This window comes from Euprymna scolopes, chromosome 33 (genome assembly GCF_053919585.1).
Source record: "Euprymna scolopes isolate OS-2025 chromosome 33, ASM5391958v1, whole genome shotgun sequence".
NCBI classification, from domain to species: Eukaryota; Metazoa; Mollusca; class Cephalopoda; order Sepiida; family Sepiolidae; genus Euprymna; species Euprymna scolopes.
Genome location: NC_136514.1, coordinates 6,492,481 through 6,563,136, shown reverse-complemented (window position 1 = coordinate 6,563,136; position 70,656 = coordinate 6,492,481). Strand labels below are relative to the sequence as shown.

The 70,656-nt window shown below is 37.4% G+C and overlaps 1 protein-coding gene across 1 annotated transcript; it reads right to left on the bottom strand.

Moving 5' to 3' along the window:
- Window positions 1-25,453: 25,453 nt before the first annotated feature.
- LOC145258133 (centromere protein N-B-like) lies at window positions 25,454-59,725 on the bottom strand. The gene is made up of 9 exons (XM_080115877.1): window positions 59,434-59,725; window positions 54,228-54,273; window positions 52,973-53,029; window positions 47,302-47,372; window positions 43,162-43,335; window positions 40,309-40,410; window positions 36,280-36,322; window positions 30,336-30,466; window positions 25,454-25,885 (listed from the first exon to the last, which is right to left on the bottom strand). The coding sequence occupies exons 1-9, from the start codon at window positions 59,650-59,652 to the stop codon at window positions 25,703-25,705; spliced, it is 1,026 nt and encodes a 341-aa protein (XP_079972003.1). The 5' UTR covers window positions 59,653-59,725; the 3' UTR covers window positions 25,454-25,702.
- Window positions 59,726-70,656: the final 10,931 nt, after the last annotated feature.

Below are 70,656 nucleotides of genomic sequence, written 5' to 3'. Positions count from 1 at the left end.
GTTATTACTTATATTTTCCATCTACCCCCAACACATACACACCTACAGTTTTAATATTGAAACAGGGTTATTTATGCCATTTTTCGCGCTCGCTGTTTTTTTTGTTGTTATTTTTCAGATTGTTTTAAGAAGTTTTAACATCGTTCGTTTTGCATCCCCTTTGTTTTTTTTTTTTTTGTTTTTTTTCCATAACATTTTCTTTTTTAGTTTTTGTTTTTCCGAATTTAAGCAATTTTAACATCGTCCGTTTGCGTCACGTTCATTTAAACAGTGTTATTACTTTCCTTATTCTTTTGTTTTGATTTACTCCCCCCCCCCCAACACACACACACCTCTAAACACCCGGGCAACGCCGGGTACCCTCGCTAGTATCTATATAAAAGCTCACCTGCCTCTTTAAATGTATGTATGTTTGTATGTATGTCTGCCTAAAACTTTCAACAGAGGCGACAGATTTTCATGAGATTGGTATCATTTTGAAGCTTGACCCTTTGGATGACAAATATCGAAAAATTGGCCAGAAACATTAATTCCTTCACCCTTAACTAGGCACTTTTCGAAAGTCATCGCCTCTTTTCGATTGATTAGCCTTAATTTAAACCTTCGCCACTTCCAGTTTGGCGATGGACGCAACTGCAATGACATCACGTTTTGGGGGTGGGTGTCACATTCTTTTCCTCCTTCGTGGTACAGGTTCGAGCCTGCCTGCCTACTACCAGTTTTTGTTGTTTGTTTTTTTTGCTCAATACACACCTTCAAACACCTAAGCAACGCCAGGCACCCAGGCTAGTATATATATATATATATATATATATATATATATATATATATATATATATATATATATATATTATATTATATTCCTGCACGTCACCAATTGAAAACGAATAAAAAAAAGTTATAAGCTTTTATACTTTTCATATTTTTTTTTATACATTTCATATATATATATATATATATATATATATATATATATATATATACTAGCAGGCCATCCAGTGTTGCCTGGTCATAAAATACAATTAAATATGATATTTTAATTCATACAGATTTCATGTTCATTATTCTAGAGTCAATCTTCTACTGATTATTAAACCAAAACGTTTAGCATTCTAGCCTTAGTCGTTATTCAGCGCTCTAGCATCGTTACTGTTTGAGCTATCGACAGGTATATATGGAAGGTTAAAAATTAAATGACTTTAAGCTATAAATAATATCTTTATTCGACTTACTCCTGCCAAGGTCAACAATTTTTTTTAAATTTTGACCTATTTTTACCAGCTGAGCATAATAGTTAAATGGAATCAATAAGAAACCATAAAAAAATGAATAATTAATGAAAGTTCGTTTTTCAAAGAATAGGCAAATTAATTAACCTTTATGATGTTGTTCGCATATCCGTGACTGAGTATATTAATAAGTTTACATTAATATTTTTTAAACAGAAAAAGTAGGTTTTTAATATCAGTGCAAATGCGACAAAAAACTCACATATATATATATATATATATATATATATATATATATATATATATATATATATTAGTGAATGAATCACAAAAGTCTATATTCCAAATTTCATGATGATGATCATCTTAAAATTTATTTCTTTAACTCAGTTGACATTTACAATTCTGGACAGTATTTTTGTTTTGTAGCACAGAATCAATCACTTAATTATTATATCAATCAGTAAATCTATTTTGCCCTTAACTCATCAGAAGAAATAGCAACAATCGATCCATCAAAAGGAAATAAAGTGCAGTTAATTTTTTTGTCACACACTGATAGTAAAAGCACACACATACACACACACACATATATTAGGTTGAGAAGAAAGTTTTTGTGGAATTTTTAATTGTAATTTCAAATGATGTATTTTCAAATAAGTTTTCGTTATAATACCTTTATTTTATATATTATTTTAAAGAGTGATTTTCGTTCTATCTAATCGTTTGAATTACAATCGTTTTAAAACAATTATGTCTTCTTTTCAGAACGTTGAATACAAGATGGAAAAAAGGCAAATTCACACAATTTTCTAATTTCAATTCAAGCAAGGCTAAAAAGCTGCGGAAACAGCTCGTAATATCAATCAAGCATTTGACCCAGAAACCACGACTGAACACATAGCACAATCGTGGTTCAAGAAATTTCATGGTGGTGGTTATAAGTGTAGTGTTTGGCCATTTAATGCTGGCAACAGTCAATTAAGAGCCTTAGTCGAAGCCAATCCATGCACAACTGTTCAAGAACTTCTGAATTAGACGTAATGTATACGACAATTTCCAACCATTGGATTGGAAAGATAAAAAAAACTTGATGAATGGGTGCCTCACGAATTGAAGAACTAAGAGAAATGCCATTATGAAGTGTCATGTTCCCTTCTTTTACGCAACACAAACGACCCGTTTCTCGGCCAGTTTGTGACTTGTAATGAAAAGTGGGTTCTTTACGACAACCAGCAACGCTCAGCTCAGTGGTTAGGCTCAGTGGTTAGATGCCAACGAAGCTCCACAACACTTCCCAAAGCCAGAGTTGCACGAAAAGAAGGTCATGCTCTTTAGTAGTCTGCAACTGATCTTATCTGTTACAGTTTTTATAATGCAGGCGAAACCATTATGGCAGTGAAGTAATGTCAACAAATGGATGAAATGCATTAGAAACTTCAGCAACAACACTCACCATTAGTCATCAGAAAAGGCTCAATTCTCCTTCACAACGAATGACGGGTTATGAAACTGCCTCATCCGCCATATTCTTCAGACTTATCACCTACCGACTACCATTTTTTCAAGCATCTCAACAATTTTCTGCGTGAGTGTAAGGGAATTAGGGAAACAACACCAGTTGTAGATACACCTACGTAAAAACACATCTCAGACACATCAAGTATCTTTCTGTGAAATTTCCAAATTCCAAAAATCGGCCCAGCAGTTTTGAGTCCCTAGGGAACTTTCTCTCTTTTACACAAACAAAGTTCATTTTATATAATAGATAGATACAATGGACACTGCACATTACTATGATTATCCAAAGGTATCTTCGGCGAGCATTGAGTAAAATATATATGTTCTTGCACAATTTTTTTTTTTACATGGAGGTCACTGCTTATCAAGGTCAAGAGGCCACTCGGGGATAAGGGTTATTGCATGTACAGTAATCAATGGGATAGTATTGTAGTAATCGTTAGTATTGGAGATTTGATAAAGTGTCTTACTTAAGACTTACTTCAAAAGAGTCACTGAACTGTCAGCTAGGCTTCAGCCACTGTCCTATCGACGAAATGTTACATCCCTCTGTAATTCTTGATACTCTTGTTATTCCTCCTACAACATTTAATTACAGTGATATATATATATATATATATATATATATATATATATATATATATACACTAGCAAAAGTACCCGTCGTTGACTGGGTTCAAAAACAGCCTACAGAAAATGGACTCTGATTTATGAAAGTATGATAGGTTATGAAAAGGAAGGGTTGTAAAGAGATAGCTTCGAATTTGGGGGTATCAAAACCAAAGCAAAATATGATGAAAGTAAAAATAAAATAGATAAACCCCATAATTTATTATACTATACCTGTTCACACTGAAACACTTATCACAATATTCTGTTGAGCTATATTAAAAAACCTTGTTAAACTTTGTGACATATTTCCATTTTATGGAGGTCAGGCGTGAACGAACACCCCATAATTTTATTATACCATATTTCTTTAAACTGAAACATAATTATCAAAGTATACTTACGCAGATAGATATGAAAAGTCTTTATTAAAGTTTTTGCCTATTTCCACTCTATGGAGGCCAGGCACAAACACAGACCCCACAATTTTATTATATCATCCATATTTAAGTTAAAACATACTTATCAAAGTATTGTTATGTACATCTATATCAAAAACACTTGTAAACGTTTTTTAATTTTTTATTTCCATACTTTGTGGACCAGGCGCATATGCAGACCCCACAATTTTAATGAATCATCATTATACCAAATCAAACATACCCATTCCTGTGTCTCGACACATCTTCTCTCATTATATGTGATCAGTTTTCTATAATAGTCAACCATAGAGGAGCCTATTCATGACCAGACACAGACACACAGACGTTCAGCTTTATATTATAGATATATATCTTACAATAAGATATAATATTTCTATTTGAGTACCATGTCGAACTATAAATTCTTGTAAATTATAATTTACTGTCTATAATTGTGTTCTTTTATGACAAGCCTTAATGAATCTTGCTTTCCTGACTACTGGAAAACTGCTTCTTTGGTATCAGTTTTCAAGAATTCTGGCAAAAGAACTGACTCATTAAATTATCGCTCCTATAGCCTCCTCCCTCCCTTCCCCAAAATATTTAAGTCCATAATTAATCAAGCTCTAGTCCACCACCTTACAGTTGCTAAACTTCTGTCCGATCAACAATATCGATTTAGACAAGCCCATTTTACTGCAGATATTATATTTACCGTACACTGGACCAAACAGGCGAAGGTAAGACAGTAGCTCTAGATATATCTAAGGCTTTTGACAGGGTATAGCACGAGGGTCTTCTTAAGAAAATCAGATCATATGGTATTACTGGACAAAATAACTTAAGTAAGAGAAGAATTCAGATTGTCCTCGATGGTCATACATCAAAACAATATGATATAAATACAGGTGTACCTCCGGGGTCAATATTTGGACTGTTATTATTCCTGATATTCATAAATGACCTCTCTGATGAAATTGTCTCGGAGATGGACATATTTGCTGACACCACATTCTATAGCAGACATGAGGGGAAAACGAAGGAACACATATCTAAGGCAATGGCAGAAACACTAGAGGAAGACCTCCAGTCTGTAGTGGAATGAGGACAAAAATGGATGGTAACATTCAATGCTGCCAAGACAAAACTCATTTCCTTTAATAATTACAAGAAACCTTCTCAATCACCAATAGTTATGGCTAATGACCTGAAAGTATTTCTTTCAAATTCCTTGGCTTAATGTTCAAGGGTATATGAATTGAAACAGATACATCAAGGCCATTGCCGTGGCTGCTGCGATGAAGGTGGGCTCTCTCTGTCGTGCTAGGAAGTTACTTATGTCTGAAAGTATCCTGTACCTCTACAAGGCCATCATTTGCCCATATATGGAGTATTGTTGTCACATTTGGGCTGGTGCATCTGCTGCTAGTCTCTCACTTCTGGAGAGGGTTCAAAAGAGAGTCCTCGAACTGTCAGCTAGGCTTCAGCCACAGTCCTATCGATGAAATGCTACATCCCTCTGCCTGTTTTACAAGTACTTTAATAGTATATGGCAGAAAAGAAAGTAAAAAAAGTGACGTGATAGCTGTTGTGCCCATCTCCAAACCAGAAGTGACGTAAGTTTAAATTAGGACTAGACAATCGAAAAGAGGCAATGATTTTCGAAAATATTGTCAAAAAAAGCAACCCTCCTTGTAGAAAAATGCCCAGTTGAGGGTGAAGGAATTAAAGCTTTTGGCCAATTTTTCAATATTTGTTGTCCGAAGGGTTGAGTTTCAAAATGATACCAATCTTGTGAAAATCTGTCGCCTCTGTTAAAAGTTTTAGGCAGACATACAAACATACATTTAAACAGACAGGTGAGTTTTATATTATAGACTAGCAGGGGTACCCGGCGTTGCTCGGGTGTTTGTAGGAGTGTGTGCTGTTAAATAAAAAAGAAACCGGGAGGGGAGGGGGGGGTAGGATCAAACCCGAAGCCCTGAGGCGAAGTTTGAAAATAAAATCGACCAGCCAGAATGAGTTACTGAAAGATGTTTGAATTTTTTTAAGTAAGAACCAAATTGACAGGTGCGCACCCAGAAGTCGTCGAGCGTTACGATGACAATGACAGAAGCTATTCAGCAAATGAGGTCAATGATCAGGTTTGTTTGTTATAAGCGAAGTAAAAAAAGAAAACAACGTTAAAACTTAAGTGGGGCGGGTGTAATCAAAACATTGAAAAAAACACAAATAGAACTAACGTAAGGCAAACAAACGAAAAAAACAGAAAAATGAACACGTGAAAAATGGCTTAAATAAGCCTGTTTCAATATTAAAATTTAAAAAATCGGTGGGTACCCGTGTATTTTTGGGTGTGTGGTCGGGGTTGAATAAGCGAAGTAAAAAAAAAAAAACAGAAAAACGATCGTTACGTGAAAAATGGCTTAAATAACACTGGTTCAATATTTAAATTTAAAAAATCGAAAAAAAAAAGAAGACATCTCACACCACGATTTGAACTCAAAACGTTTAGATAATGAACCAACGCGCTAATCAACTGAGCTAACGCGACATACATGAAATTTAGCCAGTTTTTCAACTATTTAAAGTAAATCAGGTCATGACGTCATCTGACGCATGCGTAGAATCGCTCGTTGTCACGAGAAGACAGTTTTTTTTAACCCCCCCTGTCGAAAACTGTCAATTTCGGGGTGAGAAAATGAACGTTTTTGGCCAATTTTTCAATATTTTTCGAGTGAAGGATGGGGCTTCAATGATACCAAGTTTGTGAACTTTTGTCGTGTCTGTCGAAAGTTTTTAGCAGACACACAAACATACATACATACATTTTCGCTTTTATATATATTGACTAGCGGGGGGGGGGTACCCGGCGTTGCCCGGGTGTTTTGAGGTGTGTGTGCTCGGGCGGGGATGGGGGGGTGTTAATCAAAACATAAGAATAAGTGAAGTAAAAAAAAAAACCTAACGTAAGGCAAACGAATAATGTTAAATGGAAAAAACAAAAAAAGAAAACACGAAACAGAAAAACGAACATTAAAAAAATCTGAAAAATAACCCCCCACCAGAAAAAAAACACGTGAAAAATGGCTTAAATAATTCGATATTAAAATTTTTTTAAAAATCGAAAAAAAAAAAGAAGACATCTGATACCAAGATTCGAACCCAAAACCTTTAGACAATGAGGCTGTGCTCTAAGCAACTGAGCTAAGACGACGTCGACAAAATTGTGTTGCTTTTTCAAATATTTAAACTAAATCATGTTCCGACGTCATATGATGCATGCATAGAAGCGAACATGTCATGAGAGGACGATTTTTGCTGACCCCTCCCTGTAGAAAACTGATGATTTTAGGGTGAAGAAATAAATGTTTTTGGCCAATTTTTCGATATTTGTTGGGTGAAGGTTGGAGCTTTAAAAGGATACTAATCTGGCAAAAATCTGTGACCCGTATCGAAAGTTTTTGCGAGATATACAAACACACATGCATACATACATACATACACACACACACACACATTTTCGCTTTTATATATATATATAGATGTTATAAAAAATGTCTGATAGGTTTGAAGGTAAAATTAGTTAATATTTAAAAAATGCCAGAAAAAAAAACAAAAAACACAAACGTTTTTCTGAAATAGTTACAGGTGTTTTTATTTTTAGGAGTCACCATTAATCAAAGCCCAAAGGCCACTCGAGTTAATGAGTGTCAATTCGTCATTGAGACAACAGTGTAGTGATCGTTAGTGGTGGAAAGTAGATAGAATTGGATTAATTAAGGAGAGCTCAAGAACTTGTTTACATGAGACTTTAAGACAGCCACGTTGTAGTATGCTGGAAAGCAACCCAGCGGAACAGTTCTGCAAGTGGGCAGTTCCAGGAAAGAAGCTTATTTCATAGAATTTGCATTTAGATTTAGAGAATGGAGGAAATTTTTGATAATGGTTGGAGTTAGACAAGTGTTTTTTTTAGGAAAGTTTGGCAGGAGGGGGGCATAGATTGAAGCTCAGATGAGCACTAGTAAAGTTCACCTGAAGTTCACTTAGATTAAAAGGCAAAAATCAAATATTGTGGTTAATTTAAAACCAAGGTAAACATTAATTTTCTTAAGTGTCTTTGCTGTACCAAAGAGCCACTGTCCTCTTTTTGTTTAGCATTTCAATCAATCAATAACTTAAACTCATTTGTTTAACCCCAAGAAAAAAACCTTGATAATATCTAATATACGTAGATATGTCTGTTCAAATATTTATATGTATAAATAGCTATTCGTTTACAATGCAAGAGACAAAGAAAGTAATTCAGTATACAAAGGACATTCCAAAAGTAATGACTCTTTTTTTTTATTTTGCCTGAATGTAATTCATTGGATTATCCAGAGGATTGCAAATTGCATTGTTATGATGACTGAATTTATGCATTCATGACCTGAAAGTTTCAACTCACTGTTGAAAATATTTACATTAAAATAGCAACTCCCATCATGGACATACGTCAGAAGCAGACATGCATCATTGAATTCCTGGCAAAATTGCATTGAGAATGATAGTGACTATGCAGAAAAATAAATTCTAGAGCACAAAAGGTCACTCGTTTTAATGGTACAACTTTCGTCTTTGTAGCTCTTCAACTTTTTGAGTTAAAAAAAAAAAATAGGAGTCTTTACTTTTGAAACGACTCTTGTATGACAAAGTGTGCACTGGATGCCCATGCACAGCCATCGTTCATCATCGGCAAAATGGTGATGACTATGTAGAAAAATAAATTCTAGAACACAAACGGTTGCTCATATTAATAGTACCACTTGCGTTCTTCATAACTTTTTGAGTTAAACATAAATAAATAAATATTTTGGAACGACCCTCATCAAAGAAGGAAAAGAACAACACCTGCTCCCTTAAGTCCAGCTTTCCCTCACCATGGTAGGGACATCGGCACCATGTGAATGTCAGAGGCTTACAAGACCCTGGTGAAAATCACAAAGGAATTAACGAAGATCTTCCTTTTCTTTTATTCCATGGTGCTTGTTAACATACAGTCAACAGATTGATTTTTAGTCGCGTGCAAGCGACTCTATAAGTCACTCCATTGGTCGGTCTGTCCGTAACACTTTTGTGGTTGGCCTTTTTGGTTAAGATCAAAGGTCTGTAGTTAATAGATGCTGTTCTTTCATTTTCACAAAATAAATTATATATGAAGATCAAAGTCTGTTCCGACAGATGCTGCAAGCTATGACTAGCTATGACTAGCAAAGACCAGATGTGGGGGCAACCCCACATGCCTGACCATTAACCAGCTCCCATTTCCCACCTCTCGGGAGCTGGTCCCCTTTTTCCCTTCCCCCTCCCTTCACTCCTCACATTAAAAATCGGCCTTGTGCCTAATTTGCTTGGTGGGGGAGCAAATAAATACCATCTGTTCCAACAGATGCTGCAAGCTATGACTAGCAAAGACCAGCTATGACTAGCAAAGACCATATGTGGGGGTAACCCCACATATCTGACCTTGGTCACTGACGGGGCAACCCTTCATACCAACAGTTTCTAATCCAGCTCCCACTTCCCACCTCTCGGGAGCTGGATCCCCCTTTCCCTCCCCCTATCTCCACATTAAAAAACGGCCTCCTGCCTAATTTGCTCAGTGGGGAAGCAAATAAATATCCAAATAAATTATATATGAAGATCAAAGTGTAGTATCTGTTCCGGCAGATACTGCAAGCAAAGACCATATGTGGGGGCGACCCCACATATAAGACCTTGGTCAATGTAGGGGCCACCCTTCATACCAATTGTCACTATCCAGCTCCCCTACTCCCCGGGGAGTTGGTCCCCATTTTCCCTTCACTCCTCACATTAAAAATCGGCCTTGTGCCTTATTTGCTCAGTGGGGGAGCAAATAAATACCATCTGTTCCGGCAGATGCTGCAAAGCTATGACTAGCAAAGACCATATGTGGGGGTAACCCCACATATCTGACCTTGGTCACTGTAGGGGCAACCCTTCATACCAACAGTTGCTATCCAGTTCCCATTTCCCACCTCTCGGGAGCTGGTCCCCCCCTTTCCCTCCCCCCTCCCCCTATCTCCACATTAAAAACGGCCTTGTGCTAATTTGCTCAATGGGGAAGCAAATAAATCCAATCAAAGTGTAGTATTTATTCTCTGATACATACACAGCACTAGGTAGTGCTGTTCTGGCGACACATTCTCGTGCCCAGAACACCTGACAAGCTTGTTGGGTAGCGTTCTGTCCGCACCCCCACTTGGTCTGTCTTTCTCTGCTCTCCCCCCTCACGGGGGGGATCCGAGCTGATAATTTATGACCTTTCCGCGAGGGAGGGTCGGAAACACTTTCTCTCTTCCCTCCACTAACTTCCCACTCCCTCTCTCAGTTCTATCTCCCCTCTTGCCGCCTTTGGCGCCACTTCTTTTTGGCGCCAAAGTCGGCTCCCCACTTTGGACGCCGACTCCACGTCACTCATTTTGGTGAATTTTAATACAGGGAAGAGAGAGCTTTTGTTAAAAATGGACACCCCCAGCCCGGGGACCACCAATACAGATACCCCCAGCCAGGGGGCTACCACAAGAAAAACTGCTCCCCAAGAGGACGACTCCCCAACAGGGGGAGCCAAAAGCAACGGGGCATACCGCCCGGACACTAAACCGAAGGACGACCCCCAGAAGGGAGAAAACTCACCAGTAGCTCCCCAAGAGGACGAATCCCCACAAAGGGGAGAAAAAACAATGTTGGACGGGGCATCCCGCTCTGACAACAAAAATCAAGAGGCAGTAGCTCCAAAGGACGATAAGGGAAGCATAGAGCAAGGAGAGTCGGTCTCAAAGGAAAGCGGAAAGGGAAATGCCCCTCAAAATAGCAACCCTTCCGCAAAGGAACAGCAAAAACAGTCCAACCTCACCAAAGATCCAACACCAACAAGAGGGTCGGCATGGGGGAAGACTGTAGAGAAGCAACTGTCCCCTCAAGAGTATAGACTTGTACTTGACCAAGTACAGACAATACATAGAGGGGGCAGAAATTAAACCAGTGCCAGGCGCTTGGGAGGCAATCGAAGACAGAGTCCTCTCCATCATCATCTCGGATATGCCGGAAAACCGCCTCCTAGGGACGAAAAAGGAAGACATGGCGGGGCTCCTACACAAGCTAAACATCCCGGTACTATACCTGTACCAGAGGAGCTACGCCATGTGGGACATCCTCCTATCCACCAAGGAAGATGAGGAGACTCACCCTACAGGAAATTAAGTATGGGAGAATAAAACTAAAGCCTGAATACCAGGGCAGGACAAGGACCCGGGTGCAGGTATTACATGTACCTCTGCAAATATCAGCAGAAATCCTGGGATCCTTCTTCACACAGTTCGGCGAGGTGGAAAAAATAACCCCAGTGCGGTCGAAAACCGGCATGCACTTGGGCAGCTACACTGTGGCCATGAGGCTAAAGAAAGAAGGCTTCCAGGCGATACCAGCACAGCTGACATTTAAGGAGGCAACTATGACGGTGGTGGTGGAGGGGCGTCGTCCGCACTGCTGGTTCTGCCAAAAGCAGGGTCACATGGCCAAGAGCTGCCCTCAAAGGTCAACTCCTACTCGAGTGACACTAAAGGCGGTCCCAATCTCTGAGACAGCACCAGTGTCCAAACAGGCTGTCACAACTCCTGCAACCGGAGCACCAACCCCAGCACCGAGGAAACTCAAAACCACACAGGAGGCCAAGGGGGAGGAATGGATCACGGTAATGAGGCGGAAACGAAAGCCCACAATCCCATCTGCCACCATCCCACCACCAACCCAACAACCGAGGCAGCAACAACAACAGCAACCTCCACAACAGCCGCAGCAACAGCCACGGCAGCAGACACAGTAGCAGCAGCCAAACCAGCCGTTGAACCAGCCGCAGCAACAACATCAGCTGCCGCGGCCAATTCCACAACCAACGCCACGAAAACAGCGGCAACAACAAAAACAGCAGCAGCCAAAGCAGCAGCAGCAACAGCCAGAACAGGAGCAGCAGCAACAAAAACGGCTGCAGCAACCAGAACAGCAACAGCATCAACCAGAGAAACAGCAATTAGAGGAGAAGCAACAACCAACGGTCCCCACACCAATTGAGATGGGGACCAAGCGAAGAAAACACTGCTCCTCTGAGGATGAATCTGCTTGCGAGAGGGAGAGGAACTCAACCTCACCACTCCCTGGTTCATTCAAAAGAATAAAAAAGAAAAGCAAAAAAAGGAAAGGGGGAAGAAAAGGCAGCCCCCACTCCCTGTGAGCATACACCACCTCTAACAACAACACAACCCATTTCCACCCCCAAACCACATACTGCACCAACACTAGACACCGCACCAACACCAGACACCGCACCAACACCAGACACCACAAAGACACTCGTCCCCACACCAATGCAAATTGAGCCGCCATCCCAGAAAGAAAAGAATGAACCCGGGAGGGGGAGAGACCCTTCAGATTCTCCCACTTACGGACTCACTCCAACAGGGACCCTCGCCCTTGAAACGAGGGAGGAACTTTGTTTTGTAGACCCCCTGTCTGTTGCAATGGACTTACCACACCGGCAGAGAAAAAATTTAAAATCTCTGCTGGACTGCCAACAGGTAGGGGGAAAAGACGTTAATGTCCCCTCTAATTTCCCAGACGCCCCACGGCTAACAACTTTCGTCAGGCTTCCTGAGGCCTGCAAAACCAACGTGTGGACAATGCTGGAGGCCGCGAAAGGGGCTGGTCCGGGAATTGAACTGATTAGGAAAAATGACCCTTCCCTTGAGGAACTCGCAAAACAATGCAAGGGAAGGGTCCCAGTGTTGGTCCATCCGTCACTCTATAGGGCCCTTAAATTGACTTACCCTTTGGATGTCGGCGGCATTGTGAGAGAAGGTCAAGACATGAAAAACCTGACCACCTTGAGCATTGCACACAACGTCGGTGTCCTTTCCCCAGCTGACTTCAGAGCGGAGTGTAACACACCTTAAGGTAGGTACCATGGCTTTGAATTTGGCTAGTCTGAATGCGAGGGGCTTGAGATCATCGGGCCGGGCGGCTCGCCTCCGGCACGACCTCTTGTCCCTGGAAGTGGATGTGGCTGCGATTCAGGAGACGCATTTCGTTTCTTCTGTGGACTGTCAGGTGCTGGCCCAAGACTTTGAGGTTTTCTCAGCATATGGCAGCCCGCGGGGGAAGGGAGTCTCCTTGCTAGTTAAACGTACGCTTTCCGCGACAGTCGACGTTGTCCATAGGGATGCGGAGGGCAGGCTGGTCGTGGCAGATGTTGCCGTAAAAGATTCTGTGTTTCGGGTGATAGCGGTTCATGCGCCCAGCACCGCTCGTGAGAGGGTCTCATTCTTCAGTCAGTTTGACGCGTTTGTAGATTGTCGGAAGCGGGTAGTGCTAATGGGGGATTGGAATGCCATCTTAGACTCCGACATAAATAAGGTAGGAGGCGGAGCTAGAGGGTCGGAGAGGTGCGAGTCCAGCCTGGCTGATCTGATGGCTAGATGCGGACTGGTCGACAGGTTTCGGGTCGAGCATCCAGGGCGGGAAATGTGGACGTGGACCAATAGCGTTTCCTCCTATCCAAATACCTATTTGGACAGGATGTTAGTTAGGAGAGGCTAAGTAGACTTCCTATCCTGTCCCACGTTCACTTGGCTAGGCCAGACGGACCATAAATTAGTTATGGCCCGGCTGAAGCTAGGAAATAGGCCTAAGTTAGCGGGGTACTGGAAGTTAAACACCTCCCTTCTGGAGATACAAGACTTCCGAGATCAGTTAAGAGAATTGATTAAAAAGGCACTAGTGGGGGCGGTTACTGGGAGTAAGTGGTGGTTAGGTCTCAAAGCCAAGATCAGAAGCTTCTCCGTCAAGTATGCCCAGCACCTCGCTAAGGCCAAGACAAAGAAGCAGCTAGAGCAGAAACTAGCCCAGGCTACGGGGGAGGGTGATAGGGTTAGTCAGGAACTAGCTAAGCAGGACTTTCTACGCGAGACTAGCGAGCATTACGAAGGCCAAGTAGTTAGAGCTAGGCTTAGAAAGATAGGCAACGAAGCAGTCAATTCTGATGCAGACGTGCGCTGTGAGGTTTCTAGGCGTGGCTCGGCCAAATACATTGCGAAAGTCAGACATCCGGATGGACACACCCTGGAATCGACTCGGGAGATCTGCGAGGGGTTTCGAGAACATTTCGGGTGACGGAGCGGGAGGTCTTTACTGCGCTGAAGCAGGTCAGCTGTGACAAATCGCCAGGACTTGATGGTCTGCCATACAAACTTTACTTGAGGCTGTCGCCCATGTTTCTGCCTCTTCTGACGGATATGTTCAACCATTGGTTTGCTCAGGGATCCATCCCAGAGCAGGTAACCAAGGGAGTGATCACAATCCTGAAGAAAGGTGACGGGCATGGAGGGGAAGAGTTAGACGACTACAGGCCCATAACTCTGCTAAACACAGAGTTGAAGATTTTGGCCAAGGTCCTGTCGAATCGGCTGCAAGTTGTTATCGACGAGTTGGTTGAACCGGAACAGAACTACGCTGTGAAGGGGAGATCGATTCAGAACAACTTGCACCTGATCCGCACGATCCTAGAGGGGGGAATAGATGACGACACGGAAGCCGCGCTGATCAACTTAGATCAGTCCAAAGCTTTCGATAGGGTCGACCATCGTTTCCTGGCATCTGTCTTAGAGACCGCCGGTTTTAAACCGGACTTTTGCAAGTGGATCTCCGTAATGTATCGACAGCCCATGGCTGTCGTGCAAGTCAACGGAAAGCGCTCGAAACCCTTTGTTATCTCTCGGTCGGTTCATCAGGGTTGTCCGCTGTCGCCTCTGCTTTATGTCCTAGCTTTGGAGCCTCTGCTCCGCAAGCTGAGACATGGGGAGGCAAATTCGGCCCTGCGCAGAATGGCTCTGCCTGGCGGCTCAGCTGCGAAGGTATCCGCGTTCGCCGATGATGTCACGGTCTTCTTGTCGGGCTTCAAAGACATTGAGGTCGTGTCGGAGGCACTCGCACAGTATGAAAGAATCACGGGGGCCAAGATAAACTGCAGCAAGTCGGTAGGACTGCGGTTGGGCGCCTGGAGTGGCAACACAAACCTCCCAGTGCCCTTCAGCTGGACAGATGGCCCGGTCCGGATCCTCGGCGTGTGGTTCGGACCGGGTCTCCAGCTTGACAAGAATTGGTTGGAGGTACGGTCAAAGGTGGAGGCTGCAGTCAATTCTTGGCTTCCTAGGAAACTTTCCGTAAAGGGTAGAGCTGAGGCGTGCGCCACTTACGTCTTTCCTCTCATCCTTTACCGACTGGCCGTACTTCCCCTGCCTGCACAACACCTAAAAGCTCTTGTCGAACTCTTGTCCTCGCTCCTCTGGGACAGAGGAAGACACTGGGTGAGCAGACAGGTCTGTATTCAACGTCCGTGTGAGGGAGGCTTGGGAATGCCGGACTTGAAGTGTCATCAAGATGCTGAGAGGCTGGCCTTCCTGAGCCACTATATGCAAGATGACCAACCGTGGCACCCCATGGTTACTGCCGCCTTCCACGACCTCGTTCTCGACCCTTCCATCGCGAGCCGTCGCAGGCCGCAGGGAGAATCTGCCTACATGAAAGAGTGCCGAGCCGCGCTAAAACGACTACCAAGGTCCAGCGACCTTGTGACTGCTACCCGTAGGGAACTCCACAGGGATCTAGTGAAGGGGGCCGCTATGCGCGCGTTTGGGTGGCAACAGAGTGAGATCCGCTCCGCGTGGAGCTGGATGCCAGGTTCGAGTCATCTGAACAATTCGGAGTTCTCTCTGACCTGGCGATTGGCCCGAAATGCACTTCCACTCAACAACATACAATGCAGTTCCGGGTTTTTGGAGTCGCCTAATTGTCCCCGTTGTGGGACAACGGCCGTAGAAACGACTGATCATGCTTTCTTTGATTGCCGCGAACTCCGCCATTACTGGTCGTATGTCAGCGAGGTGATGGCTCGCATCGATCCTGAGCATCCTCGCGCAGTTACCGTGTCCAACGTGAGGCCGCCGTGGGACCGGGAAAGACAAATGGTCTACGTTACGATCCTGGCCGTGGAGAATGGTGATTTGGACGTCGCGTTTGCAAGGTTGCCGGGGGATGTTGTCTTTTTCTGATCAAGATCTGATTGCTTTCTTTAAACACCAACTACGGGTGAAGATCAGATGTGATAGAAGAAGGCTGCATCGTGCGGCATTTGACAGAAGATGGGTACATGTGGCAAGTCTGTGTGTACGAAGAGGAGCCAAATTTGAATACGTGTTCCCCGACTAGGTGTGGAACGTGCAGTTCTGTAAAGTAAAATTAAACAAGTAGCCTCTCAGCTAGCTGAGTGTGTGTTCCATCCCTCCCCGATTAGGAAGCCTCCAAGATCCCCATCCCCTCTTACCTGCAATTTTTGTTTTAACCCCTTCCTCTAAATTTTACCCATCTTGGAGAGAAAGAAATGCAAACTAATCCCCATCCCTTACCCACAAAATTTTCTTTTCTCCATTCACCCCCATCTAGAGGGTATCCCCACCTAGAGACTGACCCGCAGAAGCGAGGTTCCTTTTACAAACCTAGTGGAACGGGCAGTCTATCAACTAGATGGGGTTGGGAGGGTCCTACTAATCACCTTTTGTTTTTTCTTCCCCCGCCCTCGACACAAATGAATTATTGTACCATTTTATTGTTATCTTTTTTGTTTTTACACGTCAATAAAAAATGTTTTAAAAATTGGGAGTTAAGTAGGACGTCCCCAATATGAAAGGGTGAATGCGGTATTATGGTGAAAGAAGATACTAGCTGGGAGAAACTTTTGACTTTGTTTAGTTCTGGAGTGACAAGGATGACAAACGACCCCCACAATCCCCCTTTTGAGTTGGCCATGTGCCTAAGTTTTTTGTTCATCGTTGATTTTGACTATATTTTTAACATGAATAAAAGATTTAATATCTCATAGTGTAGTATCTGTTCTCCCAGTTACTCATTTTATATTTTTTTCAAAAGGTCCGCCACTTGACCCACCAGTCAAGTTTAAGGCTTTCACTTTTGTGACTTTACTAACCTTTGTTAGTGGGACCGACCCCCTCTTTGGGGAGTCTGGACCCTTTTGCTCCCCCAGGACCGACGCCATTGTGTGGTAGTCTGGACCTGAAAACCGATCCCTTCTTTGGGAGTTTGCTGTTCTCGGGACCGACAACACTTTTTGGCAGACGCGACCTGGTCGGGTTAGCTTTAGTTTGTTGGGTACTTCGTTTCCTCCGCTCCTCTGAGACCCCGGGGCTTGATAGTCTACCCTACGAATTCTACTTGAGGCTGTCGCCCATGTTGGTCCCCATTCTGAAGGATATGTTCAACCATTGGTTTGTTCAGGGCTCCATCCCTGGGCAGGTGACCAAGGGAGTGATCACATTGCTGAGGAAAGGTCAACGGCATGGTGCGGAGGAAGACTTAGACGATTTCAGGCCCTTGACTCTGCTAAACACAGAGTTAAAGACTTTGGCCAAGGTTCTGGCAAATCGGTTGCAGGTTGTCATCACTGACTTGATCAAACCAGACCAGAGCTATGCTGTGAAGGGGAGATCGATTCAGGACAATATTCATCTGATACCCACGATCATAGAGGGGACAGAAGACGACGCCGAGGCCCGCGCTGATCAGTTTGGATCAGTCCAAGGCTTTCGATAGAGTGGACCATCTGTTCCTGAGATCTGTGCTGGAGGCCGCCGGATTTAATCCGGATTTCCGCAAGTGGATCTCTGTACTGTATGACAGGCCAATGGTAGCGGTGCAGATCAACGGTAAGTTGTCGGAGTCTTTTGCCGTCTCCCAGTCGGTGCGACAGGGTTGTCCGCTGTCACCTCTCTTGTACGTCTTGGCATTGGAACTCCTCCTTCGCAAATTAAGGGACGAGACGACTACACCAGTCCTCCATGGAGGCACACGAGCCAGGGTTTCCGCGTTCGCCGATGATGTCACCGTGTTCGTGTCTTGCCCCACGGACATTCAAGCGGTCACCAAGGCGCTCGCTCGATACGAAGAAGTTACGGGGGCCGTCTTCAATCGCAGTAAATCAGTGGGTCTGCGGTTGGGTGCCTGGACCGGAGTAAATTCGCTTACAGGCATCTTCAGTTGGACCGACGGCCCAGTCCGGATTTTTGGTGTGTGGTTCGGACCGGGTTTCCAGCTGAAGAAAAACTAGTCGGAAGTAGAGACCAAGGTTGAATCCTCTGTCAAGACTTGGGTTCAAAGGAAATTGTCCTTGAAGGGTCGGGCGGAGGCGTGTGCTACATACGTCTTTCCGCTCATCCTTTACCGTCTGTCTGTACTTCCCCTCCCTGCAAAACGATGAACGAGCTTACAGGAGCACCTCGACACACTCTTGTGGAACGAGGGTAAGCATTATGTTTTCAGAGAAGTCTGTGTTCGAAATCCGAGCGAGGGAGGCTTGGGACTGCTCGATCTCCTGTGTCACAAGCACGCAGAGAGGTTGGCCTTCCTGAGCCGTTCATAGATGTTCCATGGGTCACTGTGGTTGGAAGCTCGTTTTCCAATCTCACACCCGACCCCTCGGTCTTCGCCGAGCTTCGACCGAGGGGGGAACAAACATTTTACGCCAAATGCTGGTCCGCACTTAGAGCGTTGCTGGGAACCAGTGTCCTTGAACAGTCTAGAAACAGGCTTTATCAGAAGCTAGTGGGGTGTAGCATAAAGGAACCGCTTGTGAAACGGACGGGGATGTCGCTAGAGGAGGTCCGCTCCCAGTGGAGTTGGCCGCCGGGTCGGGACTTTCTTACAAACTCGGAATTTTCCCTTACCTGGTGACTTGTCCGGAACACACTGCCCCTTCTTGAAGAACTCAACCTGTACAATGAAGAAACCCGGGTCTACTGCCTGCGCTGCGACGAAGACATGAGGGAAACAGCCGGTCATGCCTTTTTCCGCTGCAGCAGGCTCAAGACCCTCCTAAGGTACGTCAAAAAGGTAACGGCTCGCATCGATGCCAAGCGCTGGCTTGAACTCGACGAGTCATATTTTGTGGAGAACATTGATCCGCCGCTGCCTAGAAAGAAAAGAATGTTTTTTCTAGCGATAATATCAGTAGCGAGGATGGTCATATGGATCACACGCCTCAAGCGAGTCCGTGAAGGGATATCTGTTCCGGATTGCGATCTGATCGTCTACTTTAAACATCTGCTTAAAGTAAAGATCAGATGCGATTGGAAGAGGTTGCCTAGAGTGGCCTTTGACAAGAGGTGGGTACATGACGCTAGCTTGTACATCCAACAAGGCACCAAGTTTGAATTCATGTTACCACCATAAGCATGGCATACGCGGTACTGGGTCCTACGGAGCCCATCCCACTAGGTTAGAGAAATAAAAAGTAAAGAGACTCCTGACTGGTGGTACAAATGAGATCCTGTCCCCCAATTGTTTGTTTTTTGGCACTAGAGAACCTTTCGAAGCTACCCTACAACTACCCCCCCCCTCCCCCATCTTTTTGTTTTATCACCCCCTGGTCAACCCCTACTCGAAGGTCTTCCCCTTTTTTGTTTTTGACAATTATTTATTTTTCCTTCCTACACCTGATAAGAATTCTTCCCCATCTCCACTAGGGATCTTCCCGCTTCTTTTCGGTGCCCCGGAAAACTACTCCCCAACACGAACTGTTTCTCTTCCAAATTCAAGAACTTTTTATTTTCCAATGAATTGAAATTTTTTCACACGCACACATTTAAAAAAAAAAAAAAAAAAAAAAAAAGAATTTACACTCACACAGAGAAATTGTAAATATATTCTTTTTTGCAAAAAACACTGGGGTTTTCATTAGCTAGTTTAGAGTCCACTGAGTGAATGAGGTATTTTGGTAAATGTTGCCAGTCAAAAGTAAAGTCGCCAAAGACTCCATTTTCACTGTAGTAACAAAGACCCTGCAACACTCCCCCACCCAGATCTTAAAGGGCCTTGTGCCTAAGTTTGTTTACAAATGTTAATTTTTTGCTTTTTATTTTTTGAATTTGTCATTATTTATTTGTAAAATTTTTTCATTATGGAAATAAACTATATAAACAAGATCAACGTGTAGTATCTGTTCCCCATTTACCCTTTACTCCTCACATTAAAAATAGGCCTTGTGCCTAATTTGCTTGGTGAGGGAGCAAATAAATACCGACCCCACATATAAGACCTTGGTCAATGTAGGGGCAACCCTTCATACCAATTGTCACTATCCAGCTCCCCTACTCCCCGGGGAGTTGTCTCCATTTCCCCTTCACTCTTCACATTAAAAATCGGCTTTGTGCCTAATTTGCTCGGTGGGGAAGCAAATAAATACCCTGTTCTTACTACATGCTGTAGTTATGTTTGTAACTTTGTGATATAAAGTGGGGGATCACTTTTCTGTATTAATTTAATGTAAAATGATCACCTACTTTACAACCAGTCAGTCTCAAAGCCATTCAAGTCATTCTCCAGATCATTCGTTGTTTCTGAAGGATTCCAGTTATTTTTTAAGCATTCAAGTCATTCATTTCATTCTTAAGTTCATTAAAGTCATTCTAAATCATTTACTTTTTATTTATTTAAGTCATTTCAGCCCATTTTTCGGTCATTTTAGTTTATCTTTAAGAATTTCATGTCAATCCTTCATTCACGCATTCATTCATTACATGAGAGCACGTGACTAATGGCTATCGGCCTTGTTTTTTTTTTAAATATGTCGTTTTAAGCAAAAATAATATTACATACTTAATTGTCATGCTGAAAATAGTAATATATCCAAAAATTACGAAAAATCATTGAGTAAAAAGTTGTTTACAGTTAAAAGTAATTTTTACGGAAAATTGCATTTTTCTTAGATGTTATAAAGTAGACGGTAGGAGCCTAAACGCAGGGGACATAACCCCGAAAGGAATATTTTAAATTACTTGTCATGGCTGCAATATTTGTTGTCTATAGCGATGGTATTGTTTTTCGCAGATGGGCAGTTTTAGGAAAGAAAGTTTGCGCATGGAAGTTTGGTTTAGTTTTAATTATAGAGAGGAAGAGAAAAGCAAACTATTAACAGTGGTTGTAGCTAGACAAGTTTTTGTTGTAAATGTTTTATGGAGGTGGAGGATTACAGCATGACACCTGCCATGAAAATAATGATCGAGTAGAGAAAGACTAGCCATAGATGTCAATATTTGAAAATACACGTGGCGTGCTTCAATGACGTAAGAATCACAAGACATATTTTAAATTCTAATATCAATGTTTTGAAACAAAAAACTACAAAATATACTTGTATTCTTTGAAGTTCTTCAGACTATTCTTATTTTGAGTTTTCATGTTCATTCTTTCCATTGCTTTTTTTGAAACAACGTATCTTTTTGCATTATTTGAATTGTTTGTATTATCGTTTTCATCTTGGTTGTTTTTCTCCACAACATTGCGGCTGATGTAACCTCTGACCGTCTTTAGGTGCATTCACACTGAATGTTATTGGTGAATGGTGAAAAATAGCACAAACTATTTCTTTTTTCTCTTCTTAATAAGTCCGGGTCCATTCCGTTTTTTTTATATGATGTTTGTATATTTTGAGATAAGGCTTGATAATTATTTTTTTTTTTTATTGTTTGGACTATTGTTCTCATCTTCGGTGTTTTTTGTTTTTCACAACATTTTAGTCGATGTAACCTTCGACCATCTTCAGATGCATTCAATTATCCAATTAATAAAAAAAATAATTATCAAACCTCATCTCAAAAATATACATCCATCATATAAAAAAAAAAAAAAAAAAAAAAAAAATGGAATGGGCCCGGATTTATTTAATAAAAAAAAAAAATTAAAAAAGGTTACATCAGCCAAAACTTATCTCATCTTGGTTGTTACAAAACAACCTAGATGAGAAGAATAGTCCAAACAATCCAAATACCAAAAATAATTTTCAAGCCTCATCTAAAAAATAAACATCTTTTGTTAGAAGTTTTTCCCTTTTCATTGAACAAACAATTTCAACGACCGATATCAAATTGTTATAATAATCAAGATTTATTTTCTAACTCCATGACACATAAATTTATAGATTAAACCGTCAGACCGTCAAATGACAGCCGTTTGTTGTATTTTCATGATTTGATTTTATCCTAATTTATTTGTTCTGTTTATTTCTTTGCCTGGTAGTTTAAGCAGTGCTCGGGAGGATTTCTTAGTTTTATTGTTTTCTTATGCGTGTTAATCTGGTCTAAACTTAAATTCCCTGAGAGGCTTTTATTTTGTTTTGGAAATCACCATGATATTAAATTTGAAAACTTATTCGTATGATTTTGATTCATCAGACTACTGTTCTCATTTTGATTGTCATTTTCACGTTTTGGTAGATGTAACCTCAGACTTTCTTCAGGTGTATCTTGTCAAACTCGGGAATGTTTCTAACGAACTTGGGAATCTGGATGGAATTTCAAATGGCACCCATTATTTACTTAACGGGAGTAGCATGCTCTCGTTCCATCAGCCATGATTGGATAGAAGTAATTCATAATTGTATTTTTCGATCGCCCACACTGAGAACTGAACCTTCAACCTTCAGGAGAACATCACTTTTACAATTGATTTTTTCCAAGTATTCTAACCACTTTCACAGTAGGTAAGTGTTCATAGTTTACGAAAATTTAATAAGTAAAAATTCTGGTATTCTTTGAACACATACTTTTTTAATTACTTAAGATTTTCAAATTTTTTCATTGTTTCGGAAAAGATGAAAATTGTTATTATGAAGAAATTGGTGTTAAATAAAAAGAAACAAAAAAACAAATTTTTACGATGTACGTCATCGAACAAAGATGTCATATTCCAAAAATCACAAATTGATCAAATAGTTTTTTTTTTATTAAGAAAATCAAATTTTACAATTTTAGCAATTAATATTTCACAGCCAATCGACTTGAGTTCTTGATTTGTCAAACATTCTAAATGATCACGGATCCATCTCACTTCTTCATTAAATTTAATTTGTAGAAAAAAAAAAAAAACCTGATCAGTTTACGTAATTTTTGGAATATATTTGGGACGATTAATCTGAATTTGGAAAAAAAAAAAATAAATAAATAAAAAATAAAAACTTTTGAGATATCGCAATTAGAAAAACTGGTTAATTGAAAATCTATGAACCTCTCTCTCACAAGTACATTTTTACGTTTGCACATTTGTACGTTTGCAATATATGCACAGACTGCATTTTTTTTTTTTTTTACACAGTAATCCAAAAATTAACAACTCTATAGATAAATATTCATAGATTTTAAAATAATCAGAAATTGTATCGGAATCATTTCATCATTACCATATATACATAATACGTTAGACAAACTGTCTAGGCCCGAAAGGTTTACTGTTCAGTTAAAATGAAGAAAATATTAAAGATGTACTCATATATTCTGATTTAGTGTGACCTCAAACAGATTATTGCAAAAAAATTACTATTTAATGTTCATTCACTTGCAATCACCAGTGACAAAATCAGTAAGTATAGCATCAGGCAAAAATATTTTCCATTCAAGAATTCAAGGGAAATAACTCTAGAAACAATTTTAAAGTTATTTCTTGAACCCATTTGGGTTGAAAATCATAAAAGAATATTAAAAATAATAAGATGGAGAATCAGGATTGAAAGCAAGATGACAGCGGTTTTTATTCATTTCAGGAAAATGTTGAGTAGCCCTGCTAATCTTTTTTTTTTTTTAACTCTTTTTTCACCATCAAAAAGGCATATTGTCGCTTGGACATATATCTAGATTATCTAAAATTAATAGTTGACATATTGTGTTAAAATCTATACAAGGTCAGCTTAGATGTTCATCGTTCAACATATACACTGCTTTTTTGAGGTGTCTTACTTTCTCCACTGTTCTTCTCTGTAAGTTTTTCTTCTTCCTATAAGGATAGATGGCTTCCCTTTTCCTTTCATATGTGATCAGCCATACCCAACTTTTCAATTTCTTCACGTATTATGGCTTTTCAATGTTTTTCTAAGTTTACTTTTAATGGTCAACACATCTCACCTTTGCATAGTTTACATGAAATCTCGTATGTACAGTTTGTTGTCATGATTTGCTCTGACTAATCACTCGACGGTTTCATCCGTTATTTTGCTTGTGTACTCCAACTTTATGTTCGCATTCAGTTAAACATTCAATCCTACGTGGTTTTATTCATCCGTTTTCACATGTGGTTGTCTGGCACAAGGCTACTGGCTTTGGTGCAGAAGAGTAATTATTTTTAAAAATACAAAAGTGCAATTGACAACATCCGGAAAAAAAAAAAAAAAAATTCATTTATATACAATAACAGAAAATACATTTATTTTCACAACTTAAAAAATTTAGAACTTTAAACAAATATATATATATATATATGTGTGTGTGTGTATATATGCAAGCATATTTCTTTATATACATAAATGTACAAATGTTACGAGAGTAAATAATTTAAAGGAACAGTTTTGCGTGCTTCTTTATAATAACCCCCCCATAAAAAAAAAAAAAAAAAAAAAATGCCGAATGACTTTTTTTTTAAATTTCCATTTTTAGCATATCCACGGATACTTCAATAAGTATAAACTTTCAGTGCATTTTGATCATTTAAAAGTTAAAATTTTACTCCATTATAGTGTTATGGATTTTCTAATCAGGTTGCTTGTATCATAATTAGGGCTGTGACAACAGCATATTCTTTTCATTGTTTTGACTCTCTAGTATATATCCGACACAGTTAATCAACCGAGAACCACATCACTCTATATAAAAGCATATAAGATATCAACGGATACACATTCGAGTCAAAATAATGAAAAGAATATGCTGTTGTCCCAGCCCTAATCATAATCTCTTGCAGGATATTACCATGCATCCATTGCTGATTTAGATCGAGTATATCAACAGGTACTTCAGTTAAGTTATAGACTTGTAAAATTTCAGTTCATTTTAATTTTCTTTGAATTATATTCAAATAAAGCCGAAACTCATAACGTTTTCTTTTATGCAGTAAAATTTTTAATTTAAATAAAACAAAATCTATTTGTTTCTGTATTTTTGAGATAAGGATTGATTATTCGTATTATTTGGATTTTTGGAACTACTCTTCTCATCCTGAGTGTCATTTTTAAGTTTCGGTTGATGTAACCTCAGACCTTCTTCAGGTCCATCTGGTTGAACTCCGGTAGCTTTATGTCAAACTAGAAATAAAATTATGAATTACTCAAAACTTTTACCCAGTCATGATTGATAGGACAAGAACATGCTACCCTTGTGAATTAAATCAAGGGCTTCATTTGAAACTCCATGCATATTCTGTTTGGCAGAAAGAGACCCGAGTTCAACAAGATACACCTGAAAAAGGTAAGAGGTTACATCAACCAAAACGCTGTGAAAATTACACTCAAGATGAGAACAAAAGTCCAAAGAATCCAAAAAAGTGAAAATCTAGCTGCTTGTCATCAAAATGCAAAGTAATTATGACTCTCAGAGTAGCAAGCACAGCACAAATAGAACTAGTTAAAAAAAAATAAGACGTTTTTGAAAAGAATTGTTTTTCTTTTAACCAGACATGTCCATATTTTTATGCTTTATGACAAATTTAAAGGTATACCGTCGCTGTAGAGTTTTCAGATTGTTTTCAAAATTCCTTCTGATTATTTTTTTCACGCACTAAACTGTAAGATGATCAAAAGGAAATAAAAAAAAAAAATTAGTTTTACATCATTAATATCAGTGTCGACCTAAAAATGTCTCCATTAAACTATTAGTTTTTTAAAATTTTTTTTTTGCTTGGCAATTGCATATGATATTAAAATTAAATAACTGGCTCATGAAAATAAAAGGTCTTTAAAATCAGGAAATCGAATTTACATTATTGATTTTTAAGTACAAATCGGTTCCGTCCAAGAATCAACACATCTGACAAGTAGCTCGGCATCGGCTGTTCGATCTTGTTTGATTTTACCATATTGCGCAGGCCGTTAATGACATGTGAACCAACAAATTTGACTTTGCAGTTAAATCCTTGAAACGTATCACTTTCAGGGTAAGTCAACTGAAATAGAAATGAATCATGATTAACGGGTGACAATAAGTTATTGAACCATACTGAAATAACATTTAGAAAGCCATTCTTAATATGAGAGAAGAGGGTGTTTTGTAACTAATCTGTACTTTCATCTAACAAGTTCATAAAAAAAAAGATATCGTAAAACCTTAACTTGAAAATCTTTGAAAATAGCACGGTTCAATAAGCGTATAAGCACCGTTAAAAGAATAAGACTTAACATAGCAATTTTTTTTTTTTTTTTTTACATGGTGGTCACCACTTATCAAGGCCCGGAAGCCACTCAGGGATAAGGGTTATTGCAAGTACAGTACGTTAGTGTGGAGATTTAATGAAGTGTTTACTTAAGGGGGCAGTTCATTAGGAATTTGTTAACATTGGACTTGAAGACATCCAGGTTGTAGTCAGGTGGGAAGCAGGCAGACAGAACAGAGTTCCACAGGCGTACAGTTCTAAGAAAGAAGTTTTGTTCATGGAATCTACGTTTTGATTTAGGCACAGATAAAGAGTGGGGAAAATTTTTCACAGTGGATTCAGCTAGACGGGTGTTTTTCGTGTAAGATTGGCGAGGGGGGAGCAGAGATTGGAGTTCAGACGAGCACCTGCCATGGAAATAACGATAAAACAAGGATGGGCTCGCAACCTCTCTTCTATGGGAGAGAGGTTGCAGGGTAGAGAAAAGGGCATCCCCCAGTAAGCCACGAAGTCTATTTTGTACTCTGTCAAGGCAGGATAGGCTGTTTTTAGCAGCTCCTGCCCAGATATGGCAGCAGTATTCCATCCTTGGAAGCACTTGTTCCGCTCTTGACATAAATACTCCCAAACTAACCTGACAAGCAGCAAAATCCTACCTCTTCACTTCCTAGATGATAATAGTTTCTTTTCTCAGGTTGTTAGACTTTAGAATTCCCTCCCTGTTTACATTACTGTAAGAACGAGTGTATATACATCTAAGGGGGGGGGCAGAAGTGCTATGAGTTTGTCGGAACACATTCCATTCAAATTCTTGTAAAACAGACACAGGGATGCAACATTACAGTAATGGAACAGAGGCTGGAGCTTGACTGATAGTGAGAGACCTATTAGATTGGCGACTCTTTTTTGGACGCTATCTAAGTTGGAGAGACTAGTGGTGCTGGTGCATCAGTTCAGATGTGGCTGGTGCATCTAACAGAACTTTAGACAAAATTAGAACCGGTACAAAATCTATAGAAATAAAACCGTAGATGTTATGTGTGTAAACATTTAACCGATAAACTCTTAAACTACTCGTCGCATAACACTGAGGAAATAGTAATCATAAACCAAGGCTGATTTATAACAAGTAAAATCTTTGTTTGGATGGATGAATAACACGTACAGAAATATATCGGCAAGTTGAAATACAAAATGTTCACTTCAACTTGTGGACATATTTATATTACTTTTGCGCATGCACAAATTCATTCATAGCTTGAAGTGGTTTAATTTTTAAATCTTACTTATTTATCTGTCGATAGCTCAAACAGTAGGGAATGTGGCTAGAGCACTAAATATTTTGGTTTCGATTCAAGTTGATGTCACCCAAAGTCTTTTTTTGTTTATATAACTTTCTTGAAATCAGTATTACATATTAGATACATGACAATCAATAGAGAATTGGGTCTTTAATAAAAGAAAAATACGAAATCTGCATGAATCAAAATATATTTAAGCATATTTTAAGGCTGGACGCTCCCTGCTAGTCAATGAATAAAATAAATGATTATGACTGATAGCAAAGCAGACAGTGAGCACATGATATGAAAGATATTTCATTCATCACATGTATATTGCCATCAAAACGTATATTGCCATCAAAATGGTTCACTATTATTTAAATCTATAATACAACACAATCTTTTGACATACCGCAAATAATCTGCATATATATATATATATATATATATTTGTAGTCATCGGCATACAGTCCTGTTTCGTTGTATCACAACTCATCAGTGCCGCTAGACTAGCACCTCTCCCAAACCGAGGATTGAACCTAGAACCATCGCGTTGAGAGTCAGCACTTCTACCGATCGACCCACGGGAGCGTCGCCCATAAATAATCTCGCCAAATGTCTATTTAAGCAAACATCCATCCACCACTTTTACAGTGCTCTAACTGCTTTGTTTATAAACAAAGAGTGATATCTAAATATATGTAAGTGACCTTGTCTGTCTGTGTGTAAGGAATGGTCTCTACCAAACTACTCTGTCAATTTCTGGTCTAAGACATACTTGGCATACAAGGGATTTGGACCTATGAAACATTCAATTTGGTCTTTAGCTGGTAAAAGTAGCTGCTAAGGGGGTCAAAATGTTTTTAAAAATTGGAATCGAGTAGGCCTAAGTCGACTAAATATGTTATTTCTATACATGCGCAAATATACATTTATATTTTTAACGTTATTTTTAAGTGTTCTTATGCATTTGGGCTGAGATCAGATGGTAACAAATAAGGTTGGAGAGCGACATGTTTTGGTTTTGATTTTAGCTGATGGCACCCAAGTGTTTTTGTTTTTTTTAACTTTTGAAATCACTTATATATTGGGCACAATACAGAATTCAAGCAAAAACATCTTACTCGAACGAGCAAAATTTGTGACTTACTGTTCGCAGATAATGCTGCACTTGTGGCTACTTCGTTCGAACAAGCTTAACGTCTTATGAACAAATTCTCTGCTGCTTACAAAACATTCAGATTAACCATAACCATAACAAAAACTGAACTTGTTAATCAGCCAGCTCTAGCACCGAAACAAATTAGCGGTGTCAAGCAGAACCTGTGCATGCATTCTCTGACGTGCCAATTCAAGTTGACGGTCATAATTTGAAATATATAAAGAATTTTAAGATTACTTCAGAAGTAAACACTATTGGAACGCTTGATGAGAAAATCAATAGAATTGCAAAAGCCTCCAGTGCCTTCGGTAAACTCTGCCATTGATTTTGGAAAGCTTGGGGTATTAAACTTCAAACGAAGATACAGATCTATCAGGTTGTAGTTCTCACAACACTCTTGGATAATGTACAGAAGACAACAGTTGAATGTTTTTCACAAAGGTTGTCTTCAAGAAATTTGTGAAGTCAAAGCGATAGGATTGCAAATGCTGATCTTTTCACCGTGTGTGAAATTGATGCTATTGAGTCGTTTCTCATGAAATCAAAGTTGCGCTGGACTGGCCATATGTTGCATATTCAAGAGGAAAAAGTTCCAAAAAGTGTTAATGTACAGTCAACAGTGGTTACTGGACAATAAGTCGACCATTACTGAGGTACAAGGACAAATTGAAAAACAAGCGCTTAAATATACGCCGCTGCCCTCGAAGACAACGATTGATTATAACGAATGGAAGTCTACATGCTTCAACGAAAAATTATGAAAAATGCAGCATCAAACGTTAAACTAGGAAAAATATCGTCTGCTTGCTCCAGCCACACTCTTGCACTATTTGTGGACTTCTTTGTAGATCATTGGCTGGGCTGAAATGTCATCTGCGACTCACACACAAGGTTACATAGACAAAATTGTAAGAACCTCCTATCGAAATTAATGGGAAAGTCCACGATGATATTTATTATATTGTTGTCACAAGGTATTGCATCTCATGACCCGATAATGATGGTTACAATCACAAAATTAGCGTATGGTATTGTTTTCCTAGTTTAGCATAGAAATTAGGAAATATTTGATATTTCCACAAAACCTCTGGCCTTGATGGAGAGGAGACTAAAACTTGCTATGGTTTCAAATGATCTGAAATAATAGCAAAGGGAGACTTGATTCCAAATATTTCTCATGTGTTATATCTCCCCTGTTTGGTTTTCATAAAGTAAATTTCATAAGGGTTATTTGATACTGGAGATATTGATAATCGTACCTTATTTCCAAAAGAGGGGAGATATAACATGAGAAATATTTGGAATCAAGTCCCCCCTTGCTGTTATTTCAGATCATTTGAAACCATAGCAGCAAGTTTTAGTCGCCCCTCCATCAAGACCAGAGGTTTTTGGGAAATATATATATATATATATATATATATATATAGTATTACAAGTTGATTTTTTTTCTTTTTAGATAATTGTTATTTTATCAACTTGCATGAAAAGAGCTGTGTGGAAGATGCTTAAAACCGTTTGAATTATGCAAATACCATCAGTAGTTCAAAAATTATGAGAATTTTAAGTCACAAATTTTATGCTTTTCCGTGAACATTTTTCTTATAGAATTGAATTTATTCTCTTCTAAATCACCAAGTTATATATATATATATATATATATATATATATACACACACACACGAAGAGAGGAGAGAGACAGAGAGAGTTCACATAGACAATCTATGACCCAGCTGAAACTTAACAGGCCAGGTAAAGAGTACAGTATTTATAAATATCTAAAAAAATTTTTCATACTCACAACATATTCCAAGCGTTGCAAAACAGGCAACTCTCCATTTCCAAAGTGTTCTGAAATTGCTTCTTCTCTTCTTTTCTTTTCCTTTTTATTTTCAAATTGAATCCTGGGATTATCTACCCGAGGCTCTTCAACTAAAATTAAAGAAATATAAAGTTGAAAATTTATTAAAATTGTTTAAATTAAAAAGCCAAATATTTGACCTACATACACAAATAAAAATAAATAAAAAAAAAAAAAAAAAACGTTTCCAATATAAAAATATTTTAGATACAAAATTATTAGGTTGATGCAAAACTATCGTTTTCTCATGTAGGTTACTTTTATATGATTTCTGAATTAATTCATATATATATATATATATATATACATATATAGCCATGTTATATATCATTTTGAAGCACATTTTACGCTCTATCGAATCATGTTATTTGTTACCGTTCTCAATCTCTTCATTTTTTTGCAGGCTTTTTGACAGCATGGACAAAATTATAATCTGCACAATTTTCTTATTCCAGTTCAAATCAGGCCAGAAAACTACTGAGACAGCTCGCAATATTAATGATGTATTTGGCCCAGGAATCATTAATGAAGATGTGGCACAATGGCAGTTTTTCGCAATGTTGGCAAGAGCCTCGAAGATGAAGACGGTTGTAGCTGGCCGACTGGTTGATAACAAACATGTGAAAATCTTAATTGAAGCCGATCCTCGCAAAACCACACAAGAAGTTGCTGTTGAACTCGAGGTTGACCACTCAACAGTCGTTCATCATTTAAAGCAAATAGGGAAGTCAAAAAATGTGTGCCACATGAATTGAATGACAATAAAAAAACATTTGTCATTTTGAAGTCTCTTCTATGCTTCTTCTGTGCAACAAAAACAACCCATTTCTCGAGAGGATTGTGACGTGTGATGAAAATTGGATCCTCTACGACAACTGCTAACGTTCTGCACAGTAGTTGAATGCCGGAGAAGCTCTACAACACTTCTGGATGCTAAGGTTCTCCCCAGAATGTGCTGCTGCCATCACACGCAGAAATCACTTTTTCCATAGCTACCAACATAATAGATGCACTGAGACTAAAGCTGCTTTCAGGACTGCCAGCAACCACTGTAAAAGAGTAATAAAAAATGCAAGAGAGCTATATGCCCAGTCTGTTAAATCCAAAGTAGCTGATCAGCAGCTTGGTTCCCACCAGTTTTGGCAAATAACAAATAGGATCCTGAACAGAAGTGTACGTTCTATCCCAACCATTATCAACAGACCAGAGGTCATCTCCTCAGCTTCACACAAGGCCAAACTATTTGCCAAGAACTTTGCAGCTAATTCTACCCTATGCGACAAAGGCCATCAACTCCTCGTATTTCCTCCTATAACGGACAATACGCTTTGCAACATACAAATATCTGTGAATGATGTCGCCAAGCTAATCAAGAACCTTGATTCCAGTAAAGCAACTGGACCTGATGGCATTCCAATCATTGTGCTGAAAAAGCTACAACTAGAACTTGCCTCCATACTTACAAAACTCTTTAAGTATTGCCTTAAGGAGAAGTGCTTTCCAACACCCTGGAAAACCTCATCAGTATACCCTGTATTTAAGAATTCAGGTGATAAGTCATCTCCCTCTCAGTACAGACCAATAAGTCTCCTGTGTTTCATGAGTAAGCTGCTGGAATCCATATTAAATAGAGAAGTAGTCAACCACCTCAGAAAAAATAACCTTCTTAGTGACATGCAATATGGTTTTCATTCTGCCAGATCTACAGCAGATGTGCTAACTGTTATATCTTATAGGATTAGCGAATCTCTTGACAAAGGCTTCCTCTCTAGGGCAATTGCTCTTGACATATCAAAGGCCTTCGATAAGGTATGGCATAAGGGCCTACTTCACAAGATTTCCAGCTACGGTATAAGTAGAAATGTTTTCTTAATAATTAAATCATTTCTCTCCGATAGGCTCATAAAAGTAGTGGTTGATGGGCAAAAATCAGAGGCCCACAATATTAATGCTGGAGTCCCTCAGGGGTCCATCCTAGGCCCAACTCTCTTTCTGATATACATCAATGATCTCCCAAAACACATACTTAAATCATCCGTTGACATCTATGCTGATGACACAACCATCTATGGCAACACATCAAAGGCCGTAAATGACAAAGTTCTCTCAGATTCTCTCTCCTCTGATCTTGAGCGTGTGGTACAGTGGGGGAGGAGGTGGCTGGTTACTTTTAATGCATCTAAAATCAAGCTCCTATCTTTACATCATCAATGCTCTGATCCCCATTTGGCATCAATTGAAATGGGGGGGGGGGCTCTTGTCTAGGGGAAACTCCATGTTTTGATAAGCTTCTGGGCTTGACCTTTACTCCTGACCTGAAATGGAATACATACATCAAGTCAGTTGCCAAGGTCGCCGGAAAAATGGTAGGATCCTTCTACCGCTCTAGAAGATATCTCACCCCTGATGCAATTCTCTATCTGTATAAAAGCCAAGTATGCCCAAGGATGGAGTAATGCTGCCACATCTGGGCAGGAGCTGCTAAAAACAGACTATCTTGCCTTGACAGAGTACAAAATAGGCTTTGTGGCCTAGTGGGTGATGCCCTATTCTCTTCCCTGCAACCTCTCTCCCACAGGAGAGACGTTGCGAGCCTGTCTTTGTTTTATCGTTACAACCATGGCAGGTGCTCGTCTGAACTCCAATCTCTGGTCTCCCCCTCGCCAATCTTTCACGATAAACACCCGCCTAGCTGAAACCACTGCCAAAAATTTTCCCCACTCCTTATCTGTGCCAAAATCAAAATGTAGATTCCATTAACAAAACTTCTTTCTTAGAAGTGCACGCCTGTGGAACTGTTCCGGTTGCCTGTTTCCCACCTGACTACAACCTCGATGTCTTCAAGTCCAATGTAAACAAATTCCTGATGAGCAAGACATTTTATCAAATCTCCAACACGAACGTACTGTACACACAATAACCCTTATCCCCAAGTGGCTTCCGGGCCTTGATAAGTAGTGACTTCCTTGTAAAAAAAAAAGGTTATGGTGATTGTTTGGTGATCTGTGGCCAGTCTCATCCATCACAGCTTCTTGAATCTGGGCGAAACAATTACAGCTGAAAAATACTGCTGATAAATTGACAAAATGCACAAGAAGCTCCAACGTATGTGCCCGAGATTGGTCAATATGAATCATGGGACCAATTCTTATTCATCGCATGTTGCTCAACTGACCCTGCAGAAGCTAAACGAATTGGGCTATAAGACTGTCTCATTAGCAAAAAAAAAAAAAAAATTAAATTATTCACCAGCCAAAACCAAACGCTACGCTCTCTTTGAAAACAGTATCTTCTTTTACATACCTCGGATCTGTTTTGTCTGATGATGCTAAATTTGAAAAGGACATCCAAAGTAGAATTAATAAAACTAGTGAGGCATTTGGTAGGTTGTGACACAGACTCTGGAACAGCCGTGATGTGTCTCTAAAAGTGAAGGTGGCAGTCTACAAATCAATTGTTCTGCTTACTGTATGGTGCCGAAACATGAACCTTGTATCGCAAGCATATAAATCAGTTTGATTCCTTCCATATGAGATGTTTGCAATCTATTTGCAATGTTGGATGGCAGGATTGTATTCCAAATAGTCAATTACTGGACAAATGTGAAATCACTGGTATTGAATTATTTTTGATCAGGATACAAACGTGGTGGTTGGGACATCTTCTGAGAATGGATGACTGAAGAGTTCGTAAGTAACTTTTTTATGGGCAACTGACAAATTCTTGCCGCCTAATAGGGCGTCCGCCACTTTATTACAAGGATTAACTAAAAGACAATCTGAAGAATTGTGGAATTTCTCTGAGCTCCTAGGAGAGTGCAGCAGAGGATCACAGCAAATAGATGTGTTTTCTAGGGACCAGAGAATTTGAACATAACCGCCTTCATTATAGGGACGCCCTTCGTGCAAATATGATGGCAAAGTACCAGAAAAATTCACCAAAAACTGAATAAGTATGTCACTGTGGTTTCAAAGCATGCAAAAAAGCAGGGTTATCTGTTTACTCGAGAAGGAATCGTTGACCGACGAGCATATGCAAGTTCACCATCTGCGGAGGAGTGTGCTGGACGTCTGCAGGATTGTAATTATGCATGTGGTGCTACAGAGCTTAGGAGCTGCTGAAAATTACATACTGAACCCTCATTCCTCATCTTCCACTATGTATCTATGTATATATATATATATATATATATATATATATATATAAATGAATTATAATAAGTTTAGTACGAGAATAGACTTAAAATCTATAAAAGTAAAATTGTCTGTGTGTGTGTGTACATTTCCCCACCAAATTCAGTCAATTTTCAGTCTACAGACACGAGATTTGACACAAGGGGTATTGAGATTTGAGAAAATCTTTTTAATCAGTTTTTGGACAGAAATTTGGCTGTCAAGGGATCAAAGTTCAACGATTTGACCTTTGAAAACTCTACCAAACTCCTCTGCCAATTTTGGGTCTAAACACTTGAAATTTTAAATGTAGGTTCTTTGGACGTGGATCAAACTTTTTAACTTGATTTGAGCCCAAAACAATAAATGTTAAGGGGTCAAAATTGGGGTCAAAGTTAAAAAAAAATTTGATCTCTCGATCAATTTTTGGTCTAAACATTTGTAAATAAATGTAAATGTATTCAATTACGGGCAAACTTTTTAATTGATTTTTGGCCGAAAATTTGGTGACCAAGGAATCAAAGTTCAAAAGATTTGACCTTTGTGGTCTCTAGCAAACTATTCAGCAAATTTTGGGTCTAAACATTTGAAACTTTACATAAAGGGTATTCAGACATGCAGCAAGCTTTTTAATCAGTTTTTGTGCGAAAATTTGACTGGCAAGAGGTCAAAGTTGAAAAAGTTGACTTTTGCAGACTCTACCAAACTCCTCTGCCAATTTTGGGTCTAAATACTTGAAATTTTAGATGTAGACATGAGTCAAACTTTTTAATATATATATATATATATATGCACATTTATATTTATAAAAACAATCCAAATCAGATGAAAAAGCTCAATCATCCAAAAATGGAGAAGAACTTGAATATAAGAAAACAAAATTTTAACAATCTGCATATAAGGAAACTTTTTTTTTTTTTATATTCTCTACCTTGGATTTCAATTTACCTCATCAGATTAACATCTGGATATTAACAAATATGAATTTCAACATACAGATCTCCATTGACTGCCCCTACCTATTTAATTTTCCAGAACTCTTTGTGTTAATAGCTACTCCCATTTGCTAAGCAATTTCAAAAACTTTTTTTTTATGCAAATATGTTACTATTCATATTTTGCAGTTTCATTTTATGTTTGAAATAGCATTTCATCATGATAAATTACTATTATCTTTCCTCTGATAAAAGGGCATTCTTTGAAACTCCGCGGATTAAGCATTTCTTAATTTTTAATTCAGTATTCCTTGTCAGATAAAATTTATGTTTTTTCCTTATATGCAGATTTTTAAAATTTTATTTTCTTAATATATATATATTCTTAATATATATATTAATTTCACATCACTGGCTCGGTTTGAGAGTTGCTTCATAAATTATAGCCATGTTGTCTATGGTGACATTGGGAATCAAGGCACTACATGACAATCTACAACCAACTTTTACCACTCATTAACTGACAATTTCAAATACTCTCTTTCTCACCCCTAAAATCAGAGGTGAACAATTTTAACAGAAATTGAACACATTTTTTCAACCAAGACTTGAGTTGGAAATTTGATTGAAAAACAAATTTTGAATTTTTCCAGATCTGACCTCCACATGATTAACACACGATTGTTTTTGACTAAAGGGGAGTCTTTCTTATTTCACAGTCCTTTTTCTATCAGTTGACGAACTAATAAAAAAAAAAAACTTAACATAAAAACCAACCTTTTCTTTTCTTGTTTCCATCCAGTAAAAGGGTTGATTTTGTCTGAAAAGATACAATGATTATTGAAAAATATTATATCATTCAAGGATAGAGTAATTATTAAGGCTGTGACAAGAGAATATTCTTATTGTTTTGACTCTCTAGAATATATTTGACACAGTTAATTGAGAACCATATCACTATCTAAAAACATAAAATATTAACTGATGTGTACTCGAGAGTCAAAATGATGAAAAGAATATTCTCTTGTCATAGCCCTAGTAATTATATATATATATATATATATATATATATATTTTGTTATTGTTGTTTTTTCAAGCGATACATACGGTTAATATTGGCTCCGCCTCGAAGCTCATTTTTTTTTTTAATTTACTTAGAAAGCCGCCCTTTTAATTTGTTTGGACGTATATAACATTTTTATTTATTTATTATTTTTAAAACAGTAATCTACGTACACGCGTGTTTCAAGGTCATTACCTCTCGTCAGCGTAGTTTAACTGTTTTTAGGGATCGAACATCAGACCATGTTTACCACAGTCCGGTGCCTTAACCGTTAGGCCATAATCTCTAGATTAATTATACTGTCTATTTTTATCGCTTATAAATTTAGATTTAGCTATTGTTGTTTTTTCAAGCGATATATATTCAAGCACATCTGATTGAACACAACCAAGTTTGTTTTTTTTTCCGATTTTGTTGGATAAATCATGCGACATTACAAATATCTTAACTAACAATACTAAAATTTGATACCTTAATAATTGCACATGAATAATTACTAGAAGCCATACTAATTAAAAAATACAGCCCTTTATTAGCAGGATTTCATTTAATGTCGGGACAAATATACTAACTATTCAATAACTAATACTAAATAAATAAAACATAAAATAAGAAAATTAAAAATAATTCGCCACTACCCTTCCTGCACTAACCTTTATAGCTAACAAAAAAACTATGAATACAGGAAGCCTCAATAAAGAAAACGACAGCAATCGCTCATGACGATGATCGGATGCACCGATTGAAAATGCTTGAGAAGAATATGGCTGAACAAAAACTACTGGGCGGCATAATATATAACATGCCAGCCGAAATAAAAAAGATATGTATATAGACATTATATATATATCTATAAAAGTGAAAATGTGTGCGTGTCAGAGGACACTTCTCAACCTATATACTCAAGGAATTTTTAATCTACAGACTTGAAATTTGGTATATAAGTTATTCAGATATCTGGAAAACTTTTTAATGCATTTTCATCTGGAAAATATAGCTTCGAGGTAAAGGGGTCGAAATTGGTATGTGGAATCAGATTTTTCTCTGTTTTACAATTGTGTATGCATGAATGGTTCACATTACAGATTCCTTAAGTTAAATATAAGTCAGTTTGTAAACACTTTTTTGAAGATTGTGGCAAGCTGGCCAAACGGTTATCATACTTGACTCATTGTGTTTAGGTTTTGGTTTCAATCTCAACTAGAGTACTTTTTTTTTTTTTTACTTACAAGAATGAACTGTTTAGAAAAAAACAATGCTCACTTGCACATGTGTCAGTTTCTTTCTGTTTTTTGTTTTACTTTATTTTTTTAAAAAAAGGAATTTAACGTTATATTTAATACCTATGGTTGTAATAAATAAGAATTCTGCATTAATTAAAATATAATATTTTTACATATTTTACGATTGGCAATGCTGGGTGGCCTGCTAGTATATATATATATATATATATATATATATATATATATATATATATATATACACACACACACACACACGCACTCCAGTATGCAACAGATTGGAGCTTACCTACCGGAGACTGCTAATAGATTAATCAGGTATTTTTTATAGGTCAGTATGCTGTTTTTTTAACATCTACACCTGATCATGAGTCTAACATTCCAGCCATCAGGTAACTAATGTATTTTGGTAATACTAATTAATAAATTTTTTCTTAATATAAATTATAATTATACCACTTAGATTTGATAGTAATTATATTAGACTCATGAAAAAGAACTTCAAAAACTACCTAGTAACATACTCTGTGAACCAAGTGCAAGAGAGATATAAATAATTGTACTTAAAGGGACGTTTAGAATCTTATATGGTCTCCATTGGACTATGAGATAGCGGGTGCATGTCCGACATCCTGTAGAATACCCCATCCCTGGCTAAAACACAATGAGAAAATTTTATTTATTTTATTATTTTTAAATAGCATATTTAAACACAGTTATTGTTAGGTTTATTTTTCAATATACTCAAGTTATAGGTACTTTACCAATATTTCTCACGTATTTGTAAAAATTTTTGTTATACATGAAATTTCTAAAGATTTTACGTTTCTTCAATTGGTCAGATTTTTATACGAGTATAACTAGTTAGTTTGTAAACATCCAGAAGCTTCTAGAAACAGTAGTACATGAGAGTGAAAAGCTTGGTTTGAAGCCGAATGCAAATAAGATTTTTAGCATGGCAAAGAAGTCATACCTACATGCGATGTAACAATTGGAGTCATGTCGGTTACTAAGGCGGATTAATTCAGTTATCTCGGATTATGGATCATATCTACAGGACGATCGTGGTGTGATATAAAATCGTGTATAACTCAGAGTAAACAAACATTGATCAAACTTAACTTGGTATTATACTCCAATAACATAACGCTCAAGACTAGACAACGCATTCTTAAATGTATTTGGTCTGTCTTGTTATACGGTTGCGAAAGCTGGACTATCTGCCCTAAAAAGCAGAAACACGTTAATAGTGAAGAAATTTGGTTTGTGAGACAAATGTTAGGGGTTGTTTGCAAAGATCACGTTTCTCATGAAAAAATCTGGACTAGATCTGGATGCATTAAAGGAATGCTGATGGAAACTATCATGGAAAGACGAATGATGTTCTGATGACATATTTACCGTCAAAGAGGCGTAGAACATCTAGTATTGACTGGTAGAATGTCAGGATCAAAAAAGCAAGGTGGACCAAGATGCAATTTGATGGACAACTTGATCGATTGAACGGGATTATTGCCAAACTCTTCCACATTAAAGCATACGATAAAACTCAATTCAATAAATTCTATTTTTACTTGTAATTATTTTTCTACTGGATCCGTTTTCATAATTTATACTAATTTTAACAGGTCGCATAAATATGTAATAATGTTTTCACCTGAAATGTGTGGATTTAAAACATCACTAATCTGCATTACCATCAAATTTTCTTTGTTCGATATATAATTACTGTTATGGATTACGACTTGAGCTTTAACTGGTACAGAAAGAAACCCAATTAATGTTTTTTTTGTTTTGTTTTTTTACTCACGTTCGCCCCTAACAAGGCATATTGTCACTTGAACATAAGGGGCTACTATTTGGAACCATGCCTAGGAAAGATTAACAAGATGTTAGTTTACATTACATTTAAACTTCTGCATATCAGTACAGTCAGGGAAGCAGGTAGGAAATATGAAAGTTTAGCTGTTCGAGAGAAGAAACTTTTAGAGTAAAAAGCTTTCTGACATTTGGAGACCTCAACAGTAAAGAGGTGCGATTTTGTTATTAAGCAGGTTTGTTAGGGATATGTATGTTGAGGGGGCACAAGTGCAACGAGTTCATCAGAGTACGTTCCATTAAAATACTTGTAAAACAGGCACAGGGATGCAACATTACGGCAACGGAACAGGGATTGGAGCTTAGTTGACAAAGTGGGACCTATTAGATTGAAGACTGTTTTGGTCCCTGTCCAAGAGGGAGAGGCTAGTGGTAGATACTCCATCCCAGATGTGGCAACAATACTCCATGTATGGGTGAATGGTGGCCTTGTAGAGGTACAGGATACTCTCAGGTGTGAGTAGTCTTCTAACACGATAGAGGGAACCCACTTTCTTTGCAGCAACCTTTGCAATGTCCTCAATCATTACATATGCATTTAAATAAGTGTCAATTATCATCAATCGCAGAGTCACACGACACGACACATGGAGAGTTGGTATTAAACAAAACGACGATACTTACCCGAGTCATGTGATTCAAGGCCAATGTAGCAAGTGAACCAATATGTTTTCCTGAAAATCTCATTTTACTGGAATTCGAATAGTGAAAGAGAAGCAGCAATTCCTGAAAAAAAAAAAAAAAAAAGATATAATGCAACAATCACAAGAATTATATATATCATAAATGCACTTTGGACATGTGGCGAGAATGGAAAACAACCACATCTCAAAAATTCTATTGTACGGAGAATCGGAAAATGAATACAGAAAGATTGGTGGGCAGAAACTCTGCTACAAGGATGTGATAAAGCGCCACCTAAAAGCAATGCATATGAACACGAAAAATTATGAACATTAACAGCAAATCAAAGTTACTGCCACAGTAGCTTTCACAAAGGAAAGGCAGAAATAGAGCTATAAAATAAAGGCTAGGTCTGAACAAAAACATTACCAAAGGCCTACCTATGTACTATTTGTGGGGAAACTTTCCACATTGAGCATGGAATGCTACACTGTAGAATGAAGCACTGAGACCCTGACTAGTCATCTTTGGCTATGAAGGACTGAGTGATGATTTAACTAGCAGGCCTAATCCCAGTGTTGTAAACATTTAACCCCCCCACACACACACACATACACACACATATACCTTTTTACAAAATATTATTTCTAAATTTTTACAGTCTTAGCAATTTTGTTGTTAAAAAGGAAAGTGAGAGGTCGGTCTGTTTTTTTTCCCAGCAAGACTTCAAAGAGTTTAAGTATTTTTTAATGAGTAGAAAACTTTGGGTAGATAATAATGTTAATTTAATTCCAACATTTAAGTGTTCTAAGGAGTAGGGAAAGTTTTCTCACCTGCCAGTATCCTAGATATTTACAACCCTATCATCTGCATAGGCATGATGTTATTGTTGTCACGTCTGGATTAATGCACCCTCTTATCATCAATCGCAGAGTCACACGACACGACACATAAATAGAGCCTCTAATTTAATAGGTCAACCAAACTCCAGCAAAAACATCATTGCTGTTTTATCCGATACTTGTTTTACAAATACTTCAACCATGTTTTTTGTGACACTTGTTTCCCCCCCCTCCCCTTCAACAACCCTAACCCTATACCCCTGACCAACCCAACAACCCTACGCCTTCACTATAGAGGTCTGCTTCTTCCTCTAACGATTTCTCCGTACTTGTACAGTTTAGTCAAGACATTAAAAGTGACAATATCGAACAAAGGTTATATTGTACGTATCCGTTTTGGACTGAAGATCTCCAAAAAAATTTTTTCAGGTTTTTATGAGAGCGCGTTGAAGTCAGCCATTACGAAATTTGTTGAACATGCCACGGGGAGATAACTCCATGTAAAGCGCCGACACTCCCTCCCCATCTTTATTACTAGCTTTTCTTCCTAAAAATCTAACCGTTTGCTCGGTATCATAACAAATTGTTTTTTCGCTGTAAAATAAAAACTACTTGATGAAATTAAGTGAAATTTTTTTTTTGAGAACTTCGTTCGATAACGGATACATAACATTAAAACTTTTTTTTTGATATTTTCATTTTTTAATGTCTGTGTTAAACTGTACAAGTACAGATTTCTTTTCTAAAACTGCTTCCCTTTGGAATTCCCCAAACTGTACCAACATGCAAAAGTTTCAATATAATACTTCCCAGTTAGAATGCCCCTTGCATCTCAGCATCAACACACATTGTTTGTTTTAAAAAAAAAAAAGAAAAAAAAAAAAAGAAAAAAAAAAAAAAGGTAAACAAAAAAAAAACGAACCATTATTTACCACATTATGTTGTCTACATGTCGTCTGACGAAGGCACGTGATCATAAGATTTTTTTTTTTTACTCTTTCACCCCAAACAAAACATTGCCACTTGGACGTAAGGGGTAACAGTTAATCTGCTAACGTACATCCTAACTTCCGGCATGACTGCTACTGGAAGCGTGTGACAAGGCAAATCAGTTCCTTCACTTTTACCGTTCTTCAGTATTTCTATTATGAAGTGATTTATTGAAATAAAATATTTAAAAATCCATCTTAGATTTTCATGACATTATAATGGCAAATGATAATGTCCATCAGAATAATAATTCCGATGATGAAAAAGCCTTACTATTTTTTTTAGCTTTTTTTTATGATGTTTCTACTTAAAAGCTGTTAAAATGAAACTGGAATATGCTAATTAGTCTATAAGTTACCAAGTGAGATAGTTGGAAATAATGCCAACTGAACCGTCATGGTTTTATATGTTCAAAATTTCATCATAATATCTTAAAAAGATCTGAAGATACAGTTTTTTAAAAGATGAGTCAGTCTGTAAATTGTGCAAATTTCCTACCATTTTCAGTCACAAGCTTATATGCATTTGAATAGGACTGATTTAAGACAAAATGTCTAGTGAACCACACATTTTTTAATACTTTGAATAGTCATAACTCCAGTTCTAATGGGCTGATTTAAAAAAACAAAAAAACAAACAAAACAAAAAAAACTGAAGATGTTATTTTTTTTTTTTTTATGCTTCTTTCACAAATGTTTGATTTGCGTTTATTCGATCTAAAGAAAAAAATGGTGTGTTATTGCAACTTAAATTGTCGTACATAATTAGTTTCTATTTACAATGCCTCCCCACCGGACAGAGTTAGACACCAGGGTCGATTTTTAACGTGGAGAAAAGGAACAAAAATTTTAAATTGTCTCAGTCGTGAGGAATTGCTCCTCCACCGAGAGAGAATAAGAAATTGAAGTGCAGCATCTGAAGAACAGATACTACCCTTTGATCTTGGCCCGCAGGCCAAGACCGTAGGAAAAAGCGTAATACTCGCATGTCGTACATTATTAGTTAAAAGCCACAAACTTACCTCAATCAAAATGCTTATTAATGGTTCTTTCATACGTTTGACAAATATAAACGGTAGACTTGGGTAGTAGACAAAAAAGGAAACACTGGATTGATATGCATTATGCCGGTTGCTGTAAGTTGATGTCATAATTCGACTCCATAATGCATCTTTGTAGAGATTGACAACAACCATCTGTGGAAAATATAAAAAATGAAAAATAACGGTTATATTATATGAAAATTATGGCAACATTCTCGGCAAACTTGATGTGTGTATCAGTGCAATGTGGCTCAAATGACATACCACTGCTGGCATCCTTTGTGACTGCCAGATCAGTGACCGTCTATCGAAAATCTACCAGACTGTAACGAGACCTATTGCTTTGTGTACAAAGCTGCAGATGTTTATCGACAACAAGGAAAGTGGAGCAAAGATTTACTGCTTTTCTTTTTTACTTAGAGGTCACTACTTATCAAGGCGCAGAAACCACTTGAGGATAACGATTAATGAGTTTTAGTGAGACAACACTGAGATGATCAGTAATGATGGAACTTGGGTACGATTTGATCATTTAAGAGGACACCTCAACAAAAAATTTTTTTTTTTTACATAGGCCTCATCACTTAATCAAGGCCCAGGGGCCACTCGAGGATAAGGGTTAAAAAGTGTACAGTAGTCAATTGGACAATATAGTAATTGTCAGTAATGGATATTCAGTAAATTTGTTAGCTTAAGGGGAATGGCTTATCAAGAATTGTTTACATTGGACTTGAAGACAATCATATTGTAGTCAGTTGGAAAGCAGGAAAACGGGAGACAGTTCCACAGGCATACAGTTCTAAGAAAGAAGCATTGTTCATGGAATCTATGCTTAGGTTTAGGCACAGATAAAGAGTGGGGAGAATTATTGAAAGTGTTTTCAGCTTGTGAAAGTTTAGCGAGGGAGGACCATAGATTGAAACTCAGTTGAGCACTTGCCATGAAAATAACGATAAAGCAAAGACAAACTCGCTATTTACATTAAACTTGAAAACAACCATGTTATAATCAGCTAGGAAGCAGCCCCATGGTATTCTGTTCCATAGATGGACAGATGTAGGAAAGAAACTTTGTTCATGGAATTTTCATTTAGTTTTAGGCATTGATAAGGAGTACGGGAAATTGTTGATAGTTGTTGTAACTAGACGAGTATTTGTTGCAGTTTCCTAACTCACTTCTCTTATTGTCTTTTAGTCCTCACATTTTATCAGATGTTTCTGACAAAGGAGGAAGAATTGTTCTTCTTTGGGTCGGAATCTATCCATCTAACACCTATTGTTGGTTAGTTTTTTTTTTACCATGAAATATTTTTTAAGCTCCTTGCAGTAAGTGGCTTCATGCCTTGTTTGGAATGATTTCCATAAATAAAGTGTTGCTGGATGTTTGGAATTAAACTGCTTGATCAGATCTGCAATAAGATTATCCAAAAGCACAACGGCATCACAAGAAAACCCGATTCCTTTTCTCGTGAACCAAAAAGATCTGCTTCATGCATTGTTTTTCTTTCACATGAACTCAATCACCCTCGGTTGTCATTGTTGACCCTAGCTACCTGACAGAAAAGAGGAAAAGGAAAGAGGAGAGTCTGGCTCCAACATAGCCTAGTGGGGGATGCCCTTTTCTCTTCCCTACAACCTTTTTCTCACAGAAGAGATGTTGCAAGCCTGTTTTATCGTTATTTCCATGGAAAGTGCTCCTCTGAGCTCCAATCTTTGCCCCCCCCCTCCTCGCCAAACATTTATGAGAAACACTCGTTTGGCTGAAAACACTATTAATAATTTCACCCACTCTTTATACGTGCCTAAACTAAAACTTGGATTCCATGAACAAAGCTTCTTTCTAAGAACTGCACACCTGTGGAACTCTTCCATTTACCTGCTTTTCAGCTGACTATAATACGACTGTCTTCAAGTCCAATGTAAACAAGTTCTTGATGAGCCCTTAAGTAATCCAATTTACCAAATTTACACTTCTATCGATTACTATGATATTGCCCTTTTGACCACTGTACACTCTTTAACCCTTAACCTTGAGTGGCCTTTGGGTCTTGATAAGTGGTGATTCCTTTGTAAAAAAAAAAGTGCTGAGGGTTAACAATGACATCCACACGATATTTGTCTCTGCATTAGAAGTCACTTGGAAATGATAAAGAGGAAGGATGATTGATGAGATGGGCAGACGCACTGTACAAAGCTTTGTTAAACCTGCCATCACCCAGAAAAAGGCAGTAATCATGCCAAGTGGAGACGACAAAAAATCCAATAATTTGGAAACTGTTATAGCTCGGGATTAATGCATAACAAGATATAAACATAAAATAGATTACAGAAAAATAGTTTTGTTATTCTTTGTTGAATTTTTAGTTTCAAAACTAACCAAGGAGAGATAAATATTAATTCCAATGCAAATATTCTGTAGATAAGTTATTAATGGGAGGAATATAGATGGAGGGGAGGGGGGCATTGCTTTAATGTATTTCCATATTGTGGAGGAGGAATCCATTTTTTTCAAAACTATTTGTTTTTCTCTGAAACTTTCTTCATCCAATTTGTCTTTCAGAAATGTGAGGTCAGATTTGCAGCAAATTTAGCGATTTAGGAAGCAAAGTCAAAGCAAATAACTGGGGTGAAAAAAAAAAAAAAAAAAAAATGCAGTGATAAAAATTTAAAAAATCCACAAATCAAGAACTCTTTCAGTTCTTGTCTCGTTGATTATCTTTTTTTTTTTTTTTCATTTTCTTTCTTTTAAGATAATAATGCTGCATATGGGGCAGCTAAACCAGCTGCGAACATTCTCCTGCTTTTTATGGATACCAGTAGAGAACTCTTTTTAGTATCCTTGTTGTTTCCTTAAGTGCAATTGTCTGGATCTCTTTTGCACTTGGTTCACGAGGAATAGTAGTTAGGTAGGACTTCAGGTTCTTCTTCATAAGCCGTGTCGTACCTATAATAACTGGTATGCTTGAAATCAAACCTAAGGTTCCAATTTCTTTTCATATCATACACAAGACCTTGATATTTGGTCTATTTTTCCCTTTCAGCTCTGTTCAGCAATGAAGGACTGCGTGATGATGATGATGAGGAGTCTTTGGAATTCTCTCCTGGTTTCCTTTTTCCCAACCATAACAACAAGCAAATGACAGTGGCTAAGTGGTTAATGACACAGACTGATAACCTGGTTGTACCAAATTTGATTACAGTGCTTTCTATAGAAACACTTTTACTTTGGGATGTTGGTAACCTTTATGCAGTTCCTATAAAAAGAATTCTAACTAGAAAGATATCGAGGAAGCAAATGCCAACAATAGTCATTTAATTCATATGAAATTAATTGAATTAGGTTTAACAACAGCAGAAACAGATGCGTGACAAGTCCAACCTAACAAACCATTTCATTCGATCATATGAATCTGAAGATTCTATTCTTGGCAATAGTTTCCTTGATATTTTTCTCATCAGAATTCTTTCTAGAAAGACAGTGGGTACTTAAAAGAGGGACCATGTGAAGGTTGCCAACATCTAAAGTAAAAATGATTTTGTGGAACAAACTGGATATGAACTTGGAACACTCAAGTCGTCAGTCGGTGTAGTTAACTACTTGGCCACTGTTACTTCTCATCCACTGATTAGTAGAGAGTGAGTATAGATTTTTTTTTTTTTTAACATAATCTATTATAATCTCACCTGTCAGTTTAAATGTATGCATGTCTGCTTAAAACTTTCGACAGAGGCAACAGATTTTCACAAGATCAGTATAATTTTAAAGCCTGACCCTTCGGACAACAAATATCGAAAAATTGGCTAAAAACATTAATTCCTTCACCCTCAACTTGGCACTTATTTACAAGGAGGAACAGCTTTTTTCGCTGATATTTTTTAAAGTCATCCCCTCTTTTCGATTGTCTAGCCTTAATTTAAACCTACGGCACTTCTGGTTTGGCGATGGGCGCAACAGCGAAGATATCACATTCTTTTCCTCCTTCGCGGTACGGGTTCAAGCCTGCCTGCCTACGACAACTTTTTTTTTTGCTCAACACACACCTCACCTCCAAACACCCAGGCAACACCGGGCACCCAGGCTAGTATTTCAATAAAAATAACTGCTAAAATGTTTACTTACCGGATTGTAAGGCTTGAAAGCTTTTTTGATCACATCTTGCAATGTGTCTCCACTTAGTTGTTTGACGGTACCTACAAGGGAAAGAGGAAATTATCAGAGAAAGACAGGAAATTTTTTAATTTGATTCCTAGCGGAACAATAATGCAGATGAGCAGGTGGATAAGTATCAGCAGCAGTGAAAGATGACTGGCTTGCAAAGAGATTAGCAGCAGCAGCAATGGGTGAAAAATAGGCATATGTAAATTAGAAAGCATGTACAAGAAGTAAAAAAAAAAAGAAAAGGAGAAAAAATGCTCCACGTGGTCACGTAGAAGCAAAGTGCACGTCGAAGAAAATGGGGATGTAAAGTTGAAGACGAGAATGGGCCAGCTGTACCCAGCAAGCGGTTGGAAGAAATAGAAACATGTGCCAGGCAAAAATGGACGTGTGGCAGTGAGTGATTTTTTAAGTGGTGCCGAAAGTAACCGCGATAAAAACTTTTGTTAAAAAAAAAAAAAAAATGCTGACTGATTTTTACTTATTTCTTTCCAGTTTTATTTTTATGAATTACTAAAGTAAAGTGTAACGCCACGTAGTGTTACACTAGTTATTATTGCCTGCAATGAGGATTGAACCTTCAACCTCCAGAAGACTGTCACTTAGAACTGATTATTACTAAACGTCTGAATCTGTTGCCCCATGGATCGATATATTTAAAACAAATGTTCTAATTATTTAACAGCTGTTTGACTACCTTTTTCATTCGCTTCAGTAGAGAGCTCGTCACATGATTCTTGTTAAGCTATAGTCAACGGATTGAATTTTAAAAATGTTTTTCTTTGTTCTTTTTTATTTTTACATAGGAGCCGCCACTTATCAAGGCCTGGAGGCCACTCGAGTATAGGGGGGGTTAATGAGTGTAGAGTAGTCAATGGAATAATATCGTAGTAATCATTAGTAGTGAAAATTTGGTAAGTTGGATTTCTTAAAGGGAACGGCTCATCAAAAATTTGTTTACGTTGGACTTGAAGACTACAAAATTGTAGTCAGCTGGAAAGCAGGCAAACGGAAGAGAGTTCCACAGGTGTGCAGTTCTAAGAAAGAAGCTTTGTTCATGGAATCTACGTTTAGGTTTAGGCACAGATAAAGTGTGGGGGAAATTATTGATAGTGGTTTCAGCTGGATGTGTGTTTTCCGTGAAAGTTTGGCGAGAGGGACAATAGATTGGAGCTCAGACAAGCACTTGCCATGAAAATAACAAGAAGAGACAGACTCGCAAGGTCTCTTCTGTGGGAAAGAGATTGCATTAGGCTACAAAGTCTGTTTTAAACTGTCGAGACAAGATAAGGTCATTCTAGCAGCTCCTGCTTAAATGTGGCAACAGTACTTCATCCTTGGACGTATCTGGCTTTTATATAGATAGAGAAATGCATCCGCAGCAAGATATCTACTGGATCGATAGAAAGATCTCACCATTTTTCCAGCAACCTTGGCAACGGATTTGATGTGTTTTATTTTAGATTCGGAATAAGGGTCAAACCCAGAAGCTTGTCAAAACATGAAGCCTCTGCAAGACAAGAGCCATTCATTTCAACAGAAATTCAATCTTTCAGTTAAATCGTAATTAGCAAATTAACTGAAATACAGGATCAGCTTAATTTGGAAAAACAAATTTATTCAAGATGTGACCATGTGATGGAATTCAACATATTATATGCTGAAAATAAATTAAGAACAATGAAAAGCTCTTATAATCTATGCTGTTGATAAGATTCCTACCTAAACACTAGGTACGTGCAAAATGGATGCCAATGCTCAAAATGTATAAACATTTTCACCCCTTCCTTTACTTAAAAATTCACAAAAAAAAAAAAAACAGGAAATGAACCAATTTTTAGTATTCATCAAATAATGATCACGGAATATATTGAACACGTTAGTTATATTTGAATCTTAGTGGAAATGTATTATTTTGTTTAAACAAAAAATATCTTTACTAAAGTTATGGTTTTCTGTCGTATAATAATGCATGAATTCATTTTTGCTTTTTATTATGAAAATAAAGCATCGTAAGTTATAACAATTAAAAAAAAAAATTAATTTTTACAGGAACATTACGGAAAAAGCTTCTAAAGTCTGTATTAATGAATTCGATAGAACTCGAAGAAAAATTAATTTCTTGAACACCACTGCATTTATATTTGCCCTCTATCGCCCCCACAACAGTGGGGTTACTATCTTTAAGAGCATATCTGAGAAAATTGACCACATCCTGTCTGCTCATCCTTCGGCTAACCTTCACATTTGCGGTGACTTCAATGTCCATAATGTGGAATGGCTGACTCACTCAAATAAGACAGATGACGAGGGGAGGTTCTGTCATGATTTTGCCACTGCCTATGACCTCACTCAGATTGTTCACGAACCTACCCGTGTGCCTGATACTAACAGTCAGTATGAAAGCCTTCTAGACCTTTTCCTCACAACTTCCCCTGAGCTATGTTCATGTTCCGTTCTATCTCCTCTGGAATCCTCCGACCACTCAGTTGTAGCAGTTAAGATAAAAATAAAATGTAATAAGTCTTCAGATGTACCTCTCCACCGTACTGCATATCGATACTCTATGGCTGACTGGGATAGCTTCCGTACATTCATATCTGATCTACCTCGGCATTCCATGTTTAAAAAGGATGTGTCCTCTATAGTATCAGACCTGACCGAATGGTTAATTGTAGGTATAGACTGATTCATACCATCCAAAAATTTCCAACAAAAACCTAACAGCCAGCCATGGTTCTCCCCAGAATGTGCTGCTGCTATCGCGCACAGAAATCACTTTTTCCATAGCTACCAACATAATAGATGTACTGAGACTAAAGCTGCTTTCAGGACTGTCAGCAACCACTGTAAAAGAGTAATAAAACATGCAAGAGAGCTATATGCTCAGTTCGTTAAATCCAAAGTAGCTGAGCAGCGGCTTGGCTTCCACCAGTTTTGGCAAATAGCAAACAGGATCCTGAACAGAAGTGTGCGTTCTATTCCAACTATCATCAATGGACCTGAGGTCATCTCATCAGCATCAGACAAGGCCAAACTATTTGCCAAGAACTTTGCAGCTAATTCTACCCTATGCGATGAAGGCCATCAACTCCTCGTATTTCCTCCTATAACAGACAACACGCTATGCAACATACAAATATCTGTGCGTGATATCGCCAAGCTAATCAAGAACCTTGATTCCAGTAAAGCAACTGGCCGATGGCATTCCAGTTATAGTGCTGAAAAAGCTCCAACCAGAACTTGCCCTCATACTTACAAAACTGTTTAAACATTGCCTTAAGGAGAAGTGCTTTCCAACACCCTGGAAAACCTCATCAGTATGCCCTGTATTTAAGAATTCAGGTGATAAGTCATCCCCCTCCCAGTACAGACCAATAAGTCTCCTGTGTGTCATGAGTAAGTTGTTGGAATCCATATTAAATAAAGAAGTAGTCAACACCTCAACAGAAACAACCTGCAATATGGTTTCCGCTGTGCAAGAACTACAGCAGATGTGCTAACGGTTATATCTCACAGGATTAGTGAATCTCTTAAGAAAAGCTTCCTTTCCAGGGCAATTGCTCTTGACATATCGAAGGCCTTCAATAAGGTATGGCATAAGGGCCTACTTCACAAGATTTCCAGCTACGGTGTTACTGGAAATGTTTTCTCAATCATTAAATCATTTCTCTCCGATAGGTTCATAAGAGTAGTGGTTGATGGGCAGAAATCAGAGGCCCACAGTATTAATGCTGGAGTCCCTCAGGGGTCCATCCTGGGCCCAAGTCTCTTCCTGATCTACATCAATGATCTCCCAAAACACATACTTAAATCATTTGTTGACATCTATGCTGATGATACGCCCATCTATGGCAACACATCAAAGGCTGTAAATGACAAAGATCTCTCAGATTCTCTCTCCTCTGATCTTGAGCGTGTGGTACAGTGGTGGTGTGTCTACTTTCCTAGATCCAAGATTCAAATTTCAAAAGAATGACATGGAAAACACTAAGAATTGCATTCTACATCTACTTTTTTACTGATGATAATGAATCAGAATCAACAGGATACACTTCTTCAGGCTCTGCTGAAGATGAAGACCAAATTGAAAGTAAAACTGTCTTTCAAGCATGTTTGATGAATTAGCTTCGAATAAGCCTACAGTAACAAATAAAAACTTAGAGCTGTTAGCCGAGTTAAACCGGGAGATTGCAACCACAATAGAAATACAAGAATTGCAATCTAAACTCAAAAGAGTAAATGCCTTATGATTAAGTGCACAAAGGAACTTGACCATTACTATCATATTGCAAAGTACATCATTTTATTGCCAATAACATAGTATAACAATAACAAATGAAAATTAGTAAGAAACATTTTACCAAGATATACTTAATACTGTTCGTAGCACACGGGTGTAAGCGCCATCTAGTTTTCTTTCCAATCTTTTGGTGAGTGTCCAGGTTGTAGCAGCGTAAATAAGGACATGCTCTATCACCGCCCTGAAGAACTGCCTTTTCAGTTTGTTAGTTAGCCCCGAAGTCCATACTGAACGCAGCCCATCCAATGCGGCTCATGCTTTTGAGATGCAAATTTCGATATCTCTCTCTGTAGAAACTATGTTGCTGTCTAGATACGTAAACTCAGCGACTTCTTTCAGTGTTGATCCAACCAGAGCCCTGATCTCTCCTTTCACATTGAAAGTCATAAACTTTGTCTTATCTGCATTAATGTGAAGACCAATGTCATTTGCAGACTTACATAACAGTGAAGCAGCAACTTTATGGCAACCTACCTGCCATATTTAATACCATCAGAGAAAGACGGCTACAATTTTCCAGTCATTGTCTGAGGAGCAAGCATGAATTGGTGAGTGATGTATTGCTATGGACTCCACGACACGGACACGTAAGCAAAGCACGGCCTAGATCCATGTACATCCAGCAAATAGCACACGACGCCAACTGTCAACCTGAAGATCTGAGGCAGCTGATGGAAGACAGGAAACTCTGGAGAGGAAGAGTCACATTGGTCTGGGCAAGGAGCCCGTCATGATGATGATGAGTAAGAAACAAAGTTTGATTAATCAGTTTAAAAACTATCAGTTTTATTTTTAAAAATCTGACAAGATAACTTGGACATTTTCATGCTTGTCCAAGATCAGTCGACAGATCGATTTTTAAAAAAAAATGTCGTTTTATATTACGTACTTACTTGTCATGCTGAAAATAGTAATATATCAAAAAATTACGAAAAATCATTGAGTAGAAAATTATTTATAGTTAAAATAATTTTTACGGAAAATTAGGTAAAATTGCATTTTTCTTAGATATTATAAAGTAGGCAGTAGAAGCACAGCTCTCTGTAGTATAAAGGTTGTGGTAGGAGTCTAAATGCAGGGGACATAACTCTGAAATGAATATTTTAGATTACTTGTTCAATATGGCTGCAATATTTGTTGTCTATAGCGATAGACTTTTTGTTTACTAAAAACACAATAGCAGTTGTTCTATTTAATGAATTTTCATAATTTTTGGATATATTACTATTTTCAACAATTAAGTACGTAATATTGTTTTTGCTTAAAACAATATATTTAAAAACTCGATTTGTCAACTATGTCTTAGCAAGCACCAAAACTTTTGTTACTTACCAATTCTGCCATACATTTTGTAAATACTCCACTCCCCAGTGCCATATTTTTGATGATCTAAAAAAAAATTTTTAAATAAAATAAAAAAAATGGATTTTCCTTTAAATAATAATATAAGAGCTTCATAACAAATAAGAATAAGGTGCCTAAAATTAAACAAGTCGATTTAAAAAATTTTAATTTATTAATTTATATGCAAATATATTTGTATAATATATTAAATCTCTGAAACAACTACATGGTAAGCAGCTGATGATCCACTTTTTCTATTTAACAAGTTAAAATTCTTTTCCACAGATATATAGTTGAATTCTCTTGTATAATTGTGGATTTTTTAACAGATAGTTGCTAAGTCTGCAATATGTTCAATTTAGTTGTTTTTTTCCAGGAATTTAAACTGCATTTTTAAAACAATTATTTCAACTTAGTATCTTTTTGTAAAATACTCACTTTTATGTGTTTCACCATATTAAGGCTTATCAGTGTACCTTGACTGTTCCAGGGCTCAAACCTAAAAACAGAGGTACTATAAACAAATACGTATACAGTTACGCTACAGGTCCCAGCTGAAGTTACATGCCATTTTTTATTGCTTTCAAATTATGTTGATTTTTTTAATGATAATTCAATCAACGACAAAATAAAAATCGACATAACTTTAAAAGCGAAATAACATGTAATTTTGAGCTGGGGTCCCATAGCATAACGATACACGCACTTAATCAACCTATGGTTTGAGGTTTAAGTCTTGGAATTGTCAAGCTATACGGATGAGCTGTAGTACAAAGAAATATGTGTACATAGATAACTAATAGATAAGTAAAATAAACCAATAAATAGATAATATATATTTTTACATAAAAAAAAAAAAAGAAAAAAAAAGGGCGATCTTTCTAAAGGAAAACTACTTCCCCCGATCTCCTAGGAAGGAGATGCTAATACTGAATATTTAATTATCGTAAAAAAAAAAATGAATATAAAGTAAATCGACAGAACGGAGTCCAAAAACTCTTATTAACATTTCTATTTTTATTTTTTAAAATTTCTATAATTGTCATGTTTATAAATAAAAACAGTAAGACAAATTTTTATGGATGTCAACTGCAAACAGAACAGCAAAGTCTAGCTTCCTATGATCAAAATGAAATATATTTATCCAACTACTCAAGGCAATGTATTAGGACAGAGCCATATAGAAAACCTGAATAATATAAAGTGTTAAAATGATTTTCTGTGATCATTTAAAAATACTTACAAAGCAAATCTAACAAGCCAACATCTTCTTCCGAACATTGTATTGACTGAAAAAAAAAAAAGTGCAGCATTAGTGTTGCTTGACGTTTGATACAAAATGTAATATTCACAGTGGAAGGCTTGCAAAGAAAAACTTAAAAATTTTTTAAAAAAAGACAAAGATTAGGATTAACTACTTTACTAAGAAGAATGAGAAGTTTTCTTTTAGGTTTCTTACTGTTAGCCAAACTCCAACCTCTGTCCCATCACCACAATGTTGTATCCCTGTGCCTGTTTTACAAGTATTTTAATGAGATATGCTCCAATGAACTCGTAGCACTTGTACTCCCCTTGACGCAAATATGACACCACGTGGACCCACAGATAAGTCACTGACCCTCAACATTATGTGGCATGGATTTTTTGTTCATCTTATCTTTACATGGCCATGTAATCATCTTTTATGCATTAGCAACCTTCGATTGAGTGCTCACGCTCTCACAAGTATACAAATAAAATAAAATGGAAAAAATAAAAGACAGACTTTGATGCTTTACATATATACCAGCTGGATTGGGTGTGTGTGCATGTGTGAAACTGCTCTCTACACGCTAAGGTCCACATTTACTGTTGAGGCTGTTTCTGTCAGTTGATCAATTTATCTCGATCTGTTCAAGGGCTATCAATCTGATCCAACAATATCTAAAGTCCAAGCTCCAACTGTTTAAGTATCCAACTGAACTCCTATCAAGTGTAATGTGTAAAGTATCCAGCTCACTACCGTCGTGAAGTGTTGTAAAGCCCCTTGCCAATCCTCAACATCAAAACTCATCAATTCCAAAGTACCCACAAACCAAATCTAAATTTATCTACATATTCATTTTCATCTCTTCATTACACTCTAATTCAAACCTACTCTTATTTCTCACTTTGTCTGTTTTAAAAGCAAATTTCTGTCTATTGTCTACTCAAAAAACATTTTCTACTTTTGTCACCCTTTTTTCTCCTACTTCCGTGCACTTGTGTGGCACTATATGTTGCATGTGCCATTGCGTTGTCACAACACCCATAGCCCCATTTTGTCACTCGCGGAAGGATACCGGGGAAGGGACAACAATGCAATCCGCAACCAGCATGGAGTGAGGGCACACATTTGTTTCTTTGTAAAAAAAGAGGGGGAATTCTCCTCTTCCCCAATACAATAAGTAGTTATGGTTAGTTAAGCCTTTTTAAGTTTGTTATGAATTATTTTAATTGTAATGTATTGTGAATATTTTTTTAAATTAGTTAAGATTTTCTTATATATATTACAATCTGTGCTGCGTGTTGTTTAATCTGCCTAAATATCAAGACTGGAGTTTAGGTGGAAAAATAATCTCTAACCCTTTATTACATAAAAGGAACAAAACTCACCGTTAAGTTACTTTGCCAACAATATAAAAGCAATGATGTCGGTATTTCAGAAGTTATCAGTTTTAAATAAGCAGAACTTCATTTTTTACAAATAAACATTATGAAAACCTTTTTTTAAAGGAATAAACACTTATTTTTTTTTAACAATATATACAGAACTTTTTAAAATATTTCAACTATTTTAAAAGAATAACAATTTTTATTTATTTTAAACAGAACTTTTTTGACGCTTCTACACTATCAGAACGAAATTTCGGAAATCGTGCAACTGAATTTTACATGAAACAATGGTATCTACGTTTTCCTCATATTTTTAAGATAATTATACCCCAAAATTACGAAAATCGATAAGGTGGAAAATTATTTATTAAAGAAAATAAAAAATAGAATTTCAAGAAAACGATCGTATTTGCTCATATAAGACACAGGAGAGTTTAAAAAAAAAAAAAAAAGAGAAAAAAAAAGAGGTAATTTTCCGTTTCAATTTAAAAGAAATGGCTGCAATTTTTCACCTGCTTACACAATTACAGTTGTTTAGTTTAATAATTCAATAATATTCAGGTAATTCCGAAGCTGACATTGTAATTTATTAGGATTGACAAAAAAAAATCAGTAGAAACCATTGATTTTTTTCTCTGAAAACTCCATTTATCGACTACAAAATTTTATTCTGATAGTGTAGAAGCGCCCCCCTATTTCTTTTTTTAAAGTTTGAAACAATATAAATAGAACTTTTTATAATTTTAAACAATATAAACCTTTTTTTTTTAAATTTAATTTTCACCAATATGAACATATTTTTTTTGTATTTTTTATGTTTAATTTTTAACAACATAAATAGAATTTGTGCTTATGTATTTTTGGTACCGCGCTATTTTAAAATAGATTTTTCTGGTTAAATTCAAGTTTCACAATATCTTTTTTATTATTATTAAATTGTTAGGTGGAAGCAAAGAACAGTTAAAAAACACACCCTCCCTATGTTAAGAATTGCTTTCGAAATAACGTTATTATTATAGCATGGTAACATAAATACGTAAGTACCAAACTTTTTATGATTTTACATGGTAAATTATTACTTGGTTTCCATCTTAACATTTTCCTTTAAAATTACAACTTTGATAGGTTTTCGGATATGCTGAAAACGAATATTGCATTTAAATTTTCCGCAAATAAGTTGTTTTATGAATATTGAGCAATATAATTTTTTATTTATTTGCTAAAAGTGGTGGCCATAGTTTTGTTTTTTTACATAGGCATCACCACTTATCAAGGCCAAGAGACCACTCGAGGATAAGGGTTAAAGAGTGTACAGTAGAAATTGGACAATATAGTAATCGTTAGTAATGGAAATTCGGTAAATTTGTTGACTTATATGGAACAGCTCATCCAAAACTTGTTTACGTTGGACTTGAAGACAACCATATTGTAGTCAGCCGGAAAGCAGGAAAATGGAAGACAATTCCATAGGCGTCCAGTTCAGTTCTAAGAAAGAAGCTTTTCTTATGGAATCTACGTTTAGATTTAGGCACAGATAAAGAGTGGAGGAAATTAGTGATAGTGTTTTCTACTAGACGGGTGTTTCTTGTGAAAGTTTGGAGAGGGGGGGGCATAGATTGGAGCTCAGCCGAGCACCTGCCATGAAAATAACGATAAAGCAGAGAAAAACTCACATCTCTTCTGTGAGAAAGAGGTTGTAGGGAAGAGAAAAGGACATCCCCTACGAGGCTACGGAGTCTATTTCGAACTCTATCAAGGCAGGATAGTTTTTAACTTTTAATTTTACACAACAGAAGTAGATTTTTTTAAAAATAATTTTGAAAGAAATATTGTTAACGAACGTTTTTTAATGTTAATTTTTAACACACAATATAAACCTTTTTACATTTTAATTTTGAAAGAAGGAAAAAATAAATTTCAATTTTTTGGAAAAAAAATTGAAAAGAAGAGAATACATGTGAAAATTAATAAACTGCTATAGAATACGCGTGTTTAAACTACTCATGTGATTTAATAATAACCACGTGATTCAATTTTGAATTAAAAATTTCACATTGCTTAAAATTCTAAAAAGTTCTATTTATATTGTTTAAACTTAAAAAAGGTCTTCTTCATAGTTTAAAATTAGAAAACGTTCTATTTATATTGCTTTTAATTAAAATAAAAAAGGTTTCATAGTTTACAATTATGAAAATTTCTATTCATATTTAAATGTTTTATATGTTCCGATAATTTAATATATTTCTATTAATATTTTTTATCATTATAAAAAAGGTATTCATTCTTTTAAATTATTGGTACTCCTGCAGTATTTTACCCACCGATTTCACGATCTTAGCCGAGCGTTGACGAACGCTTTCGGCGTTAACGCCGACGAAAGCCGAGAATTCGGAGCTACGGTGCAAGAAGAACGCTAAAAGTATGTGAATAGCAACAACATTACAAGGAAAAGATATTACACACACACACACAACAAAATGGATAAAATCAATACAAAAAATTTGGATAAAATAAATCACAAACACTTACCGTAAGTTTTTTTAAAGTAAAATAAATTTATTTTGTTGAATATTTTTTTTTTTTTTGGTTCATTTTGTTTTCCGATAGCTTTTTTTTTTGGGGGGGGGGGGTAAGCAACAGTAATAAACACTTCAATGGTTTTTTTTTGTGTGTTTTTAACAAAACGTTATTAAACAGTAACAACAATGTTTTTTTTTTTGTTTTTTTTCAGTAATGTTTGTAGGGGGGGGCCAACAATTACTGTTTATCTTTAGTTCCGACTGGAAGATTTTCTACTGACTGTAGAGAGGCAAAGTAGGGAGCAAAGGGTTTTCAGAGGATGTGGAAAGAAGCTCCTTCCCAAACCGGGTAGCCTTCCGCGATTTGATTTATTATGGAGACAAAAGAAGGGTTGTGTCCAAATTTTTGTCTCCACATAAATTCGCATAAATATGTTTCCAACAGCTCCCGGTTTTTTTTTTTGGTTTTTTTTTATCGCTAAATTAAATAGCTGAAATGAAAGGCTGTCTATTTTTACTTTGAACAATAAAATAACTGAAATGAAACGCTATGTGTGTAATTTCAATGAAAATTATTCGTCTGCTGCGCGTTCGTTTGAAGCGCCCTGATTGGCTGATAGAGTATCGTACCGCTCGCCATGTTCCGACGTTTTCCGACGAATGTCGATCAACGCTCGGCTAAGATCGTGAAATCGGTGGGTAAAATACTGCAGGAGTACCCAAACATTGTTTACATGGTAACGTCACGAAATTACTGTAGTCACCGTTTACGGTAAACGGTGACTACAGTAATTTCGTTCCTTTTTATGCGATAAAGGGGTTCGAGATTATTTTTCCACCTAAACTCCAGTCTTGCCAATTTCTCCCTCTGATTTTAACGATAGGTGCCCGAAAAATGGCGTCTCCATTTTCGGCGATAAACTGTAGAAGTACCCACAATCCTTCCACATTAAAACATACAACTGGCACCACCATCTAATTATTTTTCTACCGAATCATTTTCCATAAACTTTTAATATGTATAATTTCGACATAACACGTAAGTAAATAATGTTTTCACCTGAAATGCGGTCGTTTAAAAGATCACCAATCTCACAAACATCTTGCTTTTTGTTTCAGGAATCTGGGTTTCATTTTGCGATCGCCTTTTGCTTGTTTTAACGATCCGTAAAAAGCACCGACGTCGAAAGTAATTCTTGCCGGTTCAAAAGAAAACATTAATTTTTGCACGCATCTCTGTCGTACTAAAGACGCAAAATGAAAACATGAATTTGGAGAAAAGTAAATAAATCTTACTTGACAAAAATGCACGATTCCTGCCACTGCTAACTCTTTCAAGTCTTTTTTTGGTATCAGCTTTAATTTATCAATATAGTTCGAAGGCAGTATTTGCCATTCTTGTACAAGGCTTAAAAGATTGTCTGTCTTGCATTTCATTAAAATATGTCGTAATTGCAGAAAATGGGCATCCTTTTTATCGGGCCCCTTCATCTGTGATCTTGCTGAAGACGACATAAACAATAAAAAGGAGATTCGATTCAAATATCAGTTTTGAATAATGGCGGCTTCGGTTTCTACAATGGGTGTCAGTTGTGAATATGAAGACACCGATTCGGAGGAAAAGATTTATTTTTGTGTTTAAAAAAATAGATATAATTTTTATCCATTAAAAAGATTGTCAGATTGAATAAAATTCCAACTACTATTTAAATGGTTATTAAATTATACTTGTAAGTATTATAAAAATAATAAAAAATAAATAAAATACGAAAATATTAGGATAGAGATAAAACGGTTGTTTGTTTAAATTCAGTTATCTCCCTTGATGTTGAAACTAAGGGAGATAACTCAATTTTGTTATTATTACTTACTAGTGTTGCCTGGTACTCTTTATTTATTTATTTATTTTTGTTTTTGTTTCTGTTTTCTTTTTTTTTTCAATTTTTTAAAAAATCATTTTAATTTACATAAGATTTTATAGAGTTTGGAAAGTTAAATTAGCGATCACACATATCTTACTCGAGTCAAGGGCTGTTGTCTACGTCGTGACACGTCATAAGAAATAGACGGTGTTAGTCGATTGTGCTTGTTAAGATAAAGTGGACGGATCAATTTTTTAAAAATATTTTTATTTATTTTATTTTTTTTTTTACATTTTCACCCCAAACAAGGCACATTGACACTTTGTTGTAGGGGGCTACTATCGGGACATAAGCATCAGGGGTACTGTGCTACTGTGTAGGAAGTTGGGCAGCAAGATGTCGGTTCACGTTGCACTTGAACTTCTGCATGTCAGTGCAATCGGGGAAGCAGAGACTCGGAAGGGAATTCCAAAGTCTAGCTGTTCTGGAAAAGAAACTACTTGAGTAGAAGGCTCTATTGCATCTAGGGATCTCTACTGTAAAGGGGTGGGATTTAGCTGCTTGTCGGGTTTGTCGGGGGTATTTACGTCATGGGCGCACACACAAGTGAAAAAAAGTCATAATTGTTTTCTTTTACACACATGCACATTATTAATGTCTCGATTGTGAAAAAAAAAAAAAATGGAGTTGTTTCCGCTGGTGTCAAGCTGGCCTAATGGTTATCGTACTTAACTCACTGTCTTTAAGTTTTGGTTTCGATCTCAGCTCGAGTATTTTTTTTTTACTCACTGTTTATAAAAAAGAATAAAAAAAATATTGTTTACAAAAAACAATACTTGCATGATCTGAGGTAATCTCGTCAGCATCAAAAAAAGCCAAACTCCTTGCCAATAACTTTGCAGATAATTCTACCCTTTGCGACCAAGGCAGCCAACACCCAATATTTCCTCCTGTATCAGAAAACACGCTATGTGATATACATATATCTATACATGATGTTGCCAAGCTAATCAAAAACCTTGATTTCAGTAAAGCAACTGGCCCTGACGGTATTCCAATTATAGTACTCAAAAAACTTCAACCAGAGCTAGCACCCATACTTACAAAAGTGTTTAAACGTTGTCTTAAGGAGAATTGCTTCCCATCACCCTGGAAAATCTCATCAGTATGCCCTGTATTTAAGAATTCAGGTGATCGCTCATCCCCCTCTCAGTACAGGCCAATAAGTCTCCTGTGCGTCATGAGTAAGTTGCTGGAATCTGTGTTAAACAGAGAAGTAATCAACCATTTCAGCAAAAATAACCTTCTTATGACACGCAATATGGTTTCCGTTCTGCTAGATCTACAGCAGATATGCTTACAGTTATATTTCATAGGATTAGCAAATCTCTCGACGGAGGCAACCTTTCTAGGGCAATTGCTCTTGACATATCTAAGGCCTTTCATAGGGTATGGCATAAAGGTTTACTTCACAAGATTTCTAGCTATGGTATAGCTGGAAATGTCTTCTCAATTATTAAATCATTTCTTTCTGATAGGTTCATAAGAGTAGTAGTTGATGGGCAAAAATCAGAAGCTCACAGTATTAATGTTGGTGTCCCTCAGGGGTCCATCCTGGGCCCAACTCTTTTCCTGATCTACATTAATGATCTTCAAACTCACATCCTTAGATCATTTGTAGACATTTATGCTGATGACACTACCATTTATGGTAGTACATCTAAGACAGTAAACGACCAAGTTCTCTCCGATTCTCTCTCCTCTGATCTTGAGCACATGGTACAATGGGGAAATGAGTGGCTGGTTATTTTTAATGCATCTAAAACTAAGCTTCTCTCTTTACATCATCAACATTCTGATCCACATCTGGCATCAATTGAAATGAATGGCTCATGTCTTAAGGAGGCCTCAAGTTTTGACAAGCTTCTGGGCTTGAGCTTTACTCCTGATCTTAAATGGAACTTCTACATCAAATCTGTTGCCAAGGCTGCTGGAAAAATGATGGGATCCTTCTATCGATCCAGTAGATATCTCACTGCTGATGCAATTCTCTATCTATATAAGAGCCAGGTATGTCCAAGGATGGAATACTGTTGCCACATCTGGGCAGGAGCTGCTAGAAAGGACTTGTCCTGCCTTGACAGAGTTCAAAATAGACTTTGTAGCCTCATAGGAGATGTCCTTTTCTCTTCCCTGCAACTTCTATCTCACAGAAGACATGTTGCGAGTTTGTCTCTGCTGTATCGTTATTTTCATGGAAAGTGTTCGACTGAGCTTTAGTCTATGGTTCCCCCCTCGGCAAACTTTCACAAGAAACACTCGTTTAGCTGAAAACACTATTAATAATTCCCCCCTCTTTATCTGTGCCTAAACCTAAATGTAGATTCCATGAACAAAGCTTCTTTCTTAGAACTACACGCCTGTGGAATTATCTTCCGTTTTCCTGCTTTCCAGCTGACTACAATATGGTTGTCTTCAAGTCTAACATAAACAAGTTCTTGATTAGCCGTTCCACTTGTTAACAAATTTACCAAATTTCTATTTACTAACGATTACTATATTGTCCAATTTCTACTGTACACTCTTTAACCCTTATCCTCGAGTGGCCTCTTGGCCTTGATAAGTGGTGATGCCTATGTAAAAAAAAAAACGAAAAATGTACATGTCTCTCGGTTTGACTTTTTTTGCCTTGACAAATTGAAAAGAGCTTCCTTTTTTCCAGTTGGTGAGTTTTCTTAAGGCCGGTCGACTTATTGGTCAGTTGAAATTTTTAATGTGTTTTTATAATTACAGACGTAAACCAGAGAAAAAATAACCTGTTGTCTGGCAGGAAATTCTAAATCTGCTTCAAAATTGCGCTGGAAGTGGTTCCATGAGATTCCATCTCAAACACTCAATCGGCGCTCAGCTTTTTCCTTTTCCTTTGACCGGCTACTAGAGTGTCTCACCATCATACAATTACAATAATGATGATGACGATGACTTGCAACGGGATGGCACAACCAAGCCCGATATTGGCAAGAAGGGTAGAACTCTCCACCACCATCCCGATACTGCTTAATGGCTTATTGAGTTAAGAATTAAAATTTCCATAGAGTAAGTTAATATTTGATTATCATTTAGTTAATTAATTGAACCAATTCTTTTTGTCTTCTATATATATATAAAAGCGAAAATGTGTGTATGTGTATGTATGTATTTCGCTTTTTGTATATGTCTGCAAAAGGCTTTTTTTGTCGGCCTTCTTGCTTGGCATGCTCCTTCTTAAAACCTTTCATATCACGACTTAAGAACGGCGTTCGCATGTGTATTCAATTTGCCCAACTTTTACCAGCTTGCCGCGTCTCTGAAAAGATGGGGCGGGAGAAACAGTAACTAGGTCAAACATCACACCACTTCTTCACACCTGTATATCTCACTTTATAAGCCTTAACTTAACACACTTATCAATTCCTCTCCCCTTGTGGCCGAGATGGTTAGGTGGCTGGCTTTTTTTTCCCTTTCGTTTCCATCTTCGTGTCAAAGGCTTCAGGGTTCAATCCTACCTTCCTACTAAAACATTTTTTTTTCTCTAACGTTTTCTTTTTTAACACACACACCTCCAAACACCTGGGCAACGCCAGGTACCCCCCGCTAGTGGCCAGATAAAAAAGAGGAAGAGCATGGGAACAACAGTGGAGTTGCCGATTGTCACGCAAGGGAACACACAGGGGCACACGAAAGTTGATAATATAAAACAAATGCAAGGAATAATAATTTTGAAAATATTTTGAATTATTTTTCTATCAGCTCTTTACTTGTGGCAATACATTTCCATCCAGGCAATACATTTCCATCCAGGCAATACCGTTTCAAATATAGCTAGTTGATAATAGAAAGAAAAATATTATTTGAGTGAAAATAGAACTCTTCTAGAATGTTCAATGTTATCTTTATATCTATAAAAGTGAGAACGTGTGTCTGAGTATAATTCTCAACCTATATACTCAACGAATTTTTGATCTACAAACTTGAAATATGGTATAGAGTGTATTCAGGCATGTGGAAAACATTTTAATCGGTTTTCATCCAGAAAAAAAGGGCTGCGAACGGGTTAAAATTGACAAATTGGTACTTGAGGGTCATTGGATTTTATCTGCTTGTCAACTGTTTCATGACTGTGCATGCGCGAATTGTTCATGTAACAGATTACTAATGTTAATAATAAGTAGGTTTGTCTTTCGGTTTTGGTTTTGATCTCAGCTCATTTTTTTGTTTTCACTTACAAGAAGTGAACTGTTTCGAAAAAACGTAATATTCGCATACACATATCTCAGTTGCCTTCCTACTAAAACTTTTTTTTTTCTTTTACACCTCCAAACACCCGGACAACTTTTTTTTTTTTACACATACACCTCCAAACACCCGGGCAACACCGGGTACCCCCTGCTAGTTAATTTATAAAAGGACACATATTTATTAAAAGAAATAAAAGTGTTCTAGCCGTTATACTGTTAGATATTGACTGGACAACATCAAAAGATGTGCTGGTCGACGATTATTCTGATCGTTATTAATATTTATAAAAATAGAATGTCAGAAAGAATGTTATCATAGCAAACTAAATATTTACAAATAAAATTATGTTAAACTGTTTTAATAGAAAGGAATGTTAGTTTTCATAAATAGCACAAACAAAAATGTTTACTTGGTTAAAAAGAATGTTAGAGCATAAACAAAATGATGTAATGAGAAAACTTTAAAAAATATGTATCCGTTAGTCGGTAGTCAGAGAAAGAAAGATTGTCCATGCTCCGAGTAGGGGAAAATGTTTATAGTAAAAGTCTAGGACCAGCGTTGCAACTTCCCAACGGGAGAAATATCCAAAATAAAGCTGCTGTAAATACTACCAAGGCTTCAGGTCATACAAACCTTTGTTTGAAGCTTTTCTGAGGATCCGTCAAAGCAAGATCAACACAAGATTGAACAGATATGTTTTTCCATAAGATGATGTTATTTGTCCTTGTTTGTCATAATTGTTATATGTCCTATTTAAACAATTACCAGATGATCAATAATCACATTAAATATATGGACGTATAAATAATGTACACTCGTTTATATAACCCCCCCCCAACAATACAACAATACGTGAGAAACTACTTACTCCTATGTAAGTTTACTCTTCCACTTGGAATGATTGAATAAAATTTGCAGAACAGTAACAGAAACTCATCATGACAACAGAAGATATTGGGTTTGAAAGAAACAGCTTTAGACTTGTATATAATCATGTTTTTCGCCTCCAGTTAATGCTGGGTTATCAGAAGAGAATAAAGGCCATTTCAAAGGCTTCATCTTCTAAATTAATTCACTTGTAGGCTTGTATATAATCAGGTTTATTGTCTTTTTCCACTTGTGGAGTATTTCATTTCGGCCTCGAGATAATGTTGGGTCATCAGAAGAGAATATGCACCTTTTTAGGGCCATCCCCTTGACAGCTTTTTTATGTATTGTTTCCCCTCACAGATGTGATGCCCCATTATCTGAATTGTATTTAAATTAACTGCTCAATACAATAATAAAACCAAACCTTAATGTTTAATAATTTAATGTTTTCTGTTTCGAGCAACGGTTTCACGTTTCACATGTTTAAATGTTGCGTTCAGCATATTCGTTAAGACGTGCTCATATCTAAAGAAGAAGAATAAAAATGAGCGAATAAAATAAATAAAGATATAAAAAATACAATAAATAAAAATAAATAAAATCAAAATATAAGTAATTAAATACATCTACTCAGAGAGATAGCAATACTGTACACACTTGCTACTAAACATCCATCAACCTGAAAGAACAGTTGGAAATGACTTATATACATTACGACAACCAACCTTGAAAATGCTGCTGTGAAACCTGACATAGTTATATGGAATAAGTCAGAGAGAGTTGCAACCTTGGTTGATGTGAGTGTCCCTAATGATGGAGGTCTGAACAGAGCTGAAAGGGAGAAACAGACCAAATACCAAGGTCTCATGTACGATATGAAAAGAAACTGAAATCTTAGAGAGATATCAATCATACCAGTTATTATAGGTGCCACAGGGATTATGAAGAAGAACCTGAAGTCCTACCTAACTAATATTCCGAGTAAACCAAGTGCAAAAGAGATCCAGACAATTGATAGGCCCTGATGCTAGTACCTTTCAACGCTTCATGGACGATTTAGACTTTGTCTATAACTACATAGACGACATTCTAGTGGCAAGTGCCTCACCTGAGGAACATGTCACTCACTTCCGCCTACTGTTCGAACGGTTTCAACAGTACCAGGTTAGAATTAACCCTGGTAAATGTGTTTTTGGTGCTTCAGAGTTAGTTTTCCTGGGCCACATCATCAGCCAGAGGGTATATCTCCCTTACCTGAAAAGGTTAAGGCTCTACAAGGCCTTAAACCACTCACTTCCCTTCGCCAACTAAGGCACTTTCTCAGCCTGCTAAATTACTACAGACGTTTCATCCCACACTGTGCGGATCTCTTGTCTCCTCTTTCTGACTTGTTACGTAACAGGAAGAAGAAAAAAGAGAAGATTTCACTGAATGATATTCAGCTGAAAGCCTTTAAAGAAGTGAAGGAGAAACTAGCAACACGCACATTACTTGCACATCCTGTGCCTGATGCCGGACAAATATTCACCTCGCGAAATTCACCACTTGGATTTTGTTTCACAATTTACCAGCGATATCCGACATATTTCTGGGGGACAGAACACCGCGGCAGACGCCTTATCCCATCTCCCTATTAATTCTCTGTCCTCACCATCAGATATCGATTTACAACAAATGGCCTTAGACCAGCAAAGTCTGGACATGTTGGATCTGTCGTCACCTGAATTCGCAACTTGCAAATTCACGTATCTTCCCGTGCCTACTTCGGGCATGCAGATCATATGTGACACTTCAACAGATTCACCTAGACCATTTGTTCCCATGACTCATTGTAGAGCTGTCTTTGACACACTACACAATCTGGCACACCCCGGATGCAAAGCCACAGTGAAGCTGATTAGAGCTAGATTTTTCTGGCCTAATATGAGGCATGACATCACTGCCTGGACACGTTCCTGCATTTCCTGTTAGAAGTCAAAGGTGCACAACCATATCCGTGCACTCCTGGGAACATTCAGCACCCTAGATACTCGGTTCCACCATGTTCACATCGATCTGGTTGAACCGTGGCCTGTCAGCCAGGGATTTACTTATCTCCTGACCTGCATAGACCGTTTCACATGGTGGCCTGAAGCTATTCCTCTAAAGGACATTTCGGCTGAATCTGTAGCGTGAGCCCTTATATCGGGCTGGATATTGCGCTATGGAGTCCCCACAACAATTACCACAGACCATGGAGCACAGTTTGAATCCCACCTGTTCCAGGAACTTTCCAGGATTTTAAGGACCAAATGTATTCAAACAACAAGCTATCACTCAGCTTCGAACAGGATGATAGAACGCTCCATCGACAATTGAAAGCTGCCTTACACACTTACCCTGACCAACAGCGATGGAGCAAATACATACCTGTTGTCCTTCTTGGCTGTCGTGCAGCTATCAAAGAGGACCTGGGATACTCTCCAGCCGAACTTGTCTATGGAGTACCTCTATCGCTGCCAGGTCAGATGCTGATCCCGATAGAACTAGGATTGTCAGATCCAGCTCTGTTTATAAACAGACTTTAAACTTACTTTAGTAAGCTCCCACCCATGAAACCTAGGGAACAGACCATAAAATCTTCGGTCCCCAAAGACATTTCTTCATGGACACACGTGTTTCTTAGAAAAGACTGTGTGAAAGCCCTCTAACACCGTCTTATACTGGTCCTTATCGCGTGTTATAACGTACTTCTAAACTTTTCACCCTGGATATTAGGCACAAAAAAAAGAAACATTATCTGTTGACAGAGTGAAAAGAGCTTTTCTCGACTCAGAAACACAAGACACACACATCCAACCTACATTCACACAACATACACCTGAAGTGAATACTGAAAATGACAACTATGTCACTACTACACATAGTGACCGCCGTGTAAATTGGGCCAAAAAATTATGCAAAATTTTGTATATTTAAACCCCTGTAAATTCGATTTATTTAAAAAAAAAAAAAAAAAAAAAAAGAAGAAATTTTAGCTGGAACTTTCTATTCTCATTACCCCTTTATATATTCTTTCTTTGGCAACATAAACTTCCAGACATTACGTTGCCTTGTGTTCTGTATTTTTCTAAAGATTGCTACCTTTTTATTTTTCTTCATCGGCTTTTCGCCTAAGCAGGGTAATGTAGCAATTAACAAACTATTTACTATAAGTGGATCAATGCCCAGTGCCAAAGTCATTCAGCCACACTGACCAATCGGTTGGTAGGGCGCATTGATTTGAGCTTTCCCCTAAAGGACTATTTTTAGCCCTTTGGGATCTCAGCTGCGATCGCCAGAGAGACGCCAGCAAGCGACCTATACAGACCTCTCTCACTCACCCCTCCCACTGCTACTTGTTGACGACTGCAGTCTGATAGCAGACGACACCTACAAACAGACATTTACACTTTTTTTCTTTCTCTCCAGTTTGAGATACAATCTCACCTTTTATTTTTTTTTTGAATAAACGCTTTATTATTGTTTTGTTAAAAGCAATGTCGTTTGGCCTTGTGTTTATTTAAGTAATTATTAGGAGAGAAATACACAACATTTTCTCCTATACCCCCACAATGTAAACATCCTCAACAAACCCGACAGGCAGCTAAATTCCATCCCCACACAGTAGAGATCCCTAGATGTAAAAGATCTTTCTACTCCAGTAGTTTCTTCCCCAGAACCGCTAGACTTTGAAATTCCATTCCAGGTCCCTGCTTCCCCAACTGTACTGACGTGCAGAAGTTCAAGTGTAACATGAACTGACATCTTGCTGCCCAAATCCCTACATAGTATCCCAGTAGTTGTTGCCCCTGATAGTAGCCCCCTACACCAAAGTGGCAATGTGCCTTGTTTGGGGTGAAAATGTAATTTAAAAAAAAAAAAAATTGCATTAAGGGAACAGCGAGGATACTAAAAAGAGCTCTCAGTTGGTTTCAATAAAAAGCAGGGCAATGTTGGCAGCTGGTTTGGCTGCCCCATACCCAGCATTACAATCTTTAAAGGAAGAAAATTAAAAAAAAAAAAAATAGACACTTGCTACTATATTATGATGCAGTATTGTTACATGATAAGGGCTGTCCCCTGTTCATGTAAGTATAAAAATAGAGAGATTAGTTAAAATGAAAATAAGAGAAAGCAGAAATCGAACCCTGGACATAAGTTTTAAAGAACAATAGGTTTAAATGGAATGTCCAGTAAATTGTTAATTCGGATGAAATAAATAATAAATAAACTATTCAATTGTTAAAAGAATGTGGATAATAAAATATGGTTAAATTAGATATGTAGGTTAAATTCCTTTGTGGAAACAACACAAGAAAAATAGGTTATTGGGAAATCAATGTCGGAAACGTGCAAAGTCACGCATGTTGAAACACGTGAATTTTGCTCACGTGGCCGGGATGCATGGATTCTCAATATAGGAAGTGGGAGTTAGTTGGTCACGGAGACAGTCAGAGACAGTCAGAGAGACAGTCAGGAGAGACAGTTAGGGGAGACGGTCAGTGAGAAAACTCAGAGACAGGCGGACGTCTGAAGCGAGACGTCACTTCAGAAACTAAAATGTGAAACTTTGAGTTCTTAATGAGGAAATCCCGACCGGTCGTAAGAAAATAAATTATCATGTGTTTTGGATAAAGCTCATCTTTGTGTTTGTGATTTCTACAAAAAGGTAAATTGTATTGTTATTATATGTCTGTGTATAAAATGTCATTACATACACATCTCTCTCTCTAAGATACAACATCATATGTAATAAGACAAGAACTCTCACTAAGACTCATATCATTACTAATAAGAACTCACGTAACATACGCGCACAAGTGGTATCGTCTAATACTAATAATAATAACTATATAACAGTATTCCTTTTTGCCCAAACCTACATTTCACATTGTTCAGATATCTCTATGTTGCGTTTAATAGCTGTGACTTTTGTTTTAGCCTTAAAATTGGCTTAAAAGTTGATATAGAGAACCTGCAAGGAAACTCTGTGCTCCAATCTCAACAACTTGAAGGATTACAACATAAGCTTCATGGATCAGCTCTCTTTCTGGATCTTCATAATTACTCTTCACCGTGGAGTGATTGATCTAATCCAATTACATTATCCAATCAGAACACTTTGCATGTTCCCATCCTATGCAAAGTATTGTTACGAGTCGGACGCTCCAGTTAGAGATTATTAATGACATATCTATGTTCAACAGTCACAATATATAATTAGCACCCATAACCAGTATACATGAACATAAACACAGCTTGAGAATCTGAGTGTACTATAATGCATGTCGTGTAATTTACCTTTTCAAGACAAAAAACACTCTAATGTAGTAAAAAATGGTTTTACTGTATTCCTTGACCATGAAAACCTAGGTATAGACACCAAATTTATGTTTCTAGGTTGAATAGTTTCCAAGATATCTGCATTAATTAGATTTGGTTGGCGGCCATTTTGTAAAATGGCAGAAATGTATGAAGACACAATCTG

What these genes read in the sequence shown, in the direction of transcription:
- LOC145258133 (XM_080115877.1), bottom strand. Translation starts at nt 59,652, where the DNA reads ATGTCGTCTTCAGCAAGATCACAGATGAAGGGGCCCGATAAAAAGGAT. An exon ending in GAATCGTGCATTTTTGTCAA is followed by an intron (nt 54,274 to 59,433) that starts GTAAGATTTATT and finishes TTTTTTTTTCAG; the next exon opens with TCAATACAATGTTCGGAAGA. An exon ending in CAAAATGTATGGCAGAATTG is followed by an intron (nt 47,373 to 52,972) that starts GTAAGTAACAAA and finishes TTTCCCTTGTAG; the next exon opens with GTACCGTCAAACAACTAAGT.